The following is a 72,089-nucleotide window of genomic DNA, read 5'->3' as shown; positions in this document are numbered from 1 at the left end:
ATGTTTCAAGTGTACAACTCAACAAAACATCCTCTGCACACTGCATCCTGTACCTATCACCTCAGGCAAAGTGTCTGTCTGTCCTTATTTTCCCACTGTTGGCCCACCTCCACCTACGCCCTACCACCCTTGCCCTTTGGCTATCATCACACTGCTGTCAGTGTCTATGTGTATGCATGTATGTATTTTTATCCCTTCACCTCCTTCCATTCAGTCTTCCTTCCCGCATTTCCTCTGACAGCTGTCAGTCTGTTCAGTGTATCCATGCTTCTGTTTCTATCGTGTTCATCAGCTTATTTTGTTCTTAGATTCCACATATAAGTGAAATCATATGGTATTTTTCTTTCTTTGATTGACTTATTTCATTTAGCATGATAATCTTCAGGTCCATCCATGCTGTTGCAAAAGGTAAGATTTCTTTCTTTTTTTTTATAGCCATGCAGTATTCCACTGTGTAAATATACCACAGCTTTTTACCCATTCATCTACTAATGGACACTTGGGTTGTTTCTAGATCTTGGCTGTTGTAAATCAACTCAACATCAATAGAAGAATTAAATGTGAGTTGCAAAAGTTATAAAAATCCTAAGAAAAATCATAAGCAGTAAAATCTCACACATCTCTCATAGCAATATTTTTGCCAACATATCCTCTCAGGCAAGGGAAACAAAGGGAAAAATAAACAAATGAGAGTACATCAAAATAAAAGCTTTTGCAAGCAAAAGAAACCTTAACAGAATGAAAAGAGAATCCACTATATGGGAGAACGTATTTGCCATTGATACATCTGATAAGGGGTTAATGTTCAAAATATATAAAGAACATATACTACTCAATACCAGAAAGACAGACAATCCAATTAAAATATTGGCAGAGACCTGGTTAGACACTTCTACAAAGAGGACTTACAGGTAGCCAATAAACATATTAAAAATGCTCAAGTTTACTAATCATCCAAGAAATGCAAATTAAAAGCACGATGCCAGAATGGCTATCATCAATAAATCAACAAACAACAAGTGTTGATGAAGATGTGGAGAAAAGGAAACTCTTGTGCACTGTTGGTGGGAATGCAGACTGGGATAGCCACTGTAAAAAACAGTAAGGAGTCTCCTCAAAAAAATTAAAAATGAGACTTCTTTTTGACTCAGTGATCCCACTTCTGAGAACACATCCTGAGAATTTCAAAACACTAATTTGAAAGAATATAGGCACACCTATGATTATTGCAACATTATTTACAATAATTTGTACTAGTTTTTTCTAAACAAATCATTTGTATTTTTAAGAATATATTATGCTTTTTGCATCAGAGTGGCGTGTGGAAGTCCAGGGTTCAATTCCTGGCCAGGGCACAAAGAAGAAGTGCCCATCTGCTTCTCCACTCTTCCCCCTCTCCATCCTTTTTATCTCTCTCTCCACCTCCCACAGCCAAGACTCTATTGGAGCAAAGCAGGCCCAGGAGCTGAGGATGGGTCCATGGCCTCAGGCTCAGGTGCTAGAATGGCTCCAGCCGCAATGCAACAATGCCCCAGATGGGGAGAGCATTACCCTCTGGTGGACATGCCGGGTGAATCCTGGTCAGGATCATGCGGGAGTCTGACTACCTCCCTGCTTCTAATTTTGTAAAAATACAAAATTTAATTAAAAAAAAGAATATTATGCTTTTTGAGTCATAAATTCTGCACCTGATAATGTCCTTTTTATTTTTTTTAAACTAACACATTTCCAAATAGTTTAATTTAATTTGGTTTAATAGAATTTGATAATCTTTAATGAAATTTGTAATGAACCCTGGAAATAGAGATACTCTTTTAATATGAAAATTATGTTTCTTAAATTATATCTAGATGATAAAACTTATGAATGTGCATAATGTGTCAACATCAATAACAAATATATTAAACCCTTACATAAAAATAAAAAATATGCCCAGTTATGAGAATAAATTGTTTAAATTACTTTAGATATATGTACTAAAATGTAATTCATTATAACTTAAGGTGTAAAAGTAAAATACTTAGATAAAATTTCAGTAAATATTTTTCTAATAAATATATTCCTTTATTCTATTAATAAAACAAGCAAATAACTAAAATATTAGCCTTTATTATTATTTAAGTACAGTAAGACATTTATTAACCGTGTAAATGCAATCTCATGCACACACTGTGATTATAACTCTTACTACCAAAATGAAGTTATTCATTCTGAACTTGTGTAAAGTTTGAGTGGATGAAGTTGAGAATTCAGGACATAAGAGCCAATAGCATTCCTTTTGCTTAAACAAAAGAAATAGATTCAGCATTCTGGAACTATATATATATATAATTATAGATATGAAAAGAATATATATGCAGAGAGGTTTTAAGATCTTGAAAAGGCCTTGTTTGGGTGTTATCTTCATTCCTTTAGTAATTCCTGGAGGATGGACAGAAATCCCAGCCCTAATTACTGGAATTTTTGACCCAATGACTTTAAAGCCATGCAACTAATCTCAACATTTGAATAACATCTGGACTAGAAATTTTTTATAGCTTCTAACATAATTATGTATCACTACTTGTAAAATGTAGGTTAATAGATTTTCTTCTGAGACATGGTTATATGAAAAATCCACTCTTTTATTAATTAATTTCTTCAATCATTTGTTTAGGGATAATAAGATAATTGAACGAATGTAACAATTCTAGTATTTCCTCATATAATTGCTTTACATTAATGTATTGTTTTTAACTGTAGAATGAGAATATTTAGTTAAACCAAAAGCAAAATTTATTTGTAATCCCATGACCAAAAATTAAAAATCAAAAATTGCAAATTTTTTCAGACTCTCCTGTTTACACAGATTCAGATTTATGTTTGAGTCACAAAATTGGAATCTTATGATACATACTATTTTGTAACATATATGTCATTTAGTCTTTCATTATTGACATATTCTAGGTAGTATATACTTTGTTAGTGTACAATCTTAATGGTCTCCAAACATGCCATTATATGTGTGAACAATTATTTAGCACAACACTTACTGATGGATTTACCACTTTTTTCAGTTTTCCACTATATAAACAATTAGTAACTATCCCTAATAATATTCTAAACATAATAGTAAGATTTTTGATGGTTATTAAATTTTTTAAAGAAATATAGTACCAAATTATTCTGCTATTAGAAATTTATGTCTTATTTCTATATACTCATAATTAGACTTAAAATATTTTCCAAATTTACAGATAAAAAGATTTACATACAAACAGACATCTATATCCCATCATCAAAATTAAACCAACATCAGTTAAGTGCTCTGTGTAGTGATATCGGTGCAGCTTTTTTATAACAACCATATCTCCTTGTGTTAAAGATCATTTATTATAATACTCAAACTTTAGATCAGGGAATTATGACGATTCTATAAATTTGATAATTATTTTAATGGATACTATAGTTTAATTCAATTCTACCCATTTTTCATTGAAATAAAGTCAGTTTTCAATGATGTGGCCAGATATACAACAAACAAACAAATAAACTTCATGGAGTTGCTGTTGGGTACATGAGATCGACATACATTGGAGAGCCTTAATTTTGCCTAATCTTGCCTATGAAATAGAAATCTTACATAGTGTTTCTGATTCTGATAGTCTTCACACCTCTCTTAAAAATATAAAATTCTTTGTTAGATTTTTCTTGGCATTACCAGCTCACAGTATATGTTTTTAGGACCATCTGGCTTGTTGGCCTATGTAAGAGCAGTTTCAGAGTGAAATAAATGTTGAAGCCAGATGGATAACTATACGAAGAGTAAAAAAGTAAAGTCAGTAAGCATAAAGCATTATTTCTAGAACTTTACTTATAAAGTTAGAAGAGAGATTATATCATTGTCTAAAATTTAAATCTCAATGGAGAGTTTGAAGTTGTTCTTAGTTGGTTTAGATTTTAAAATGAAAGAGATTTAAGTATTATTATATTTTTATAACAAAATTTAGAAAAAAGAGTTGATGTCACTAAAGAAATCTGAAGCTAGGCCCACTTAGAAATCATAGGAAAAGATGGAGTCATGAACAGACATAAAGCAATAAATGTGTATTACAAGAGATACATCAATTCCACTTAAACCAAAAGGAAAGAGGAAAGAGGAATTAAATTGGTGGAGAAAGTAGATAGTTAAGTAAATTCATGACAGATAACCTCAATTACTTCTCCACAGTAGGAGGCAAGGTTATCTGGTCAAAGAACGTTTAACAGGGAAGAAATATAAAGCAAAGCTTAATTGATTTGTGATGAATAAAAAATAAAAGCTGGCTGAAGATATGTTATCAAACTGTTCAAAATTCAAATTAAAAATATTAAAGTGTTGTTTAAAAGCAAACAATAATCCAAGGAAGGTCAAAAATACATCATAAAGTTGGTGGAGAAATATTTGAGAATTGTTGAAATGCTTGAGAAACGGGTTTAGAGAAATTTAGTCAAGTAGGTCTTATTATAAACTGGCTTATTATAATAAGTTTATAATATAAATTTATTATTAAAGAAGCCTTAAATAATAAGGTATAGGCCCTGGATGGGTGGCTAAGTGATAGAGCATTGGCCCGGCATTTGGATGTCTGAGATTCAATTCCCGGCCAAGGCAGACAGGAGAAGCACCCATCTGTTTCTCTACCCTTCCCCCTCTTCTTTCTCTTCATCTCTCTCTTCCCCTCCTTCAGCCAAGGCTCCAGTGGAGCAAAGTTGGCCAGGGCAATAAGGATGGCTCAGTGTCTCCACCTCAGGTGCTAGAATGGTTCCAGTTGCAACGAGTAACACCTTATATGAGTAAAGCATTGCCACCTAGTGAGCACTGCCGGGTGGATCCCAGTTGGGTGCATGCAGGAGTCTGTCTGCCTGCCTCCAAGCTTTTCACTTCAGAAAAATACAAAAATAATAATAAAATAAAAAAGACTGTTTAGCATCTTTCCACAAGTATATATTCTTTAGTGAAATGAAAATGTTTAGCCCATTTTTAAATGTTTTGTTATTTTCTTAACATTGAGTTTGAACAGTTCTTTATATATCTAGAAACAAGGCATTTTTTATACATTTTAATTGAAACTATCTTTGCCCAGTTTGTGACTTGTTGTTTCATCTTCTTAACAATGGCTTTCAGAGAGTAACACTGTTTGATTTTGATGAATTCAAATTTATTATTTTTTTTCTTTCATTATTCCTGGATTCAGTATCATATCAAAAACTCTTTGGCTAACTCATAGGCATAAAGATTTTCTCTTATGTTATTTTCTAAGAATTTTAGAGTTTTAAATTTTATATTTGTTCTATTCATCCATTTTGAGTTAATTTTGATATAGTACTATGAGAGATAGACCAAGATTCTTTTGTTTCTTTTCTATGTGAATACTTAATTGATGCAGTAGCATTTATAAAAAAGTCTGTTTTTCTTCATTGCATTTATGTACAACTTTTAGAAATTCGTTGACCATATTTGTGTGGGCCAAATTCTGGAATCTTTGTTGTATTCCCTTGTTGTATTCCTTTGTTGTGTCCATCCTTTTATAAACACCACATTGTCTTGATTAATGTATGTTTATAACAAATCTCAGAATGTGTAATCAAATTTTTTCACCCTTGTTTCCCTTTTTCAAATTTTTTTGTTACTTACCATATAAATTCTAGAATAAACTTGTCTATAACTACAAAGATTACTGTTTAATTTTTATTGGACTTTTTCTTAGTCTGTAGACTAATTAAGGGAGAATTAATATCTGAGTTTTCTAATTCATAAACTTTTGATTTATTTTGTGTTTTCAACTTATAAATTCTACACATATTTTGATAAAATTCATAACAGTAAATGGTACTGTTTTCTGATAAAACTACCTTTATGCAAAAATAAAAAATTTATTTTATATCAGAAAGTCAATTACTGTAATATTAAAATATTAATTAGAAAAATGACATTTTGGCCTGACCAGGTGGTGGCACAGTGGATAGAGGGTGAAATGGGATGCAGAAGACCCAGATTCAAAACCCCAACATTGCCAGCTTGAGCATGGGCTCATCTGTATGAGCACGAGTTTACCAGCTTGAGCAAGCGATCAGTGGCTTGAGTGCGGGATCATAGACTTTGACTTGAGCCCAAAGGTCACTGGCTTTAACCCAAGGTCGCTGTCTTGAGCAAGGGGTCACTCACTCTGCTGGAGCGCCTCAGTCAAGGCACATAGGAGAAAACAATAAATAAACAACTAAGAGCAATAAATAAACCACTAAGGAAGAATTGATGCTTCTCATCTCTCTCTCTTCTTGTCTGTCTATACTTATCTGCCCCTCTCTCTGTCTCTGTCACAAAGAAAAAAGAAAAATGACAGTTTGCAATTTCAATTAATATAGAAAAAGCATTTGGTAAAGTAGCATACTAATTTATATATTTCTAAAAATCTGTTAGCATAATAGAAATAAAGGTGAGTTTTTTAATCTTATATCTATAAAAATTATATAGCAACTATTATTAAGGGTTAAAATTTAAAAGTAATCCTCTTAATGGAAGGTTCAAGACAAAGGCTCCTACAGTTCTTCCAGCAATGGCAACTGAGTAAGGGAAAATAAAGAAATCAAAGACATAAATAAGAAAAAGAGACACAAAAAATTTTCTATATGGGTAATACTTGTCAAAATGGAAAATCCCAAGGTATCTAATTAATAAGCAGAGAAAAGTTGTTGATTTTTAAAAAATGATATATAAAACTCAATTTTATGTTTACACATATCTGCCAGTAGTATATAAATATTAAAATAACTATTTTTAAAACAACATTAAAAGTATTCTATGGAGAAACTTATGAGACATTACTGAAAAATATTAAAGAAAACTAAACAAAATAGAGATTCTACTTAATAGTATCAAGTCCAAAAGCAGGTATAGCATTAATGTATTCATCATTAAATATTACTGATTATTACTGCCAATAATGTGGTCTTTAGTGTCAATGTTTCTGGTATGTATTAGTCATTTAAGGAAAGAAGTACATGAACTCTTTAAGTAGATTTTTCATTCTAAAATAACTGAATAATATTTCTTTTTTATTATTATTTCTTGCTCTGGCCGGTTAGTTCAGTGAGAGAGCCTGGTGTGTGAAAGTCCAAGGTTTGATTTCCAGTCTGGGCACACATGAGAGGTGATCATCTGTTTCCCCACCCCTCCATCTTCTCTCTTTCTCCCTCTCCTCCCCTCCTGCAGCCATGGCACCAATGGTTTAAGCATGTTTGAGCCCAGGTGCTAGGTATGGCTCCATGGCCTCGCCTCAGGCACTCCTCAGTTTTGGAGCAATGGAGCACTGGCCCCAGATGGACAGAGCATTGCCTGGTAGCGGGTTTGCCAGGTGGATCCTAGTCATGGGGCATGGCGGAGTCTGTCTCTCTGCCTCCCAGCCTCTAATTTAATAAATAAATAAATAAACAAACAAACAAACAAATAAATAAATATTTTAAAATGTTAATTGATTGTAGAATAGCACTGCTGTGGCTCTTGCATGCTTATTTTGTCACTGATTTAAAATAGTTTTAGATATTGAAAATTACCCTGTTTTCTGGACAAAATTAACCATGTATTGGTTGACCTTTCAATACTAAATAAAAATAATCTATGCATGCATGCAAAAAAAGCAAATAGTTAAGTATTTTAATTAAGATAAAGATGCTACCAAATTTTGACTTATTAGGAATTAGGTCAATGAAACTGCTATACACTATACATTTAGCTTCATATTTAGGGCACAATAATCAATAAAAGAAGGGGGACAAGGGACTCCTTTCCAGATCTATGTGGTTTTCATTCAACTTCACTGGCTACAGGCCACAACAAAGGTTAGTTACACAGCGATCTGGTAACTCTGGTAACATTGTTTTTGTTATTCGTCATGCACTGACTTTCTCTTGACTCAGCATTTCCTAAAGTTGTTATTTATAATTTATAGATATACGAAATAACTCAAATCAAATGAGAATTGTCTTAAATTGTTTTATGTCAACTCTGCAAGACTTTCATAGTTACTGCAGGTAGAGTTATTTGTCACGTCACCTTACTCACATAATACTACATGCTTGCCTTTAGTAAAGTGCTTGAACTTTGTCTTTACTTTTAATCCTTTTGGATGAAAATAAAGTTGAGCAAATAAATAGGATGTAAAATGATTTACATCCTTCAACTTTATTCCAGAGGTCTCTATAATAAGCTATGTTATTTAGAGGGCTCACTTTTTGTTTTCTTTCTGAAAAAAAAAGATTGTTTTGATTTTTAATGCAGAATTAAAGTAGCTGTAGAAAATCTGAATTTTGGAAGCTGAAAAACACATTTTCAATAAAAAGTTAAAGAAAAAATGACATCTTTTCTGGTTGGTGTCTGGAAAATAAATAAGAAATGGACTGTAACAGGGTTTTTAGACAATTAAAAGCAGGTGGACCAATTCTATGGCAGCACACAGTGATGTGCATTCCTTCTGCCAGAACAGTAATTCTTGAAAATGTCAGTTCACACTTTCAAGATGGTCTATACCTGGTTGTTTTTCATTTATCAGTTTCTCTGTCCCTCCTTTACTATAGATTTTCTCTGCTTCTTTCTTCACTTAAGATTTTAATGTTTTAACAAGAAATAAGATAATTGTGGAAGAGGAGATTTGAAACATAAATTTCTGCTGCAATTACATGAATTTGAAACATTGAAACTTCTAAGTTTAAAATATTTTATCTTCCAAAGGTACCATTTCCTTATAACTTTGCTATATTATTCTGTGGTGTCACTGAAAAAGAAAGCACATTTCTCTGTTGTATATTTTCAATTATAACAGGAAAAAGTAAGACATGCATACAGTTAACATACCTTTGAAATAAATGTTGTATATTAGAGGATCTACAAGTCTTCCATCTTTCCATCTTAAAAAAACTTATTATATTTTTAGAGCTAAACAAGTAAAATTTTAATATATATGTGTGTATGTTTACATAACTATTCACACACAAACACACATATGAATTAGTTTCTCTGCATTTTTTTTACATAGGGAAAATAAAGAAATATTAACAAATAGTGCATCAGTATCTACAGAAGAAGAATTCTTGATTACCTTTGAGTAAAGATGATGAATATTTTAAGTAATACAAACCAGAATATTCATAAATAGTGCTATCGCATAATCTGTTTCCTAAAATTCCTTTAAATTACTTATCCAAATCTCTAAGCTGTAAACTATGCGGTATGATTAAACGTTCTCTTTGCTATGCTTTCTAGAACTGGTTTAATGTAGCACCCTCCACTGGCTCAATTGCTAAACATTTCCCATATTTGCTCAGTGCCTCACCCACTTCCTATACTCATCTATCCACAAAAGGAGGGCAAGGCCAGATAAGATCATGATTCCTTTTTATTTTATTTTCTTTTGAAATGCTAGTGACATTATTTATAGTGGCATTGAAGGTGTATAATAATGTGATAATACATTCTTTATTTCTCCAAGCAAATAAAAAACTGGTATGACATTTTGTTCCTGATTAAGGGAAAACGATTGAACTAAACACAACATTTCCTATATTCTGACTATAGAGTTCTAAGGAATAGTCCGCGTATCCTTATTTCAAGAATTCTGAATAGTTCCTAGGTAAGAAAATACTACAGAAAAAAGTTCCAAATTTAAGTTTGACTTCTTCTGCCATCTGGGACCAGATAAATTGGATCAAGATCAGTTTTAGAACCATCTTTTTTTATAACAGGAATAAATTGATTATGCAATGCTCGCAAAACCAGGCATTGCTATTCATTGAAAAACATCAATTACTTCCTCAGTTTTTACAGTTACCAATTAACATAGTACTCCATTAGTGAAATGAACTGCAGGTTACTAATTAGTTTAGTGCCCTATTAGTGAGTTCTATTTGCTTTGTAATTTGGCAATATTTAAAAGTCTTTGCAGAATGTCCTAAATTTTTGGCCTAGAATATTCTTTTATTTTTTCCTTTCATCTTTTCCTGACCTCAGAATCTGACCAATATGCCTCCATACATTTTATTTTGTCCAACCCAACTGAGATTGCTGGCTCTACTGCTAGCCTGGTTTCAGGAGAAAGAACCAATGTTTTAACTATACTTCTCTCAGCATCATATTTTTCTTCTCCCCTTTCTAGTACCAAATTATTCTGTTCCTTTATGAGGACTAATTTGAACAGTATGGGAATGGACCTATTTCTAAAAGAGAATATCCTCAGTGCTGAGACCTGCTTTATCATTAATATAAAACACTTGTTCAATACTAGAGAGTAACTAAATTGATTTATAACACTTCTGTCCTTGGATTACTCTTATACTCTACTTCACACAACTTCTAAACATCTTTACCCACATTATGTCAATAGATCTAATTTGAGATTAGATCTATTGACATAATGTGGTAAATCTAAATCTAATTTGAGATTACAGTATTTTTAGCCTCACTATTCAATAAATACTGTTTAGTAACATCTATTGGCTTCTGTTAAAACATCCTTGTCATGATATAGTTAGTATAACTTCTAAGACATTAAAATTATATGCATAAAAAGAGTTCATTAGAGACAAAGAAGACCATTCAGGGCTACTCCTTCTCCTGGGTCTTCTCTCTATATCTCCAAGAAGGTTGTGAATCTTGGGAAAGCATTTGTTCCTATAATCCTCTGTTATTTCTACATTTTTCTATAGGTAGCACAGTGAAAATATAATATCTTCAAGGAATGTATTTAAATATTTTATCCATTCAAGAACAATCCTTCACAAATATTCTAGGGAAACACTAACCCCAAGAAGTTTTGTAATTCTTTGTTATTGCCATGGTAAAATTAATTATTATAGTTTTTTTTTTTTTCAGTTCTAGGTCTTACATTGTACGAAAACATTATATGTCCAGAGTATTTTATGTAAGCCTGACATAAAATACTGCTTGACCCAGTACTATTTCAACCATGCCTTTTACTCATGCTCTTCCAGAGTTCTTCTTAGTATATTTATGTTTTAAATAAACAAATAGACATTGATAATTTATATCTCCAGGTGGTTTTGTGTAACAAATGCTAAAACCCTAGCAAGGGTCCAGAAATAGCTTGCTACACACTTTCCAAAAGAAAGAGCTGCTCAGAATAGACTAATGCAGTGACAAGTTGTTCATACCATTCCTTCTTCATAGAAGAACAAAACAGGCTTGCCCGGTTGGCTTAGTGGTGGAGTGTCAGCCTGGCATGTGGAAGTCCCAGGTTCGATCCCCAGTCAGGGCACACAGAGAAGTGCCCATCTGCTTTTCCACCCTTCTTCTCCCTTTCTCTCTCTTTTATCTCTCTCTCTCTCTCCTCCTCCCGCAGCCATGGCTCAAATGGTTATAGTAAAGTTGACCCCCCAGGTACTGAGTATGGCTCCATGGCTTCACCTCAGGCACTAAAATAACTCAGTTGCCAAGCAATGGAGCAGCGGCCCAGAGGGGCAGAACATTGCCTGGTTGGTGGCTTGCCAGGTGGATCCCGGTTGGGGTGCATGCAAGAGTCTGTCTCTGCCTCTCACTCAATAATAATAATAATAATAATAATAATAATAATAATAATAATAATAAATAGAACAAAACACCACTAATTCCCTAGTAAGTTGTTTACAGCAATCTAAAATCAGTATAACTACCCAAATTTATTTTTATGTAGCCACTCAATGATATACTTTTATTTTGTCTGATTTATTAAAAATTGCCATGGGGTTGGGGTGATCCATAGTATTGTAATTACCCCACTAGATATCAAATATATAATATGTTCTTATAAATTTATGATTTCAACAATATTTGACTTAAATGCTGGGCATCATTCCGCTTTTATTTTACATCATTTATTTTATTCTAAACTCAGGTCACCTCCCTTTCATAGAGGAGATAAATATTTTTGGCTTGGTATTGCTTCTCAATTTCTCTCTCTTCTCTCATTTTTCCTTAATTTCTCTTTGCATTATACAAAAACGAAAGCTCTCTAATTTTCATCTGGAAAGAGTTTAAGTCAGGATCTAGAACATACAACCTCCAAATAGAACCAGGAATAAATACCTTCAGTTTCTGCTTGGTCTTTATCTTAATCTAAAAACTACCTATCTAATATGAATGGGGAAGGCACATATCTGATGTAGGCAGTTAAAATAATGTTCTGAAGAAGTTAGAATCTGTTCTACTCTGTGCTTCCCGGCAGGTCTCTTGCATCTTGTCAAAATTAGACTTGATGCTTACTCTCAAAGGAACACAGTTTCCATTCCTTCCCCCTTCTAAAAATACTTCTCTGCTGAGCACATGAACCATTAATAAATAGGTTTGGGCAGCCTGACCAGGCAGTACCATAGTGGATAGAGCGTCAGGCTGGGATGTGGAGGATCCAGGTTCGAAATCCTGAGATTGCCAACTTGAGCACAGGCTCACCAGTTTGAGAGAGAGATCATTGGCTTGAGTGTGGGATCATAATTTTTGCTTGAGCCCAAAGGTTGCTGGCTTGAATCCCAAGGTCGCTGGCTTTAACAAGGGGTCAATCACTCTGTTGGAGCCCCGCAGTCAAGCCACATATGAGAAAACAATGAATGAACTAAGGAGCTGCAACAAAGATTTGATGCCTGTCATCTCCCTTCCTTTCTCTCCATCCCTATCTGTCCCTTTCTCTGACTCTCTCTCTGTTTCTGTTAAAAAAATAAAATAAAAGAAAATAAATAAGTTTGGGCAAAGAAGCCAAAAGACACAACCATTTTACAATTGACTAAAAGATGCCATAGATGATTTCATATCACATTTCCCTGTCTTTGCTTTAAAAAATCACAATGTGACGAGGTTAAATTGGTGCTGCCATTTGGTATACTCAGCTTTTCTTCTTCTTACTTATTTATGTTTTTAGTATTGGGAAGCCTGAGTAAGAACATCCAATACCTAAGCTCCTAAACCCAGTTGGCATCTTTAAGGCTTTCATACTTTGTTATATTTGCTTCTTTCCTTCACTGCCTGTCTGTACCCTAACCTAACTGCCAGCAGGCTTTATTCCAAGTTATGCGTTACCTCCTCTAATGAGTGAGAGGCAGTCTTTCTTCTCTATGTATCCAACTAGTTTAAATAATTAGGAAACATGTAGAATGATTACATTGTGCCATTTTAAGTTCAAAATGAAGCTTTCATTTAATATAAATCCAGCCTAAAACTACATCAACCTGGTTTATTTGTGAATCCAAAGCCATTTGGTCAGAGGCCCTTGCACCAAAATCTCCAGCCACGTTATATATATAAACATCTGTTTCTTAGCTTTTTGGTAGAAGGTTATGTTATACTGCTTTCTAACTCCCTGGATCCTCCCTGCCCATGAATATTTGGATGTATTTATTGACTGTCATCATAAGAGTATTTCCTGAAAGAACTGAAATGATCTCAGGGCTTTTAGGACATAACAGGCCTCTGATATGTCTCAGACTCTGATACTTGCCATTCTGGCAGCATCCCAGTAGCACTTCCTAATCACAAAGAAGTGGCACTTCCTGAAAATAGCCCCTGCTTTCCATAACACCATTTCTTAGTTATAAAAGAATATTTTTTCTAAGGGTCTTCTCTACTATAGGATTATGGTTTGATCATTCAGAAAAATCTTTTCACTCAAAAAAGAGCATAAAATGTATAATGAAACCCTCTAGAAAAATGTTTCTAGCATTTTAGAGAAAGCTGCATTTTCTCTCCAGGTGGTTCTTGGGGAGTAATACATGACAGTAACTACTATAACATTCTTACTTTTCTACTTTATGAGAAGAATGTGCATATATTCCAATTTGCCTAGTCAGACTTGGGTTAAATCTCTTGTTCTAGAATAATTCTAATACCAATTTCACTATCAATATGCATTGGTTGTACAATATGTTCTGTGATTGCCCTATTTATAATAAAACTGTAGTTCAGAATCGAAACTAAATTTCTTAGCCTCTCTTTCATATAAATAGGTGCATGTGACTAAGTGCTGGACAATGAGATACAACCAAAAATATTGTGTAGGACTTCCAGGAAGTCTGTTTGAAAACAAAAGATACCCACTTTGCCTTTCTTGACTCCTGTTGTCCATATAGAATACAGACATGATGACTAACATTTCAGCAGCTATTTCTGTTCATGAAGAAACTTGAGGATTGAAGCCATGTATATTTGATAAGGTGAACTCTAGTAACTACAACAAGAATAAAAAAAAAATAGCACTGGTTTAAAGGTATATAAGTTGATTTCTTTTTCACTTAATTCTCAGTCCAGTGGTCTAGGACAGTGAAATAATTTTACTTTTTATATATACATGGGTATCCAGGTTACCTATACTATCTCTCCACTACTTTCCAGCTCCTTATTACTCAAAGTATTATTTACAGAACAACCCCATTGCTATAACTTGGGACCCTGATATAAAAGTGTATTATCAGTTTCTACCACAGACTTGTATTTTAACAAGATCTCCAGATGATATGTTTGTCTATTAATAACTAATTAAGCTTATAATATAATTTTTTATTAGGAAAATGTGAAGTTTGGGTATCAATGAACAGGTTAAAATTGTATATTATCTTTGTAAATAGATGCTGTAATGCATCCTGACAGATAAGACATAGACTTGACACTAGAAATGGATCAAATTAGGAAAGCACTATGTACCAGAATGTGAAGCTTTGTGCATAAAGAGAGTCTTCAAATAAGTCTGAAAGGCAGAAGTGGATTAAGGTCAGTTGAGGCCCTGAGTACAGAAGAAAATATTGGGCCCCTTACCATTAGAAAAAAGTGTAAAATTGGGGTTTTGCAAGGTCCTTCAGAAGTCAGGGCCCAGGGCGCTCCTCCGGTGCACCCGCAGTTAAATCCACCTGTGCTAAAAGGGAATCTTTCCTTGGAAAAATAAAAAGTCAAAATAGAATCTTACTATCTGACATAGGCTATCTTTTCTCTTTAAAAAGCTACTAGTGATAAATGTGCCTTTCAACTTAAATAATCAAAGAATGTAAGGATTAACAAACAGCATAGATAATATGTCACTAATTTGATAAAATTACTAATCTAGAAAAAACTTGACCTTATTTTACTTGACTTCAGGTTCTATCTCATATATTATAATATTTGCATTCATCCAACTCCCTTTTTTAAAAAATATATGAAATTTTACCAAAAATACTTTTGAAGGAAACTGGGAAGAGTTTCACAGTTTAGTAAGTTTCTATAAATTTTTCTTACCCTTCAGTTGGCACCCAAACTACACTCTCTCTAAAATTTTTCTAAAGGTTTTAATCTCCATCTTATTTATAGTAATTTCCATCTTCTTTTTTATTTTTTAAATAAATACTCTAAAAGTAAATTTAAAAACAATTTAGTCTTCTCAAATTCTTTTCTCTCTTTTACATTTTTTCCCATTACCTTAGAAGCTCTAAAGAAAGAAGGATGAAGAGGGAAAAAAGTGTGAGTTCTGTGATTAAAAAGGCTGTTAAATGTACAGATGCTCCTGCACTTACAGTGGAGTTACATCCTGATAAATCCATCATACACTTAAAATATACCAAGTTGAAATGCATTTAATATAGCTAATTTACTAAACATCATAGCTTAGCCTAGCCTATCTTAAATATGCTCAAAACATTTGTATTAATCTGCCGTCAGACAGTCATCTTGAGGTTTATCGCCAGAGCAATTGCCTTTTCCTTTTCACCAGAAGCAAAAGACATATATGTTTGTTTTGTAGGCATGCTAGGAAACTAAAACACAAAACACAATAATGTATCTAAAAAATGCTGACAACACAGCACACTATAGAATGTTGCTTATTTACCCATGTGACTACATGGCTGAGTGGGAGTTGTGGCTGGCTGCTATTGCAAAAAAGAGTGTCCTATCACATCACATATCATTAGTTTGGAGAAAGATGAGAATTCAAAATTTGAAGTATGGTTTCCTGAATGAGTATTACACTCACCACATCACAAGGTCAAAAAATTATAAGTCAAACCATCATTAGTTGGGAACCATCTGTATTACTTTGAGGTTTTGGTCTGTGTAATAGTAATGACAAAGCAGTATCAAGAAACTCACTAAGGAATGGTAAGGTCATTTTTAGCCTCCATTCAAGGTTAAATCAATGGCTTTTGGTTTCTCATTAAATACAAATATAATAGTCCCATATAATTGATCATGTTAATTTTAAATGAAATGTAGTTAAAATATGTTTCTGCTTAGCACAATGGTTGAAATTCTGAGATTTCAGGTCAAACCAATATGCATTTTTAATTTTGTCTCCGCTATACATGAGTCCATTATGATCTTGAGAAGTTTCTTACCACTTCAGAGCTATAACGTGTTCTGCTAAAATGGGTGGTAAATTATTAAATGTGATTAACTTCAAGTGTGTAAACAGAGTTTTTCACATTTGTTAAATGCTGGCTACTGTTACAAAATTCTCTTCTTAATATAAGTTTATAGAGCAGAGGTGGACAAAAATTTGGGCTACTGTTTCTCTATTGCTTTCTTCCCCACCCTCCCTTCCTTCAGGGACTTCAATCACATGTACATTAAGCACTTAAATTGATTCTACAAATTACTAATATTTTCTGACAATTTTGTTTCTAACATTTTTCATTTAATTTTGGTTAGTTTCTACTGTTATAAATTCAAATTTACCAGTCTTCTTACAGTCTAATGTTTGGTTTATCACATCTAAGTATTTTTTAATCTTATACAATAAATTTTTATATCCAGAAGATTGATATATAATTAATAAATAGATAATGCACATAAATAGCTGAATAATTCAGATATAATAGATAATTCAGATATATATGTATACATTAAAACTTTATAAAGAGATTTGCTAAAAGAAATAAAAAAAATAATAGCAAAACCATTCACAAAAAGAAGAAAAAGAAATTTAATTAATAAGGAAATAATGCCATGAAAGTTGTCAACAATATAAAGCTTCAAAAATAATATTTATAAGCAATCTATGCAAAACTATATATATTCTAGTTTCTTCTCTAGGCAGGTCTGTCCTTATGGTAATTTGTTCTACAAATTTATTACCTTGTTCTCTCCAGACTCTCAACACCATATTTCAACTCAAAGAGAGTCCAGATTCTCCCTCCTAAATTAAAAGGAAGTCAGGCTAATTCTTCTCAGGGCTGTGTCAATCTTACTACTCATCTTTGTGTTTTCTTTTCTTAGGTGTTACAGTCTAGTACTGCCTGACAACCAATGTATGAAAATCATTCCATTTATACTTTGTTCATATTTTTAATTGTTTTAATCAGGAAAATATACCTGGTCTCTATTTTAATGTGTATTGGAACTGCTACCAAATTATGTTTTTAATATATTTCTATATATTATAAAATTTAAAAGAATTACTCCAAATCTCTACTTGTTTATTGCTTAACAGCATAATTGGGAATTTTTCCCTTTTCTCAGTTATGCATAAGTAATATGGTTTGCATGGATTGCTTATAAATAATATTTTTAAAATTTTATATCATTGATGACAACCTTCATTATATTCTTAAATCAAATTCTTCTTCCTCCTTATTCTGGTTACTTTTGCTATTTTTTTAGTTCTTTTACTAAATATCTTTATAAGTATAAAATTTTAATATTTTAAAAATGTCATTCTTTATATTCTGATTTAATCAATTTTAGCAGTGTGGAATGGATTACTACTGTGAACAATGAAGACAGCAGGTGTATACTACTTTCTGTATCGCTCTACTTGACTCCCCCAAAGTTTACATAATTGCACTTGTGTTTATGTTAATAATATTTGCACTATGATTTGCATTTGTATTTATCCTTTTTTATTTTTGGTCTTGGTATTGATCATGAAAACTGAACCATATTTTACTATTGTGATTATGTAACTATTATTTATTTTAATACCAAGATTAATCCACTGATAATTATATAGAATTCCTCTTATAATTATTTTTAAAATCCAGTTGCTGCTCTGGCCAGTGGTTTAGTGGTAGAGCATCAGTCCAGTGTATGGATGTCCAAGGTTTGATTCCCCATTAGGGCACACAGGAGAAGAGACCATCTGCTTCTTCATCCCTCCTTCTCCCCTTTCTCTCTCTTGCTCCTCTCTTTCTCTGCCACAGCCATAGTTCTATTAAGCACATAGCACTCCCTCATCCTCCTTCCCTCCAAACCTTTGCACTGAGGTGGCTCCATGGAGCCTGCCTCAGGTGCTAAAAATAACTTGGTTATGAGCATGATCTCAGATGAGCAGAGCACCCGCCCCAGATGGGGGTTGCTGGATAGAACCCAGTCAGGGTGCATGCAGGAGTCTGTCTCTCTATCTCCCCTCCTCTCACTTGGAAAAGATGGAAAAAAAATACAGTTGCACTTTAGAATTACTTTAGAAGTTTTTGTAAAATGCAATGCCCCAGGTATTGTTTCTTTTTTCAGAGCTACATAGGTAATTCTAATAAGCAGCTGTGTTTTAAAACAAGTGGACTATATATAATTCTTTTTCATTTTTTCTAATTTGTTTTACTTTTTCTATTTTATATTCAACTGCTTCCATTTCCATTAGTCTATCTTTTCTAATTTTTTCTTTTTTCATAGTTCTTTCTCAAGTCTTTCTCAGGTAGATATAAAAAAGCTTATATATGTACACACACGCACACACACACACACATATATATAAATAGTATATATGTATTTTTAAAAATGTATTTTTGCTTATCTAAAATTTTGATAGTTTAATCTACTAGTTTGACTAAGTATGAATAAAAGACTGGGCTTCTAATTTATTTTCCCTTAAATATTTTATGTTTCATTTATTCTGACATCCAGTATTACTGTTAAAAGTTTTGAAAGCTTGTTATTTTAGTGATATCTTTAAAAGCTTGAATGAGAGCTGAAACAGCCAATCCAAATTTTGAGAATATAAAGAAATACTAAGTGGTAAATTAACATGTTTTAGCTTTTTTCTTTTCCTAAAACTCTCACACATATTATTCCTCTTGGTGTTAGTTGAATAAAGATAACAAATTTGCTTTTTAATGTTTATTATAAGTGTTTTTCAGAGAAACCATATTACTGAGCTATAAAGTAAAAGCATTATTTTCATATTATACAAAGGAAATGTAATATGCCCCTGTGAAAAAGGGTTTGTCTTTGCTTTTCTCCACACACAATTAAACTCAATCTCTAAATTTAAATTGAACACATATCTGAACGAGACCTGTAGTCTAAGACCTGATTTATGATGCTAGGCGGTTTAACGCTCAGTCATTCATTTCTGATTATATGGCATTAATCTCTGGGTTGCAGATTGCTACCATTTAATAGTCAAACAGATTGCCTGGTAGAACAATTTATCCTCAATCTTTTCTGACTTTTAGAGTACAAGTTAATTTATTCTATGTAAATAAACAATTTTTAAATACTTATTGCAGTCAATGATTTGCTTTTTTATGAAGGTAACAAAGAAATTAATCATGTTCAGTCAAGGGAGAATTCCTTTGTACATCAGGAACTGTCAAACGTCCTTCTCTGCTTTCTGACTTCACTCTTCCTCCATTCACAGAGTGTCTGTTAGGGTAAAAAGACCCATCTTCTTTTTCATTCTTGTGTCTGGTTGTCTATGTATTTATGAGGATCTAATTTTACCTCTCCAAAAGTTTTCAGTTAAGAGGGTATCCTCTTACTGCCCAGTTTCTGTGAAAATGAATTCTTTACCCTTGTATTACCATTTCCAAACCTCAGTGTGATAAATTAACGGGATCCTTGTCTTCCTTGCTAGCCCTCCAGTTCTCATTGACCTCAACATACACTCTGCTCTAATTCATTCATTACATTTACCAGGAAATTTGGAGATACATATAACATTGACTTCACGTTCAATGTCAGCTGAAGACATATTGCTATTTCAAAAGGAATCTTTTGTGCTTGTGTTATGACAGAAGCTTCCCTTGTGGCTCTGTTTAAACCCTTCCTCCTTTGTTAAAGTCCAATCCCACCTTTCTCAGTTATGATATGTAGCTCTATGCCTTTAGGGGTTGAACCGCTCGCTGTGCAATAAGGTATGGAAATGGTCCATTTTATAAGAAAATATAAACACATTTCCTAAACAAGTGTTACTCATTTAAATTCTTAATAATTGTATGCAAACAGAGCCCCCTTTGAACCACTGCTCAGATCTGTGATATTTTCTGTTTCTTCATTGTAAATCAGTGTCTCATTGTTGTCTTAGTTTATTTTCTCTAATTATAAAGGAAGTTGAACATCTTATTTTTACCATGAATGTCCCCAAACGAATAATTTTCCTTGATGAACCCTCAGACATGACAACCTATAATATCTGTTGGAAATAAAATTACAGATAAAGTCAAAATATATGTGGGAATATGGGGTTTTAAAAGAAAAACCAAGCCCATAATTACCTTCTTCAAGGAAACCCAGAAGTGGTTGTATAACCTCCTTAAGTTTCTCCAAAAAATTACACTGGGAGTGCTTTAATAAAGTAACAAAAGCCAGTACTTAGTACCATTACCACCTGTTGGTCAAATAAGTTTGTAAATATGATATATACGTTTGCTCGCTTATAGTTTGTATTGGGTGTGGGAGACAGGCTGCAAGCCGGCAAAATCATTATAGTCTAAGGCAGGGGTCCCCAAACTTTTTAAACAGGGGGCCAGTTCACTGTCCCTCAGACCGTTGGAGGGCCGGACTATAAAAATAACTATGAACAAATCCCTATGCACACTGTGCATATCTTATTTTAAAGTAAAAATACAAAACGGGAACAAATATAATATTTAAAATAAAAAACAAGTAAATTTAAATCAACAAACTGACCAGTATTTCAATGGGAACTATGCTCCTCTCACTGACCACCAATGAAAGAGGTGCCCCTTCCGGAAGTGCAGCGGGGGCCGGATAAATGGCCTCAGGGGGCCACATGCGGCCCGTGGGCCATAGTTTGGGGACCCCTGGTCTAAGGCTTAGTTTTAAAACTAAGCTTTTCCCACTGTTGGGCAGATAAAATATATTACGCTCACTTTGTTAAAGGTGGCGCTGCCCACGTAGAGACCTGTCACCCAGGTGATATTAATGTGTGTTGGGGGTGGGCTATGGGCAGGCAGAATCCTTGTAGCCTGGGGCTTGGTTTTGGGATTAAGCCTTTCCCACCCTTTTTGATGTGGGGTGGTACAATCCAATCATGCCTCAGAGAAATTGGAGACTTCCCTATTTTGTATATTGGATTAAGAGTTTGGATTTCTACACTATAAAATGGGGATGGAGCGGGAGCTTGCGCTCTTGGTTTCTGAGATTATCATTAGAGGAGAGGGCAGAGCAGAGAGCAGAGAAAGGCCATGTGGAGGAGGCCAGGGGAAAGCAGCCAAGATGGCGGAGTGTTGAGTGAGAAGCCAGTTTGTGCCAAGTTTGTGCAGAGAGAAGGAGATGGGGAACAGAGGTGAATAAGTCTGGTGAGCTAGAAACCTTTGATTCTAGGAAACTCGGATAAGTCAGTAGCTTTGTGAGCACTGAATGTGAGTGGGTTTTGGAGCCCAGTGTGTGTTTTTACTTGCCCGCCGGGTGCAAGCTAGGATTAAAGCTAATGGCCCACCAGTTTTTGGCTCCATTGTTTCTTTACCGACTGTCCGAATCCAATGCGAAGCTGCATGGGCCAGGTGGCTGAGATGGTGGCCGTGGCTATTGGCTTTACACCCACCCTTTTTTTCCCCACACCCTTGATTGTTGCATGATGTGGGTGGTGCAGTCTTATGTGGAATTTCATTATGCCTCAGATAAGTGACTTTGTATCAGAGACTTCCTTATTTGTATATTAGTTTAAATGTTTGGATTTCTACATTATAAAATGAGGCAGATCGGAGGCTTCCTCTTGCTTGGTTCCTGAAATGAGCATTGCAGCATAGAGACAGCCAAAATGGCAGAATGGGGAAGGAGAAGCCAATTCGTGGAGGAGAAGGAGATGGGGAACAGAGATGAATAAGGCTGGTGTTGGGCAAATAAAATGTATTATGCTCACTTTGTTAAAGTGGAGCTGCCCACGTGGAGGCCATTGCCCAGGTGATATTAATGTGTTTGTAGCCTGGGGCTCGGTTTTGGGATTAAGCCTTTCCCACCCTTTTTGATGTGGGGTGGTACAATCCAATCATGCCTCAGAGAAGTGACTTTGTATTGGAGACTTCCCTATTTTGTATATTGGATTAAGAGTTTGGATTTCTACACTATAAAATGGGGATGGAGCGAGAGCTTGTGCTCTTGGTTCCTGAGATTATCATTAGAGGAGAGGGCAGAGCAGAGAGCAGAAGGAGGCCACGTGGAGGAGGCCAGGAGAAGCAGCCAAGATGGCAGAGTGCTGAGTGAGATGCCAGTTTGTGTAGAGTTTGTATCTGGGAGAAGGAAGGAGATGGGGAACTGAGGAGAATAAGGCTGGTGAGCTAGAAACCTTTGATTCTAGGAAACTTGGATAAGTCAGTGGCTTTGTGAGCACTGAATGTGAGTGGGTTTTGGAGCCCAGTGTGTGTTTTTACTTGCCCGCCGGGTGCAAGCTAGAATTAAAGATGACAGCCCATCAGTTTTTGGCTCCGTTGTTTCTTTACCGACTGTCCGAATCCAATGCGAACCTGCATGGGCCAGGCTGCTGTGATAATGGCTCTGGCCCTGCCTCCTGGCTTTATAACTGGTGAGGTAGAAACCTTTGATTATAGGAAACTCAGATAAGTCAGTGGCTTTGGGAGCCCTGAATAGAAAAGAAAGTGTTTCCCACTGTGTATTTCTTGCCCGCAGGGTACAAGGTAAAATGAAAGATAATGGCCCACTCGTTCTTGGCTCCGTTGTTTCATTATGGTCTGTCCGAATTAAATGCAAACCTTCATGGGCCAGGCAGCTGTGATGGTGGCTGTGGCTACGGGCCTTACACCATGAACAACAAAAAATGATCGGAGGTAACACTTGACATAAATGCGAAGAATTCTGTTAGAATATTTTGCTTAGAAAATAGTTTGGCTAAGCTAGAGATGTTTAGTGGGAAAATAAGGTTTGCAAAGCCAAAAATGTAGTTTGTGAATTAAACTATATAGAGAGTAACTTAAATAAGTTAAGATAAAAATAAGCCACTGGTTATGAGACAGATAAAAGATTTGTCCTTTGGTTAAGATTTCAAGTCCTTGTTCTAGATGGTTTGATATGAGCAAATAATCTCTAATCTTCTTGGTAAAAGACTCATATATGAATGTTGCTGTATTACTGCAGCATAATTGTAAAATGGGGAATTTCCTAATGTAAAGCCAGTTGTTGCAACCACCATCAGAACCACCTGGCCCCTGAAGGTTCGCATTTGATTCGGACAGATGGTAGTGAAACAATAGAGCCAAGAACCGGTGGGCCATTACATTTAATCCTAGCTCACACCCGGCGGGCGAGAAACACACACATACAGTGGGAAAACATTTCCCTTTCCATTCAGGGCTCCTAAAGCCACTGACTCATCCAAGTTTCCTAGAATCAAAGGTTTCTACCTGTAAAGCCAGTATACAAGGCCACCATCACAGCCGCCTGGTCCATGCAGGTTCGCATTGGATTCAGACAGTCGGTAAAGAAACAACGGAGCCAAAAACTGATGGGCCATCATCTTGAATCCTAGCTTGCACCTGGTGGGCAAGTAAAAACACACACAGGGCTCCAAAACCCACTCACATTCAGTGCTCACAAAGCTTTCCAAGCTTTCTAGAATCAAAGATTTCTAGCTCACCAGATTTATTCACCTCTGTGAATGGCAGAAACTCTCTGCACAAACTCTGCACAAACTGTCTTTTAACTTAGCACTCCACCATCTTGGCCGCTTCTCCTGGCCTCCTCCACATGGCCTCTCTCTGCTCTGTGCTCTGCTCTCTCCTCTAATGTTAATCTCAGGAACCGAGAGAGAGCAAGGTCCTAGTCTGCTCCACTTTATAGTGTAGATTCAAAACCTTTAATCCAATATACAAAATAGGGAAGTCTCTAATACAAAGTCATTTATCTGAGGCATGATGGGATTGTACTACCCACATCAAAAAGGGTGGGAAAGGCTTATTCCTAAAACCAAGCCCCAGGCTACAAGGATCCTGCCTACTCACAGCCTGCCCCCAACACACATTAATATCACCTGGGCGACAGGCTTCCATGTGGGCAGCGCCATCTTTAACAAAGTGAGCATAATATATTTTATCTGCCCAACACTACCTCACCAGTCTTATTCACCTCTGTTCCCCATCTCCTTCTCTCTGCACAAACTCTGCACAAACTGACTTCTCCTCCAGCACTCTGCCATCTTGGCTGCTTCTCTGCAATGTTAATTTCAGGAACTGAGAGAGAGAGAGCCCCTGGTCTTCCCCATTTTATCGTGTAGAAATCAAAACCTTTAAGCCAATATACAGATAAGGAAGTCTCTGATACAAAGCCACTTATCTGAGGCATAAATGGAGTTCCTCATAAGAGTGCACCACCCCACATCAAGCAACATTCAAGGGTGTGGGGAAAAGCTTAGTCTTAATAATAAACCTTAGGCTATAATGACTTTGCCCACTTACAGTCTGTCCCTCACACCCAATACAAACTATAAGCGAGCAAACATATATATCATATTTAAAAACTTATTTGACCAACACCTAACAAGTTAATGTAAAAAATTTCTAAACCTGTAAGAATTTTTATGAATTTATTTGAGCCAAACTGTCAATAGTTTAGAACGGTAAGAAAAGCCTCAATTGATTGAGAAAGTGCTTCAGAAAATGGTGGTTTCACCATTTATTTTATACATCAGAATCAAAGGGAAAGACATAAGGAGTTACATGAAATTGACTGGTGATAAATTAGGGAGATAGGAAAAAGCAAAGGGGGAAAATCTCTGGGATTGGATAAAAGGTGTAAATATACATGCTGAAACTTCTTTAACATTGGAAGGAACAGAACAATTACCGGTAAGATTCACATGATAACAATAACAAAGAGAGGATTTGTTGGTTCCTTCTCTGGTGAGATGCCCTCCCTGAGGATGGCCAGAAAAAAGATTACCCTTACATTTTAAAGACATGTTATCAGGTACATAGATCCAAAAAGACAACAGATAGGCTTAAGTAAGCATTCACCTTTGTTTAGAGAAAAATACCTCCTTAGAACATGACTAGTGTTGGGCAGATAAAATATATTATGCTCACTTTGTTAAAGATGGTGCTGCCCAAGTGGAAGCCCATAGCCAAGGTGATAATATTAATTGCCCTTCTTGCTTGGGATGGGCGTGATTATGTTAGTGTGTGTTGAGGGAGGGCTTTCACTCCAAAAGGTTTTAAAAGGAAGAAAGATCACGTTGTTTGGGGGAAGAGTGATTACGTTTTAGGAGGAGCTCATGTTGTAGGAGAGGGGAGCAAATAAAGGCCATGTGGAGGAGAGGAGAAGCAGCCAAGATGACGGAGTGCTGAAGGAGAAGCCAGTTTGTGCAGAGAGAAGGAGATGGGGAACAGAGGTGAATAAGGCTAGTGAGCTAGAAACCTTTGATTTTAGAAAACTCAGATAAATCAATAGCTTTGTGAGCACTGAATGTGAGTGGGTTTTGGAGCCCAGTGTTTATTTTTACTTGCCCGCTGGGTGCAAGCTAGGATTAAAGGTAATGGCCCAGCAGTTCTTGGCTCTGTTGTTTCATTACCTTCTGTCCGAATCTAATGCGAACCTGCATGGGCCAGGTGGCTGTGATGTTGGCCGTGGCTACTGGCTTTACAACTGCCCATCATGAACTGCTTTTAGTTACAAAGTTTTAATTTCAGACCATCCTATGTGGTTATGTTAGGTATCTGAGTTTGCAAGGCCACTACGGAGGCTTTGCCTGAGCTTGTCAGGTTCAACATGTGGCCCCTTTTTCATCCACAAATAAAATTGGAATATTATTTGAATTTTAACATGTTGAGATGTTAAATAAAACTATGTGGTTCTCAAGAGGTTGAACAACTATGTATTTAAGTACATAAAATATATTAAGCCTGACCTATGGTGGCATAGTAGATAATGTATCAATTTGGATGCTGAGGTCACTAGTTTGAAACACTAGGTTTACTGGGTCAAGGCACATATGTGAAGCAACTACAAGTTGATGCTTCCTAATCCTCCCCCCTCTTCTCTCTGTCTCTCTATCCTCTCTCTAAAATTAATAAATAAAATCCTTAAAAAAGGATAGTAAAATTTCACACCAAAACTGAATATTTATACCTTAATGTGAATGCTTTGTAAATCACTGGATTTCAAAGCATTATTAAAACTATTGTGTATTAATTTGTTTATGTAAAAACTTAATCATAAAAATACATAATTAAAGACAAAAGTTCTGACAAATGATTTAGATAAAATAAATATGAAATATCTGATTTTTATGGTAATCATTCATAACTATAATAACATTTTATTTTCATATACTCTGAAGGCTTGAAATACTACAAGTTGAAAGAATGAATTTCTATTACACACTTTCTAGAAGTAGACAGTTTTACACTGAGGTTGTCTGTAAGTACAATATGAAAATACTTCAATTAATTTTTTACCCTTGATTCATAAAAGAATGTAATACAAAAACACAGTAAAATTAAAAATAAACTGATACTGTTGGGCAAGTGAGTTTGTAAATTGTATTTTTTGAGTTTGCTCACTTTTATTGTTAGAAAATTGCACTGGGCAGCACCAGGTGTATGTGGTTTGGGAAATTGCAAATTACCTTCCTGCTTGCAAGAGGCCATTGTTTTGCTAATGTTTGCTGGAGGAAGGGCCTTTGCAGTGAGAGGAGAGAGAATGCAGAGTGCTGAAGAAGAAGCTAGGTTTTAAAAAGAGGAGTAGAAGGAGAGGCAGAGTGCTGAGGGGGTATTGGGAGCCATACTGAGGCTTTGGGGACCTTTGACTCTAGGAGAACCACAGAAGATTGTCCTGGTTATGGAACCAGAGAATGCATCAGTGGCTTTAAGAGTCACTGAATGAAAGGGAAGAGCTCTTCCCTGTGTGTTTGCTCATCAGCTGGTGTGAGACTTTAATAAAGGAATAGCTCCACTGTTTCTTTATCATCTCTCTGAATTCAATGAGAACCTGCCTCGGCCACACAGATACCAAATAAGCTAATATTATTAAGAGAATCAAATGTGCCAAAACAAAACATATCTTGATATTACTATAACACTGCAGAATATATTACACTGTTTATTTTTTTGTTTATTTTTTTGTTTATTTATTAATTTTTTTGGTATTTTTCTGAAGTGAGAAGCAGGGAGGCAGAGAGACAAACTTCCGCATTCACCTGACTAGGATCCACCCAGCATGCCCACCAGGGGGCGATGCTCTGCCCATCTGGGGCATTGCTCTACTGCGACTGAAGCCATCCTCAGCACCTGAGGAGGAGGCCATGGAGCCATCCTCAGTGCCTGGGCCAACTTTTGCTCCAATAGAGACTTGGCTGCAGGAGGGGAAGAGAGAGACAGAGACAAAGTAGAGGGGAGAGGGGTGGAGAAGCAAATGGGTGCTTCTCCTTTGTACCCCGGCTGGAAATCAAACCCAGGACTTCCACATGCCAGGCTGATGCTCTACCACTGAGCTACCCAGCCAGGGCTTATATTACAATGTTAAAGAAAAATAAATAATAAAAAAAAAGAAAAAGAAAAAGAATAAAAGCTTGAAGATCAAAGAAGGGAAAAAGACAAATTTTTTTTTTTTTTTTGTATTTTGGAAACGGGGAGGCAGTCAGACACACTCCCACATGTGCCTGACTGGGATCCACCTGGCATATCCACCAGGGGGCGATGCTCTGCCCATCTGGGGCATCGCTCTGCCGCAATCAGAGCCATTCTAGCGCCTGAGGCAGAGGCTACGGAGCCATCCTCAGCGCCCGGGTCAACTTTGCTCCAATGGAACCTCAGCTGCGGGAGGGGAAGAGAGAGACAGAGAGGAAGTAGAGGGGGAGAGGTGGAGAAGCAGATGTGTGCCTCTCCTGTGTGCCCTGGCCGGGAATCGAACCCGGGACTCCTGCACGCCAGGCCAATGCTCTACCACTGAGCCAACCGAAATTAATTGAAACTATGAAAATACAAATGTCATACATTATTTAATATTAAATAATAACAGAAAATTATTTCATTAGAACATACATAATTTTGTCTAGATAGAGCTTATATATAAATGTTTATAAGTCTGTATTAAGTTATAATGTAGATAAATCAGACAGGTGTAAAATGAAATTTTCATACTGAACTTTAGCAATTAATAGGCTAGAATTTGCTTATTTTCTCAAAGTAGACAAGTAAGTGGACCTTTGTCTCTCCTTTAGTTGGCAAATATTATCACCAAGAATATATAATTATCTAAAAGTATCCACCAAGTTAAAACTATGAAATATTGTAATAACAATGTTTTCAAATGTAAAGAAAACTAAAATGATCAATTAAATTGTCCACCAAATAAATAATTGTAAACTTACATAAAATAGATGATTAATGAGTCATCTTAGAATAAATAAATCAACTGGACATGCAGTCAGGTATATTGAAGAACCAAAGGAAACACAGAATCTTGAACTTTATTTAGTAGTGTCATTACTCACATTAATGTTGAATTGTCTTCTACTTCCTTCTTACACACAGCAAATGAATAAGTATGCCATTTTTATTAGGAACCAAGTTATCCAGTATGAGAAGAGGTAGAAAAACATAAGATAAAAAAAGAAAGAAAAAGCACTTTAAATTTGAGTTAAATTGTACATATTTTATCAAAATTATTAATCTATTTATCTATCATCTATCATTTACAAATTCTCTCCTTATCTATTCATTGAAATGGACACAGATCAAGTAATCCTATATGTATATCCTGTTCTCCAATATCATTTTTTCAATTAAAAATAACCAGTGATTTTTAAAGAACTGATCAATTTTATTTCTGGAGCAGGGCTACACAAACAAAATCTGCAATATTAATATTTTAATATTCAATTAAACTTTTATTAATAAAAATATTTAAATTTTATAAAATTACATTATTATTGAGTCAGAAAGGAAAAATGCTCCCAAATATTAATAGAATTATTTCAAATCCATTAAAAACCAACCAAAAAAAGGAAAATTTGAGCATCAAAAAGTGGATGATGACTGTGTTTAACTAAAATACATTGAATCTATAAAAAGTCCATAATAATTACCCAAAAAGCAAGTTAACATAAAGTATTTTAAAAGAAGATTAATATATTTCTGTCTTTCTCTTTCTCTATTTCTCTCTCTAAAATCAACAAAAAAGATTAATATAAGAAAAAAACATAATTATTTTGAGTCTTTTACTTATGTGGTATTATTAACTCATTTATTTTCTCACAGAGTATACAGAAAGTAGTTAACATTCTACACAAAAGTTAGAACACTTTCTCTGACTCAAGGAAGAATATCAGTTTAATAATAATGTGTTATTGACATTAAGTGAAATAAAAACATGCAAAAATATCTGAAAATATATTAAATATCATTTTAATTTCCTTTAAATTTTATGAGCCTGAGTATGTAAGTCCTCATCAAGGCTAAAAGTCTTTAACTTAAATCTGTATAGCTAAAGGATTTTATTAGTTTCTTTAGTTTTCCAAATTAGAAGAAAGACATTTATTTAACCTAATTTAGCAACTAAAGTAAGAACTTCAAATTTCTGTAACTAAACAGATGATTAAGTAATGAATGTTTAAATACAACAATGTATTCTAAGTAATTGTATATTTCCTGAAGTAATAAAATTATTCACAGAACCACTAAAACTCTGTTTTAAAGTGTCTCATCCAGTTACTATGTCTAGCCTAAGTATTCTCAATTAATTGGCATGCCAATAAACTTCTCCTTAATGGGTGAATATTTTTAAACGCAAGAATATTTAGCACTAAGCAAAGAAATGTTTGAGAATCAAGCTCACAGTTTTCATATTTTTGTGTTAAGAAGGAAGTTTTGCATGAAATGTATATTTAGGCCATTAATTTGAACTTATAAATTTTATATAAAATGAATAGAAAAATCAGACTTGTAAGCTGAATGCAAAAGTTATTATCTTGTGGAAGATTTAGCCCAGAGAGGAAAGTAATAATTATTACTATGTATAAGCTACAAAAAATTGAAGACCACCATGAAACTTTTAGGACAATATGAATATGTGCAAAAACTATTCTTGGTAATTGGGGTAGAGACCTTGAAATCGCTAAGCTTATTTTATCAAGTAGTAAGTAGTGCATTCTTTTCCATGTCTTATCAATAATTGCTTCAATGAAGCATTATTGACAATAGCCAAGATATGGAAACAACTCAAGTGTGATCAATAGACAATGGATAAAAGAGCGGTGGTACATATATACAATGAAATATTACTCAACCATAAAAAAGAATAAAATCTTACCATTTTCAACAGAATAGATGGACCTAGAGGGTAGTATGTTAAGTAAAATAAGTTCGAGAAAGGTACCACATGATTTCACTTATATGTGGAATCTAAAGAACAAAGTAAACAAATAAATAAAATAAAAACAGACTTATAGACACAGAAAATCAGTGGTTGCCAGAGAGGAGGAATGTTAGTGGACTAAGTAAAAGAGGTCAAGGAACTAAGACATACAAATTAGTAGCTAAAATATAGTCACTTAGATAAGTACAGCATAAGGCGTATAACCAAGAATGCTTCCGTGTTTAAATATGGGGCCAAATGGCTACTGGAAATACCAGGGAGAACACTTTATAAAATGCATAATTGTCTGGCTACTGTACTGTGCACCTGAATCCAAAATAAAGTGGTGCAGCCCTGGCCGGTTGGCTCAGAAGTAGAGCATTGGCTTGGCATGTGGAAGTTTCAGTTCGATTCCTTGTCAGGGCACACAGTAGAAGTGCCCATCTGCTTCTCCACTCTTCCCCCTCTCCTTCCTCTCTATCTCTATCTCTTCCCCTACTGTAGCCAAGGCTCCATTGGAGCAAAGTTGGCCAGGGCACTGAGGACAACTTCATGGACTTTGACTCAAGCACTAGAATGGATCCGGCCCAAGCAGAGCAATGTCCCAGATGGACAGAGCATCGCCCCCTGGTGGGCATGCCAGGTGGATCCCGGTCAGGCACATGCGGGAGTCTGCCTAACTGCCTCCCCACTTCTAACTTTAGGGGAAAAAAATAGTGATGCTGAAGGTAAACTGTAAATAAAAAATAAAAGTTAAAAAATAATACTAGTAAATAAAAACGTTGCTAGAACAAGATTTCCAGAAAGCACTTTTTAATATAATACAATACTGTCTCCTTATTAGTAGTTTCATTCTCCATGGTTTCAGTTCTCACAGTCAACAATGATCTGAAACGTTAAATGGAAAATTTCAGAAATAATTCATTCATTTTAAATTTTAGGCAGTATTGAGCAGCATGATAAAATCTCGAGTCCCACTCCATATTGCATGGAATGTGAGTCATCCCTTTGTAATGCATCTCCACACTGTAGATATACCCCCCCTGCCATAATTCACTTAGTAGTCATTTCAGTCATCTTGATTATCTTACTATGTCAACTGTCTTGGTATTGCAATACTTGTGTTCAAGTAACCCTTATTTTACTTATTAATGGCACCAAAGCACAAATGAAGTGATGCTGACAAATCAGTTATGCCAAAAAAGGCCATTTATTGAAAGTAAGAGATGGCTACACAGATTCAGGAATTGATTTGGCATTTTAATATCTTAATTTGTCACAAGAAGAAGGGTGGGAACAATAAGCTGTTTGAGAGACAGAAAACCACATTTACATAACTTTCATTACAGTATATTATTGTAACTGTTTTATTTTATCAAGTATTATTACTCTGTTACTGTGCTTAATTTATAAATTAAACTTTATTATAAATATGTATAGAAAAAGAACATACTTTATATTTAGGGTCTGGTACTTTCTGTGGCTTCAGCAATCTAATGGTTGTCTGAAAACAAATCTCCAAAACATAAAAGGAACTATTGTAATATGTGAATTTGTAGAAGGTATAACCACAAATGTGGAGAAAATGAAGAGATCAATATCTTCATAATAAAACAAAAATATGTCTTGATAGAAAAAGTTTCCATATGGCCAAACATGAGTGTTTCCAAATATATATTGTTGGTACATTTTTATTATCTTGAATCTTGAGTACTAGGCAATGAAGATAGACTTAGGAAATAAACACAAACTGGAATATGGCCCCAGCCTCTGGTATGTGAGAATTATCATCCTTCTTTTCTGTGATATATTTTGGCATATGATAAAGGACTTTTTAAAGTTATTTTAAAACCAATTTTAAGTTTGTGCTTTTACTTTCTACTACAAAAGATGTAGTTATTCTGTTAAGGGTTAATTTTAACATAAAATCATGGAATATTAATTAAATTTTATATTAGGAAGTTGCATATTAGTGGTAGTAGTACTATAACACAACCTCTATTGGCAAATTGGGGAAAGGAGGGGAGGGATGTTTGGAATTGGAAGAGGCCACTTTAGGTGACATTCAGGAAAAAAAATTTATGTTGAAGCTCTAAAATTCATATGTTGAAGCTCTAAAGTGATTGTATTTGGAGATGAGGCATTTGAGAGGTAGACTTAATTTTCTTTGGAGAGTAAATGAATTAAAAATTTATCAAGTTAAATACTAAATTTATTTGGATGAAGCTGAGAAAATGTATAAACAGTAATATATAATCAAATCTGTTCCTTTAAAGTATAATTGGATTACTTATAGAGTTTAAGAAAACTGTCTTTCTTGCAAAATACTTTACATGTGAGATCTATAAATATAATATAGGCAATAAAAAAGACACTAACCAGATTTGATAAAGAATTGGTTTAATATGTTAATTCTCAATTCATGTTTCTATGATGGTTAACATTTTTCCTAAACTGACCACATACACAGAATTATAATGCAATGTGAATGCTTTCTGAAGAATCAACTTTTATTGCTTAACAAAATTAGTTCTTTTGTTTATAAGTATTATTTTATATTATAAATTTATTATTTTACACTCTTTTTATTTTATCACTAAGACAAAAAATTTTACACAATATTGTATGTTTAATTCTAAAAGTTTTTATTTATTTTATTTGACCCTCTTGGCAACTAATCATCTCCTTGATACTTCTCATTTTCAAGCTCCACAAGACAATGAACAGGGCCTTTTTCCCAGCAATCATCAATAATTCATTTCCACACAACTGTCTGAGTTTTTGAGGTAGGTCACATCATATAGCTGGCACAAGTCAGATTATAGACTATTTTCCACTGGAAATGTCTACCCTTGCCCCATCAATGGAGGTCAAGGTGATTAGATTCAACACAAGTTTAAAGAATTGCCAAACTCACCTCTCTGGAAAGGGGTCATTCATGTGGAAATTTCATTAAAGAGACTGAGAAATGACAGACCTAAAGAACATCATAAAGTCTTTTTCAGAACACATGTACACAGACATACACACACAATAATACTGCACATAGAAACCTATAGTCTTCACAACAGGAAGAATAATGACTCCATTGTACACATCACTGGACAGCCCTTGTTAGAGAATCCGGTCACTTCTGAGTACCTGATTCATAACAAATACTACTCCAGAGCCTGGTAAACTGCCATGTAAGAAATGCAGGATTCCTGCCATCAGAAAGCTTACATTTTAATTGCAGCAGGCAAGCAATAAACACTTAAAATAAATAAGTAATTAAGGCAATTTTGGCAGTAAAAATAATGCAGTATGATAGAAAGCTACTGGTATTAAGAACCATACTACATATGTTAAAATTTTCAGTAGAGAGTGTCAAGAAATAGACATTAGACTTTGCATCTGACTGAGAAAAAGATAACCAAGGATTTGGGAAATGGTGTCCCAAGTGGAAAAAAATAGCAATAATCAGAGCCCTAAAATTCAAACTAGCTAAATATTCTTAAAGACCAGAAAAACGACCAGAAACTTGGAGGATACCATGAAAGAAAGGTGTCATGAGGTGAGATAATCAATAAGCAGGGATGAATAACAGGTTGTTGATAATAATAACAGGTTGTAGAATATGGTTTTTGTTCTAAGATTAATGAGAAGCCCTTTGCATCTTAAAGTAGAGGTGTGATGTGACCTAATAATACTTTAGAAACATTACATAAAGCAGTAGAAAAAATAGAAGCCAAGAGATTATTTAGGGGACTGTTATTACAAGTAAAGCAAGAAACTGTGACCATGAATCAAGTCTTTTGGTAGATAGTAAAAAAAACATAGATTTTAAATTGTGCTGATAGAATATATTGAAGAATTGGATATGGAGTTTGAGGGAATGGACTACAGTACATTTCCTATGTTTGGGTCTGATTGGTACATACTTTTGTCATTTAACAAGATAGAAACATATGGTAGGAGATCACTCAACTGTGTTGTTTTGGCCATATTTAATTGATATTGATGGCTGATCTTTCATGCAGATATGCCAAACAGGCAGCAAAATATGTGAATTCTGACCTCAGTCCAAACTAAAAGCATAATTTCATTAGTACATGCATGGTATCTAGAGTCATGTAGATCCAGAGTAAAATCACCTAAGGATGAAGAGTAAATAGAGAAGAAAATCAAAATTCCTCATCAATATTTTGCTAGTTACATAGAGAAAGGCATTTTCACTGGAGCCTCCTGTGGAATGCATTTATCTGGTACATCTCAGTTCTTATGGTTTTGTGAACATTTTTACCTGAGGTTACCTACCACTAGCTGGTAAAAATGAAAAAGCCTGAGAAAACCAAGTCTTGCAAAGGTGGAAAGCAAAGAGATTTTGAATTAATTGATTGCCAGAGAGTGAATGATAAAAAGATTTTGGAAAACATACATTACCTACATGTATGTGTACACATAGCATGATAACTCAGTGTTTTCACTCCTGTGTACAGCCTAATGAAAACCATGTGCATAGGTTCTGGAATACATGTACAAGAATGTTCATAGCATTCATAATAGTCCAAAACTTGAAACAAAGCAAGTGTCTATATATGTTAAATAAACTAACTTAATAAAATAAAAAAATACAAAGTATGCAAGATATATCCGATTAAAAAAATATCGCATTTCTATAAAGTACATTCCATTTTCATAAATTTCAAAATAGACAGAACTAAACTATCTTGCCAAGGGACGCAATCACAGGTAGTAAACTATCAAGAAAAAACAAGAAAATAATAATCATAAAAGTCCAAGAATCTGGGGTAAGTAAGAAATTTTCGTTGGAAGAGTGATACAGTACAAAGAATAAGAGCCATTAGGATTTTGACTGCCCCGTTTTGATAAGGTCTGGTTCTCCTAAATTAATGGAGTTTTTTGTATATTAATCAAAATCTTGAAACCATATTTGATGCTGCCTCAAGCAGTACAGAGGAGGTATGAATTTTTCATATTGTAAATACAGTTGATTATATCAATATAATTCAAACATTATTTAATAAGATTATTACCACTAAGACACTTTTAAAACACTTAACACCCACAATTATTGCATTTATTGACCACTATCTCGGTTAGCCAAGAACTGTCTAGTTTAGTACTAAAAGTTGTGGTTCCAGGAAACTCCCTAATCCTATGTAAAGCAGAGAGCTCAGCATTTAAATTCTGTTGTTTATAGCTATAAAGACTATTAAGGACTTACTAAGGCTCTCTCTAAAGAAAGCCGTCCAGATTTTCACAGTAAGAGCTGTTATTAAGTGGTATTAAATGGAACAAAGAGTTATGAAGATAAAAGCTCTCAGATTTAACAGATTTTCTGAATGAAGGCATCAAGGTTCTGTTTATTCATTCTTCTCTTAAGAATATTTACAAAAATATTCGAATGGAAAGTTTTGCTTTGCAACTACGTATGCAGTTTAGCTATTTTCTTTCTCTTACTACAAAAAACAGTTAATTGTTTAAATTTTGAATACTCAGTCAAATAATTATAATTTATTTCTGCAGTAGGACAGTGGAACAACATGAAAGGAGATAATTAAAATGACTAAAAACTTGAAAGTGCAGAGCCATAACTGTTCTGCCAATATATGTAAAATTGCTGGGTATTTTGATGGTTATTTTAAATTATAGCTTGAATGTTACCACTTGTGGGTTAATCACTGTCAGAAATATTAACAAAAATCAAGAAGCCACAGAAACAAATTCAGGGTTTGGAAACACTATTAGAAAACATCAAACCTTCTAAAATAATAGAAGAAATAAATTTATATATATATATAATAAAGGCACAAAAAGAAATGCCAATGATCAGAATAATGTAATATATTTGAGGATTATGTAAGCATTTCAGATTTGTGGTCACTCAAAAAACTAATTAACTTTTGTATATATATATATATATATATAAAACAATATCTATTTTAATAAAAACTAATAATTTAATTTTTACAATAATTCAAAAAACATTATATAGATTATAAAATTATTTGACAGATTACTCTTTGTATTAACAGCCATAATATCTTTTCTTCTTTGATTCTACTTTTCTATATTGTGAAGAATCCTAACCAGAGAACCTTCCAAGCTAGAATATTCAAAAACATATACTTTTACTGAATAACCAATTATTATAATAATGTTTATTGTTAATTTAGAATTTATCTAATGAGTGAAATAATATTATGAGGCTAATTTCAAATAGCACTCAAAAGTTTAAATCTTCCCTCTACCTCCTAGGCTTACCCATGGGTCAGTCCATTTTCTGTGCAACTGGGTTGTATCCACTTTGGTTCTCAAAGGTTTTATATCTGAAATTATTTTATCTTTCTTTTGTCTTAGATCTTGTATCATCAACAATTTTTTTCTTTACCATCACTAGTAATTCCTAACACTATTTGAGATTTTTTATGGTCCTCTGTCCTAAAAATGAAACAACTAAATAAACAAATAAATATTAAAATAATAAAGTTTGCCACATCCTCAAGAAATTGTAAGCTGATGAATTTGAGTGATGAGAAAATAAAGTCATTCTTCAAATTACCATATTTTTTGCTCCTTAAGATGCACTTTTTCCCCCAAAAGTGGAGAGAAAAATGCCCGTGCATCTTATGAAGCAAATGTTTATTTTTTTTAGCTACTGCAAGGTGCTGTGCCGGTAAACATATGTAGAATGAGAGCCAGTGGGAGCATAACAATACCCGCTGCAGTAGCTTGTGGATCCCTGGCATCTGCTGAGTGATCTCCTGGTTCCGGTTTCCATAATTTCATGCAGCACAGGAGGGAAGGCAAGCAATGTTGTGTGGGTGCATTCATCTGGCATCATTGAGGGCAGATGTGAGAGGTGCCCTGCAGTGGTGGAGGTCTGCACTGCAGCTGCTGGAGCTCTGTGTGAAGTGCCAACCACTTTTTGCCAGCCTAATAGCATTTCATTGGCTGGCTGGCTAGCAGATAGGGGAGGGGCCAACAGTGCTAGAGGGCTTCTGAAAAAATCTGCCCTATTAGTGCTTGACTAGTTTAGAGCTCATATTAGCAAAACCACACACACACACACACACACACACACACACACACACACACACACACACAACTCTAAAGAAATGAAGACTCATCTAGCTGTAATTCCTGAGGGTTTACCAGCCAGTTGCAACCTCTCAACACTTCCATCAACAAACCATTTAAAGTCTTTATGCAAGAAGAGTGGAACAAATGGATGGCTGCTGGTAATCATGATCTGACACCAACTGGACAAATGAAGAGAACCACTGTCACTCAAGTTTGTGAATAGGTGAAAACATCATGGCAGTCAGTGAAGAATAAAACCGTGGTACGGTCATTCAAAAAATGTGACATTAGCAATGCCTTCGATGGCACTGAAGATGGTATCATATATGAAAATAGCGAAGAAAGTGATACCAGTGATTGTGAGCAACTGAGCTACTTATGTTAAACTCTTATCTCATTTGTTAATAGTGCTAATGGTTGTTAATACTGCTGTTGAGTTTGCATTGTTGAAATACTATTGTGGTATATTTTATTAAATATTTTAACATACCATTAGGATCAGAATTTTTTTTTTCTTATTTTTCTCCTTATGGTCAGGTGCATCTTATGGAGTGAAAAATATTGTAGTTGATATTTGCAAGAAGCTCTGATAATAAGATGAAAACAACTGTGTAGTGTGTCAGTAAAGAAATTGAGGTTATACTGTTTTCATTTAGTATTCTACCCTATGTTTTATTTTTTGTTTTAATTGAATTAAATCAACTGATAACGTGACACTACCAAATAGAACAGCCTCCAAAAACTGTTTTCTTCAGGATGTTGAGAATAATTTTATGCAAATAGTTAATTACTCTTACTTTTAAATATTTGACTTTTAAATAAAACATAAATTTAAAAAAACACACACACAATGTTTGTTCCATGGAAAGCAAGTAATGAATGCACGACTAACTGAAACAACAAATAAATGGTTTCCTTACCCCTCCTCTCCCTCTCCCTTCTTCTCTCTGTCTGAAAAAAAAAATCAATAATTAAATAAAAAATTAAACCCTAGCCAGATAGCTCACTTGGTTGAAGCATCTTCAAGAAGTACAGAGGTTACAAGTCTGATGCTCTGTCAGGACACATACAGGAATAGTTGGATGTCCCTGTCTGTCTCTCTCTTTTTGTTTCTCTTTCTCTCTCTCTCTCTCTCTCTCTCTCTCAAAAAAGAGAAAAGATTGTTAAAATTAAAACAATCCATTTCTACTTATTCATAACATGGAAAAAAATCAAAGTAAAAGTCATCCTACAGAGTTTAAAGTTTAAATCTCAATTATAAACCAAGGTAATGGATAATTAAAATATACTTATTAAGTGGTTCAATTAAGATGAATTATCCTAATACAGCTCTTAAATTAGCTTAAATTTACATAATATGAAATAATTATAAATATTAGAGGCCTATCTACTGCTTCATTATCAACATCTTCTTGGCATGCAGTAAAAGAGGTTAGAAAGGCATATACAAAGTATAATAATAATAAAGTTATCACCTTGGCAAGTTAATCTCTTCTAATAAAGTACACAGTACAGATACAAATCTGCTTTTAGAACAAATAATTACTGCTTTTTTTACCATTAAAATTTTCCTCTAAAGAGTTTAGAAAATGTCTATGCACAGTATCCAGCATCACAATTAAATTTAATCCAACAAACTGCACACAAAACTCACATTTTCTTAAAGTAGAACCCCAGGAAATAACTCTCTAGTGCACAGTTTAATTCTGCTAGTATAAATAAATGCAGGCTAATACATAGCTGATCAACTTGTTTTTGAACTGTAACAGGAATCAGTCAAGATAAAATGGATTGTAGGCCTTTTTATATGCATTGTCTATGCTCATGCCCACTCATAAAGGGAGAAGGAGGAAGCGAGACAGAAAAAGAGAGAGAGCAAAAAAACAAACGGTCCCCATTCTTTTGTAGTCTAGAATGAAATAAGTCAGACAAAAAAAGATAAATGCCTATGTTCTCACTTATATATGGGATCTAAAAATATAAAATAAAATAATTTTTTAAAAATCTCATAGATACAGAAAACATATTGGTGTTTGTCAGTATGGTGGGGAGGGGTTCATGTGGGATTGTGGAGGGGTGGCGAAATAGGTGAAGGGGGATAAAGGGCACAAGCTTCCAAATGTAGGTCCTCAGATGTAATGTACCACATGGTGACTATAGCTAATAATGCTGTACTGTAAATTTGAAAATTGCTAAGAGAAAATATCTTAGAAGTTTTCATCACAAGAAAAAAAGTAACCATTTGCAACAAGGAATGTTCATGAAACTTGTTGTGATCCTTTTACAATATATACATACAGCATATCAAATTATTATGTTGTACACCTGAAAATAACATAATGTCATATGTCAATCATATCTCGAAAAAATAAAGAGTCAAGAAGTATAAAAGTTAAGGAAAGGAGAAAGGGTTGCTTTTATGTAATTTTTATAACATCTCCTAGGACTAAGTTGAAAATGATCTTATAAGATCAGGAAGGTAGTCTACATCACAATAAGTTTCACCAATTATGCTGGAGCATGATGGAGAAGATTTGAAACTTGCATGGAGTTTCTGTGATAGCCATTTATTGGAAAATGACTTGCATTTTTCTGTGTTTTTTTAAGGTATGGTAAGCTGTGGAAAGAAAACAGAAACAAAAAGAAAACAAAGGAGCAGGGCAATAAGGAAAGGACTAAGTGCAGAAGGAGAGAAGAACAGGCCTCAGAACTGCTCTTCCTCTACACCTCTAACCCACAGGGTTAATAGGTGGAATCACATAGTGGTTGACATGCAACTTTGCATAATGGTGCAAAAGAATTTAGGAAAAAATATATATACATAATTACACAATTCAATATGCCATCTAAAAAGTTCAATAATGATTTTAAATATGTAATTGCAAAATATACTGTCACAACATATCACATTATGAACATTTAAAAGTTACATTTAGCTTTCACATATATACAATGTACTGTAATGACATAGTGATATATATGATAATAAACATCCATTTAAAAAAATATGAAGAAGCACTTACTTCTTTAACAGGTGGTTATTTATGTCTCTTTTTTGTTTAAAAACTGTACTATCACTTGCTTTCCCGAATAGAATTTTATGCCCATATATTTCACTAATCCCCATATTATACACCTCTGAAATGAATAAAACTTCACACATATTCTACAACACACTTGAAATATAATTTTTATTTCTTTGATTAGAAGACTTTATATATATTTTAAAAGAAGTTATTTATATTGCTTTATTTTAATCATTAATGATAGATGATTAAGTAAAACAAAATGAAATACTATAAACAGGTTTTTTGGGGTTTTGTTAAGGAAAGAGAAAATATATACTTATTAGCAGAGTGAGACAAAATATATAATATGTTTTACATTAATAAAATTTTAGATTCCAGCACTGTGAAAAACTTTTTTATGTAAGGAAGAATAAAATGTGTTTTATAATATTTCATTCAATAATCTCAATTCCATTAGAGTTATAGGCTAGAAATCATTAAAGTTAATTTCTATTGACTTATTGTCTGACAACTGCATTCAAATTTATTAAAGTAAAAACTGTAAAAATATTTTTCCTCAATTAGTAGTCACTCACATTTTTAGTTTCTTGAAAATATAGCATATCTGTTCAATTTCTCCTTAAAGAAACCCTTTTTTTAAACTAAAATATTTAGATAACTTTGGAAAATAAAATTATTTTCATCTCAATAAACATTTCTCAAGTCTATATTTTTATTAAAACACATATATTTTAGTACATGCTTTAAGTACATTTCCATAAAAATGTTAAAACTACAGGTTTTAGCTAAGTTAATATAAAAAAGTCCATCATATAAACTTATTAGCAAACTCAGTTCTCATTATATATCCAAGCAGCCAAATTAAAATTGCTTTCTATCATAAAAAGACTGAATTCAAGTTTCAATTTAAATGTATGTCTTAATATAGAGTAAATTCAAATATAAATTCAAACCAAAGAGGCATAATGTTTGTTCAGCAGTAGTCTTAACTCCAAGCTAAAATACCTCTCTTAAGGGCTACAGATGTTTATGTGAGCCCTTAAGAGAGATTTATTAATTCCAGGGTATAAATTACCTACAATAGAGAGCTATTAATAGATAAATTTAGAAATTTGAAAATTTATTTGATTAAAAAAAGGAAACTGGCCCTGACCAGTTGGCTCAGTGGTAGAGTGTCGGCCTGGCGTGCAGGAGTCCCGGGTTAAATTCCCGGCCAGGGCACACAGGAGAAGCGCCCATCTGCTTCTCCACCCCTTCCCCTCTCCTTCCTCTTTGTCTCTCTCTTCCCCTCCCACAGCCAAGGCTCCATTGGAACAAAGTTGCCCGGGCACTGAGGATGGCTCTATGGCCTCTGCCTCAGGCGCAGAATGGCTCTGGATGCAACAGAGCAACGCCCCCAGATGGGCAGAGCATCGCCCCCTGGTGGGCATGCCAGGTGGATCCTGGTTGGGTGCATGCGAGAGTTTGTCTGACTGCCTCCCCGTTTCCAACTTCAGAAAAATACAAAAAAAAAAAAAAAAAGAGGAAAATAACTAATACCTCAAATTCAGTAAGGTTTTGTAGAGTTTTTAGTTGGTTTGTAGTAACAATTTATGACTTTTTATACATTCTTTGAAAGAATGGTATTTATTTAGTGTGATTAAAATAGGTCAGGTATATAATCTGTCTGCATAAAATAAGACAATATTCAGGTAGGAAAAGAATCCAGACATTGGCCTCTTATCATCTATGAAAGCATAAACAAAGAAACTGATGACATATTTTCATAGAAAATATCTTCACTGCTTCAATCACTTTAAAAAAGCATGTTAACATTCAAAAGAAATTTGGCCTGTTGGGCAGATAAAATATATTATTCTCACTTTGTTGAAGATGGCGCTGCCCACGTGAAAGCCTTCGCCCAGGTGATATTAACGTGTGTTGGGGGCGGGCTATGGGCAGGCAGGATCCTTGTAGCCTGGGGCTTGGTTTTAGGACTAAGCCTTTCCCACCTTTTTGATGTGGGATGGTACAATCCCATCATGCCTCAGATAAGTGATTTTGTATTAGAGACTTCCCTATTTTGTATATTGGATTAAAGACTTTGATTTCTGCACTATAAAGTGGGGCAGACCGGGAGCTTGCTCTCTCGGTTCCTGGTATCACCATTGCAGGGGCCTCCCTGTTCCTTGCCCTTCATGGAAAAAACAGGTTTTCTGCTTTTCTCTTGTCTTCTCTTGTGGCTTGCCTGTCTTGGTGAGACACCAATAAACAGAATTGCCCACCATCCTTCAACTCTGCCATTTCTTTACCATCTGCACGAATCCAATGGAAACCTGCATGTGAATGGCCACGATGAAGGCTCCTGGCCTTACCCCAACAAAAATAATTATGTCATATTCAGTACTCAAAATGGCATTCTAGATACAAGAACAATATTTAAGTAATTTTAGTAATATTCAACTATTTTTCATCAAGGAAAAAAAACTAGGTATTAAATTTTGTTATAGCATGATTTCAATTTTATGTTATGATTTTCATTGTCATTATAATTTCCATGTTTTCTTAAAATATTGGCATGTTTGAATAGAGAATATAAAAAAAAAATTAAAAATTAGAGAATGACCGACAATCCTGTACATACTTAGTTGTTATTAAGTATTACTTAGAATTAAATTTTCCTAAAGCAAAACTCTTATCTTAGTATATCTTTTGGAGTTCCAGAGCGAGTAAGAACACTTTTATTTTTAATAAAATAAACTTTCTGGTAAAAATAATCTTATATGAAACTAACCAAACTTTAATCAATGCATGAAGAATAATAGCAAAAGTGAAATTAAAATCCTTTTTTGGACTTCTAGCAAATAGAACCAAGATTTTATATTCATTTTTATTAATTAGGCATAACCTATAAAACAATATAAGGAAAAATGATTAATCAGAGATTGAACTTGTGTGTTAATTATGATCCATTGAAACATTTTATATTGCAGCATAAGCTTTTTATATTATCTTCAGCTTGCAAAGCTAATGTTAATTACTGTATGGATTAATAGCTGTCAAGTGTGTCCTACTTTCAGTATGAATGAATATAAATTAGCTTCATATTTTGGCAATAAATAGAGTACATCACTTTTGGAATTCCTTTAACTCATATGCACATATCCTTATAAAATTTAGAGTAGTAGTTATATGTTTCTCTGAAAACAAAATTGTTCTTAATTCTGAAGCAAGAAGAAATAACCTTGATTTTGTTTCTTCCTCTGATTGAGACTGTTGATTGAACAGACAGCAGGGTTTCAGGCCACTCATGAGCAAATATAGTAAAGAATGAACCAGGCCCAAGGCAATGACCCTGAGCTGCCACCATCAAAAACCCTTTATGTATTTTCCCCTAACACAGTTTGCTCGTTAAAAATGAAGAAACATGAAAGCATTTTATTTTCCCATTACTTATTCAGTGTTTAAAAGTAAGTTTATTTCATTTAAGCCAAACCAAATAAACCTGAAATTTTAAAATAGTCTTATTCTGAGTGAATACTAAGCATCTCTCTTTTTTTCTTAATATATTGAAAATAGTTCATGAATCCTAAGTTTATATTCTCTACAATTTGAATAGCCTACTGTTTCTTGCCTTTAGATTACGGTCCTTACTTCGCACTATTGGTCTAACAGCAACAATTCTAGAGTTATTTTTCCTTGATTCCAGTGTCTCTTTACTCCCATCTTTTCTACAGTTCATTTCCAGAGTAATATTTATTAATTATTTTTAAAATATCATTATTTTATGTATTGTCTCACCTTTTCCTTACCTATTCAATATTACCGGTAAACAAACAAATAAAACCAAGAAAACTGGAAAGAGTTTGTTAACCCCAAATAATGGAAGACTACTTTCAATCATGGTTATATTCCTAGTACATCAGACCAAAGATATAAAGGCCTAGAAATAGATTGGCTCTTGGGTTTTAGCTCCATCTGCCACCATCCAGCTTTATTCTGTGAAGGCTTCTTTTGTCTTCAGTATTTTACACCAGTCGTTTCGGCCAACTTTAGAAATATGAAAGCCCTTAGTTGAAATATGTCTCTAGCCAATGCAAAAAGATGGTGGAATTAGAGTACAGCATCATAAATGTAATTTTTAAAGACAAGAAACCAAGTTACTGTAGCAAATAAGTTATTTTCCTAATAATTCCTCTGACTCCGTATTAGATTCCCAGGGGTACCATAACAAATGACCACAAACTAAGGGCCTTAAAACAATAGAATTTTATTTACCCACAGTTGGAAGCTGGATGTATGAAATCAAGGTGTCTCAAGTCCCAATCCCACCAAAGTCTCATGGGGAATATCCTTCTTGCTTCTTCCTTCTTCTGGCACACCCAACCATGTTTTCCCTTTTGGACCCTTCATTCCCTTCTCTATCTTTATATTTACATTATGTTCTACCTGTATATCTTTGTCCAAATTTTTCTCTTCTTATAATAATACCAGTCATATCCAAGTAGCTTCCTTCTTACCCACAACAAGCTCATATCTAGATGATGAATTACAAAATACAACCATTAGAAGAAGAAAGTTCTGAATTGGGTAAAATACTTTTTAAAATTACTTTTGTCCTATATAACTTTTTGTTTTATACCATAGTCATATATGCTTACAATATGCTTTCATAGGAGTTTTCAGAAACTTACCCTTATATTTTGGGAAAGGCTACTATATTTCATGTTTGTGTGTGTATGTGTTCATGTTTGTTTCTTTGTGTTTGGTACCATAACCTAAGATAAATAAAGACAAATCCTAGTATGACTGAAAATGAATTCAAATAATAAAGGCTTTTGAAAGTATAATATCCACAAAAAAACCTGATGAATTTGGGAGTTAAGAAAAAAAGCCATCTGCTAACTGCTGTTGGAAAAATGTGTGTGTGTGTCTGTGTGTGTGTGTGTGTGAGAGAGAGAGAGAGAGAGAGAGAGAGAGATTGGGGAAAGAATTAGAGTGATTTTGCTCATCTTCAGGAGGCAGAAATAACACAGAAAAGTCAGAGTGTGAGGAGACATATTTCAATTTAGTGTAAAGAATAATGCACTTTATCATATCCAGGTTCAAAATCAAATATGTGTGACAATAATTGTATAAGAAGTGCTCAGAAGTGGATACTCCTTTCTGTTATGTTCAAAACACATTTAACAAGCACAGGTTATGTGACAGGGTCTTGGGATGAGACCAACACCAAAACTGAGGATAAGTTTTGCTTGAATAAATGGGGAAACTGGGCTGGACTTAGTCTCCTGAAGAGTCATCTCATCTTTACAATTATGGCTTTGATATGACTAAACAGGTTTATTGTGTTATGAAACTTATAACTTACATGAAATAAACATAGAATGAACCTGATTATAAAATACATAGTACAGTAGAAAAACATTGTCATAATATATGTTGCCATTTTCTGATGAGATATATTTGCTGTCAGCTGAGGACCAAGGGTATGGTTGGTGGGGTTTTTTCCACTGTATCTTAAGCTTCATTGAGAGTCCTGATGAGGATATACTATTGTAAACTGTAAAATACCTTGTCTCTTCAGGCTGTAGACAAAAATATGGATTAACACAGATAATAGGAAGAGGACTAATTGTTTCTAACTTACTAATTATCAGAAATTCTTGTACATTTTGTGTTGGTATCAATTTAGCCCTGAAAAGCAAATATGTAAACAGAATACAAACCACAATAAGTAAGCTAAATTGTTTGTAATAAATGTAGATATTTTACATTTCCTCCTAGCTCATCAGAAATGATTAGAGAACATAAACTATCTCATTGGAATTAATGCAGCTTCTCCACTGCCATTAGTATTTTCAAGTATTACTCCACTCCCTTACAAATTGAAATTATCAGGCATTAAAATAAAAAAAAACAACAGTGTTATTTTAAAATGTAATTATCCACTGTAACACATTAACACATTCAAACTTCAGGTTCATAATTAAAGACTAAGAGTACCATCTAGGGTTTCTACAACTACTTGACAATCTGACCTTATTGTTTAAGGATATGAATAAATAGAAACTTCATTTTATTTTGCATTTAGTGAAAACACATTTCAATGTGTTTGATTAATTTTCAGCTAAAATGATGATAAAAAAGATTGAGAAGACACAGATAACAAGTGTCTAAAATGTAAGTGATAGCATCGCTACAGATTTCCTGACATTTAAGATATCATAAGGGAATATTACAAACTATTTTGGCCCATAAATATGACAACTTGGATGAATTGAATAAATATTTTGAAATATCCAAACCCTTATATTTTACTCAAGAATGGATAACTTGAATAGTCTTGTACCTATTAAAATTCCATTCAGAATTAGAAATAATCGAGCAAAGAAAACTCAAGATCAAGAGGGATTCACTGATAGGTTTTTCCAAAAACTTAAGGAACAAATAAATAAACCAATTCTACACAAAAAATTCAACACTATAGAAACATAGTGACTGCTTCAAAAATATCCAATGAGACCACATTACACTGGTACTTAAGTAGAAAAAAATAAGACTCACATTATTCCTCATAAATAAAAATGCAGAATGCTTCAAAATTTTAATAAACTGGATTCAACAATATATAAAATTGATATTAATTAATACTAAGTGGGTTTTATATAAAATATGTATATATGTTTTAAAAATTATATATATGCATTTCAGAATTACAAAGACAATTTTATAAATCCTTTATACAGAGTGAAAACAAGCTGCATGCCTCTATTGTAAGGCAAGTAGCCTACAAAAAGAGTAATGCCTTAAAAACTTTGATTAATAAACTTAATAAATATTATCTAGTGGGTAAACAAAACATTTTACAACTATCTATTAGAAATGTATATATTTTTCTTAAACACATCTGGAATATTTTTCAAAATTGACAACATGACAAGGCACAAAGTAAATTTTAAAAAACGTAAAACAGATTCATACAGTTCACAGACAAACATAATGCAAATCAACTAGACATTCAAAAAAAAGAACAATATATATATGTGTATATATATATATATATGTAACCGCATGAATGGCTTAAAACATATTGTAATGGGAATGAGAAAATATTTAGAATTGAACACTAGGTGAAAAATTCATATCAAAAAAATTATGGGATATATGTAAGCAGAGGTTAGAAAATCTGATCCTTAAATAATTTCTTTATAAATAGAAGAAAGTCTAAAAATTCATGAGCTAATAATGTAATATAAGATATAAGGGGAGCAAAAATAGAGTGAAGACAATAAAAATAGAAGGATAAAAAATAATAACATTGAAATCAGAAATTAATGAAAGACGAAACATGGGTGACCTAGTGGAGGACCCAGACAAACAAAATCTAGTGGTTTTTTAAGATTATTAAACAGACTTCTGGTGATACTAACCAAGAATATCAAGAGAATGATTTATATTTAAACTCAATACATTACATACATGTTTTAATCTCTAATTTGTCTTGAAATGCCACTATAAACACATTCAAAAAGAAACAAAAGAATGAACAGAGAGTAGACAAGAAATGGTAACATAACTTTGAACATGAATAACAGATCAACAAACAGTAATTAAAACAGTAGAGGCAAGGAAAGATGGTACGTTAGGTAAAGACGTAACCAACCTGAATTGACTAATTTTAATTCCAGAATTTTAGGGGAGCTCTAGAATTGAGTTTATCAGATTTTTCTTTTTGTGAGAAGAGGCTGAAAACAGATTGCCCCTGTTCCCCAGGAACCAGACATACCTGCTTTCACTCTTGACTATTTTAGAGCCCTGGATAGGGTGTTTTGAGCTCTGCACTCTGACAAAGCAGGTAGAGTTGACATAGGTGATGAATTCAAGGTCTTAATATTTTAATATAAAAATACACATATATTATATGTGTATATAATATATATATGTGTATATAATATGTATATATACAAAAATGCACGCACACAATTTTCTAAGTGAGAAAATCAACAATCTGATACCATTAAAAAAAAAAAAAACAATGGAAAGGGTATATAAAAGCAAATATTTCCAAGAAATAGTTCTACTATTTCTTTCACTTTTGGCTTAAGAATAATTCTCCATACTGAAAGACAATAACTTTTATTTCTTTGGTTATTTAAAACATTATCATGCTACATTATGCTGCACATTGTTCTTTTTCTTTCTATTCCTTCTGAGTGTGATCTCTACTGATGCATCTCAAGGGAGATATTTTTTATGCAAACTTTATCTTTAATTTTGGGTTCATTTTCAGTGTCCTATAACTCATTATTCAACTAACTGTGGTCATAGGTTTAGGGTACTGGTGAATCAAGAAGAAAAAAGACTGCATTTCTTCTGCTGGGTTTTCCAAATGTATTTATTCTCAATGCAGGGTAAGTTTCTATATTAATTTGATTTAATATTTTAGAAGTTAAAATTTGTAGTTCACATCTATGCATGGAGAAGATTTGAGATTTGTGTTTCTCATGGAAGACTTTTTTCTGTTTTCCAACCAGAGTCACAGGGAGAGAAGAGTTTCATTGTTTTCTTTGAATCATTAAGTAGAATAATTTTGTTTTCTTTTAGGAAACAACATGCTTTCCAATGACAGTTCCAATCTTAGGTTCCCGTAGTGGCAAGACTCTCAGGGGTGTTGCACAGATCCCCATTACCATGCATGATCAACCTCCAGTTCTATGAGTATTGAATGCTAATTACTTATAGATACCCCTTTTCCCCTTCATATTGCCTTTGGCTGAGGGAAGCCATCTCACCTGAAAATTTATATACTTGCCACCTGCAGGCCACTGCCAATGCCCCAGAGGAGTCAGACCACAGAAAGGTAAATGCTAACACCAAGGGGTAGATTATTTTTTGACAAATTTTACCTGGCAGAATTTTCCCTGTGGGTCATGCCAAAGCTTTCCCCTTTCCTGACCTGTTCCATTTACTCTTTACAGGTTTTTTAATGAGCATTCTTGAGTATATCATCAGTACCTAAGTGTTTCTAGGGAACCCAGAACAGAAGCCCCTTTCCAAGAAAAATTCTTACTATCCCCTTTCTTCATCAAAAACTAAAGAGTTAGATCAGAAGTCTCTATAAAATGAAAATTTTTTTTCAGAATCAATGTAGAATTTACTTTTGTGTTTGTTACATTTTTTTTTATCCAACAGTTTATAATAAGCAAAAGAGTACTCATGAACTCATCTTGCTATGCTGTTGTTCAAACCACACACACACACAAAGGTTCTTTATACATAATTTTAATCTTTCTTTCTCTGAATAATAGTTATACTTTTCCTATATAGTTCAAGTCATGTGTAAATTAATATTTAAGCTCTTCACTTTAGCCTGACCGGGTGGTAGCGCAGTGCATAGAGTGTCGGACTGGGATGTGGAGGACCCAGTTTCAAGACTCCAATGTCGCCACCTTGAGTGCAGGCTCATCTGGTTTGAGCAAAGCTCACTAGCTTGGACCTAAGGTCGCTGGCTTGAGCAAGGGGTTACTCGGTCTGCTGCAGCCCCCCAGTCAAGGCACATATGAGAAAGCAATCAATGAACAACTAAGGTGTAGCAACAAAAAACTAATGATTGATGCTTCTCATCTCTCTCCATTCCTGTCTGTCTCTCTCTCTCTCTCTCTCTCTCTCTCTCTGACTTTCTCTCTGTCACTGTAAAAAAACAAAAACAAAAACAAAAATAAAACTATTCACTTTATATAAAAGCTTTCTGACACTTTATTCTGAATCTTGGAGCCTGAAAGGGGATATCATGTTATGTGAAGCACCTCTTCTGAAGGAGATAAGGGTAGAGAGGAAGAGGCATAGTTACTTTTGTACTGGGCAAAAAATTAGCTTAACATTTTTGGAAAGCAATTTGACACTATATACCATGAATTTAAAAACTATTTACAAAATTTGACTTAATTCTACTTCTTTCTGAAGGAAACGTTTGAAGGAAAAAATAAAAATAGTAGGAAAAATGAAGAAAATGGCAATAATAGTAAGTTTTTGAAAACAGCCTAAATACTACCCAATAGAAGAGTGCAAAGTAAATATGAAATTTATAGCTGAAAATAAACCAAACAGAATTCTTTAAGTAACATATCCGATGTAAACAAGTCTCTGATTTAAGAAGGCTCTATTCTGTATTCAGACACTAAAACAGCTAAGCTTTCTGTAATCAGCCAGATAAAGACAAGTTACAACAAGTAACATTATGGTTAAATATGTCAAAGCCACTGGAGCAAGAGATTTTGCTTGACCATGCTATAAAAGCATCCTTAAAATAGAATTTCTGGGATTGATAAATGTACAAATGAAAGAAAGTAATCATAACAAGTGAGGCCATTATTTATTTTATGGAGTTAAATAATACATATGTTTTAGGAGATAAAATATAGCTGGAGATGAATCTTAAAATCTGTTTCCTTCTTAGATTAGGCCAACGTTATTGATATAAATTGACATAAAGAAATGTTAATTAGTTACATCTTACCTGAACTTTTGTTTTGCCCTGTGTTTCCTCCCACACTGGAAATTTTTTTTTCTCCTATACTCTAATTTTCAACATTTTGTTTACTCTTTAGGGAGTAACGTATCATATTAATAGTCTCCAGGCAAAATTCCTTTCATGACATTATTACGGAATGTATAAAAATATAGCATGCTAATTTATGAATAGATATATCTCTTTCCCCTAGAGCAGAATTCAAGAGCAGGCAATGTACTTTGTCTTTATAACTGTATGTCTAGTAAATAACAGTAGTTAAACAAGGACTGAGTTAATGTAAATTGAATTAAATATAACAATTAAATTTTATCACTCAAATTTTATCACTCAAAATTTGGTCATTATACATCACTCCTTCTTTGAAAAAATAATGATTACAGATATTTGAAACAATCAAGTTGTTTGATATACAAGGCTTCAACATTCCTTAAGATTTGACATTAATTTTGTTGTTTTTCAGATTCTTCTTCCTTTGGACATTGCTCATCTCGTATTCCAAATATGGAGTTGTATAAGTTGGGCATACTTTTACTTATATCTATAGCTGAAATAAATTAGTACTGAACAGTATCATTGCCATACAAGACTCATTAACCTTATTAAATTCTTGACAATATGACTTACACGTGTTTTACAAATTTTTTCTACCCATTTTCATTAACTCTCTGCAGCATGTTTCTCCAACTACCATTCAATAAAAACATAAACTATCAATAATTACAATATCAAGATTTGCATACTGACTGCATGCCTGCACTTTTTTCTAGAGCATTTATATGCACTGATTAATTTAATTCTCCAAAAACTGAGTAATTCTCTTACACATTATAAAATTTATTTATTACCTATTTAATGCATTCTAGAAAAGATACTTATGAGACATTTTAAATAGAAAATTTTATTATTAAGAAATGTTTCATTTACAAATAAAACTATCAATGAGAAAGAGTTCTTCAATTTTATACTGCTTTTAGTGCTATAATATGTTATACTGAAATTTGTTCAACTGTATTGATTGGATATAAATGCAATATTTTCCTTTGACTGATACAGTAATGTTAATTTTTATTTAATTATACTTGTTCATTTATTTGGTAATTTTTTGTCTATAATTTATCAGTATATTGCTAAATTTAAAATAGGTACTATTGCATTTTATGTAGATTTTCTTTTTTGTGTTGTTGTTTCTGTTAACCTACAATTATGATGTACTTTATATCTTTGTACATAGATATAACATTGCAATTTTTAGAAAATAACCTAGATTGAGATCCTCAGGAGGATTTATTCTTTCTTTTACAAACAAATTTTAAAAACAACATGGATTCTAGGCCCTGGCTGGTTTGCCCAGTGGTAGAGTAATGGCCTGGTGTGTGGAAGTCCCAAGTTTGATTCCTGGCCAAGGCACACAGAAGAAGCACCCATCTGCTTCTCCACCCTCTCTTCTCTACTTTCTCTCTATCTCTCTCTTTCTCTCCTGCAGCCAAGGCTCCATTGGAGCAAAGTTGGCCTCAGGCACTGAAGATGGCTCCATGGCTTCTACATCAGGTACCAGAATAGCTCCAGTTGCAACAGAACAACACCCCAGATGGACAGAGCATCACCCCCTGGTTGGCATGCTGGGTTGATCCTGGTCAGGCACATGAGGGAGTTGTTTCTCTGCCTCCTAGCTTCTCACTTCAGAAAAATACAAAACAAACAAACAAAGAATACAAACAAAAACATGGATTCCTTTTTAGTTAAATACAGAAAATATATTGGTTTGTCAGAATGAATAATTTGGTATAATACTTCATCATAAAGAATGCATATCCACTGAATGTTATTCTGGAATAGAAAAATACAATAGCTAAAAACTAAAGAAAATCAAATAGTGTATAAACCAGTTAAAAATGGAATGTGTAGCTTCAGAAGATGATAAACATTCAGCTTGGGTGACCACTTAGAAAATCTGAACTCCAGCATCTGAACGATATCTTCACCTAAAATCATTCCTTGGTCCTTGTCTTTCTAGACCTGACATATTTCTTTTACATTAAGATTTGAATATTTCTTTTTATTTATTTTTTTGGTACAAAATTCCCTTCTAAATTCAGTGATTTGTCTATTTTTTAAAGAAAATTATTCAATTTATTTAAACAAAAAATAAGTGGATTTCTATACCAGCAACACTTTATAAGATATACCATTTATACACACACACACACACACACACACTAGATTAGGTATGCGTACCACTTAAAACATTTAAGAGTAATAAACACGAAAGAAGATTTTAATATATACCCATTGTATACCTTATGAGAAGAGGTTGGTATTAGTGTATATTGTGAGATAGGTTGAATTTAGTATCTCTTGTATATCTAACTAAAAGAAATTCTGATGCATGTGAGTTAAGAGAATAAGTGAAAATAAAAGATGACTACTAGTATTTTTATTTACAACTGGTGGATTTGCTCTCATGGAATACATTAATAATTTTAGGATTTAGGTTTTATAATTGCCATGTGTACAGATAGAGTACCAAATATTATATGAGTTCCTCTGCAGTTATGCCAGGATCATATGATTAGGTCTGGCCAGCAGGATGTTGTCAAAGTGATGGTATCACTTCCAGGCTCAACATAGAAAAGAGCTTTTGGATCTTGTCCTCTTCTGTAGTAATCCCATTTTCCAGATGCCATGCTTAAAAGTGGTAAGGTCCTCATCAGCCATGGTACTAGAATGACTATGGGCAGCAGAGACCCATCCAATTATTCATTAATATGTACTATGAATAAAAATATATACACCTTTGTAGTATTATTTCAAAAATATTAATCTTTGTGGCAGTTGTCAGTTGAAGTATTGATATACCTGAAAAATAAGTCTTAACAGACTCTAATTTTGATTAGGAGTAGAAGGTTTTACTGTTTTGCAGTAACTTGATATTCTCATAAGAAAATAAATAAAAACTTTTCAAAAGGAATAAAAATATAACTTTTCAGCATCCTGAATACCACAGTAAAACTTAAAATATTTTTTTACTTTTTGCTAAGACTTTTGGAGGAAGAGAGCAGAACTTGTGGTTTGGTGTATATTATCAATATTTGGTGCCTGAACAGAGACATATCAAGAACTCAGAAAAATTGCCTGATCTGTGGTGAAGGCACATATGGGAGCTGATGCTTCCCCCCTTCTTTCTCTATCTCCTCTCTAAAATGAACAAATAAATTTTAAAAAATTATAAAAAGTATTAATAGAAATGGAGTAAACTTTAAGAGACCAAAATATATATGCAGGGATTGAGACTTTTGAGAGGACTGAGATGCATCATACTGTGGACCTGGCATTTTGTAGAGGTCATTTTAAAGCCACGTATAAGCTATTATAGTTGTGCAGTTGTTTGTAAACTTGTGTAGGGTAGGAAAAAATAAAGTGTTCCCTTCCCCCTTTGTCTCTATAGTCCCAGGGGATCCCATCACCAGAGTTGACTTTAGATTAGCTTTTTCACAGTTGACACCTCTAACAGTCATCCCTGGTCTGGGATGGGTAGCCACTTAAGAGTTTCTCACGTATACTGGTGCTTTTCTTACTAATATATTGTTCAATATTATCTTTTTACATATTTTTTTAGGTGAGAGAAGGGGTGATAGTGAGGCAGACTCCTGAATGTGCCCCAACAGGGATCTACCTAGCAACTCCTTCTTGAGCTGACATCAGCATATCAAACTGTTTTTAGCACCTGAGGCTGACATGTTTGGACCAATGAGCTATTCTCAGTGCCCACCCAGGGCCACACTCAAACCTATCAAGCCACAGTTGTACCTGGAATGTCCATACACCAGACTGGCACTCTACCCACTGAGCCATCAGCCAGGGCCTCAATATCTTGTGGATTGAGAGAGTATCAATGTCTTGGGGAACAGAATTATGGAAGATTTAGGCAGATTTTAAATAGTAAATCAAATTAAATGTTTCTATTTCTCTGAGAATTTGGATTTCTAACTCCACATTGTATTCAAATCTTGTTACCTCAACTTCATCTTAGGTAACTCACTATTGAGAAGAGGTTTCAGTCAATCCATCAAGCACTTTTGAATCCACTGTCAGATACCTGAACTAAAACAATAAATCTACAATTTTGTTTAGTGTACCTATCTTTAATTATTTGGTTCAGTCCTATATTATGACCCTTCTTCCTTAGCCTAGTACACTTAAAATCTATTACCACACTCACCCATTATTATACAAAACAGAGTTACTATTTTCTCTCTGTAGCCCAAAGAAAACCTTAAAAGGAGGTTATGCTGATGCCAAATTGATAAAAGATAGTCCAGCAAAAATCTTGCATTTTGTATATATAAACATCCCCCCAGGCCAGATATGTACAGCTGGAAGCAGCATGAATGTGAGTTTGGTGAAACATTTCAAACCAAAAAGAAAGAGGTTACATGGATCTTGAGAAGAAAGAGTATTGTCTTCCAGGCATCAACTGACTTGGGGGAAGTCATGACAGGGTGCTCAGGTAACAGTGGTCAACTGAAGAAGGAGAGATATTGTTTCTGCCAGCAATGATAGTTCCTCCATATTTGGAAGTTCAAAGTACTCAGATTTGTTGGAATATGCCCAAGTTGCTCCTTTCCAATCCCCATGGTGTCACTCTAAATGCATTCTAATTCAGTCATGAGATAACATCTTCCTTTATTTTTTAAAAAATTGAAGCAGTCACATGAAATAATTTATTTTTTCCTACCATAGAAATTCTTTAATTTTCTACTTGGAAGTAGAGCTGGGAATTTAAAGTTTAGATGATAATTGTTTTCTTCCTTTGAGTTCTGTTGTGTACTAAGGAATAGTGAGTACACCCCATGGTCTTATGTACCTTATGTTTGCTATTTTACTTCAGTAACTATTTAGCCTCTGTATGGCCAGTATGTGCAACCACCAATGCAGGTTTGCAGTTGATTCAGACAGATGGTAATGAAGCAATAGAGCCAAAGACTGTTGATCCATTTTCCTTTTTCTAGACTCACACTTGGCAAGGGAGTAAAAACACATACTGGGCTTCAAAACCACTCATTTAGCACTCACAAAGCTACTGACTCTTCAAAGTTTTCCTAGAATCAAAGGCTTTCACCTCACCGGTCTTACTCAACTCTGTTCCCCATCTCCTTCTCCTCCATTTTGACTGCCTCCTCCACGCTGCTCTAGCCTGAGCTCCTCCTCCCTACAAGAACATGGTCACTCTCCCCAAAATTGCCTCCTAGCTCTTCCTTTTAAAACCTTTTGGTGTGAAAGCCCTCCTCCAACACACATTAGCATAACCTTGCTCCCCCCAAGCAAGAAGGGCATTCAGCCACCATATGTGGGCAGCTGCCATCTTTACCAAAGTGAGCAAACATATATTTTTCTGTTGGACAACCTCTCAAATCCTTTCTCTCTTTATGCATTTGAGTTCCAGCAACAATTACTGATCATTTAATTACTGTTTGCTACTATGTGCCATGAACCCCCAGTGTCCTATTTTGTACTGGCTCTGAGGTCTTGATTAGCCTCAAATCTAATCATATCAGCAAACTAATTTCAGTTTCCATTTTAAAATAACTTTTTTTTTTCCTAGATGCATGCCTACTATGAAAAGTCAAGTCAGGAAACTAGAAGCCATGTGATATATTCTAGGTATTTTAATAGATGATCAGGAGCTTAAACAGACATTAGGAAATCAAAGGTCAGTAACAAATTGTGGGAGACTGCAAGCTGGCAAAGTCCTTGCAGTTTAAGGCTTAGCCAAAGGTTAAGCTCTTTCCCTACACTTCCATATTGGCTATGAAGCTAAGTATTTGTACTTGTCCCATCCCCCTACCTCAACTGCTTGATTAACTTGCTAGAGGCAATTTACATGCCCTCCCTTTTACCCTTTGTTTGTTCTGATGTTGATTGATTTCAGTTATTCAGGGTGGAGGTTTTTCTGCACCTGGAAGAATTCTTGGGTTGCCTTGGAAATGTGACTTTGTATCAGAGATATCTGATTTGGTAATGACTTTGCTCTGCCCCATAAATAAAATGGTTTGAGGGTGGAGACTCCCTCTTGCAAGCTATCTTGGCATTGCAAAGAGGCCTCCTGATCCCATCCTTTTTCTAAGTTTATTTCTTCATTCCACACCATTCTTGCTCAGGTCCTGGACAATTACTAGTTTTGCTGGTCCATGGTAACAAATCCTTAGTCTGAAACAGTGATTTTCAACATTTTTTACATTTACAAAATCCTGGGGCACACCACCTACCAAAATGACACTCTAACATAGTACATATTATACATGTAGTTAATAATATAGTTTCTAAATGTATTTATACTCACTTAGTGTGAAACCTGGGCCTGTTTTGATGAACACAAAAGGGATATCCTGGCAGGAATGGTAGAAAGACACACACGAAGCTCTTCCTCAACAGTTCTCAGTCTCTCTCTGTTTTTAGTTTATATCGCAGTAAAACTTGAGAAGCTCAGCTCACATAGATATGTGGTTGAAAAGGGGAGCAATGTCAAAATAGCTTTGTTGGCCAGAATGGGGAACTCCTTGGCAACAGATAACCAAAATCTGTCCAAAGGAAGATCAGCAAACTTTAGCTTTAAAGTTAGATAACATTGTGATGCATTGTGATGCGTTGTATATCACCCTCTGCGGGGGCCTCTTTTAAAAAGAAAAAGTTCAAATATACCCCATCAGGATAGACATAACCAGCTGAGGCTGAGGCTTCATCTAGTGGTGGCAACATTTACCTCCAATTATGACCAGGATTAGAAATCGGGACCATGGGGAGGAGTAGCAGCTTCAACTACTCACCAGGCCACACAATGACAAGTGCGCGGCAGCCCGAGCGGGAACCTTCCTGGGTGTGGATGAGAGGCAGCCTACTATTGGTTCATCGCTAGTGGTTGGGATGAATCCTAGAAGGTGATTGGTCAGTGAGCATTCCCTGTGCCTCCACTGTTCCTGTCGCTGATAGCTGGAGGGATTGTGAGGGGAATGTTTATGTTCAGATGGAGGCGGTTGGTGGCAGGCCAGATAAATAGCCTCTGTGGGCCATATTCGGCACACGGGCCATAGTTTGGGGACCCATGTTTAATTTCCCTATGGCACACCTGACCATGTCTCATGGCACACTAGTGTGCCGCGGCACACTGGTTGAAAAACACTGGTCTGAAGCATCAATGAAGATGGTCTCACAGTCTTATCAGAAAGTTACAACAAATCTTAATCTCTGGAGAGCTCTCACTGAAGCAGTAAAGCAGATGGTTCCCACAAATACACTTGTTAATCTGTTATGAAACTCATGTTTGTTCACACCTATCTCTATCCCCACCTGTCTCTAGATTAATAATATCTCCTCCTCCTATTTCCATATCTGGTGTGGATATCTTTCAATGGGAAAATTCGACTTGAAACCACACAAGAAGGGCAATTATGCAAAACAAAGCTACTGCTTTCTCTCTGTGACCCAAAGAAAATCCTTAAGAAAGTTGGTGTTAAGGTAATTCAGCTTAATTAGTGTTCTTTTAATGTCATTTTTTCTTAAAATCAGGTGTATTTATTATACAAAAATATTTAAGGCAAATATTAGCTGCAAAATACCTTCATAAGCATGTGATAAAATGATATAAAATTTGCAGATAATGAGCCGAATTTAAAAGAGTGATAGTTAAATTTTTTCTCTAAAAGTATAAAAAGTAAGGATGTTCTGCTTTTCCAGACAGGCAATCTCTGCCTCAACTACTCTACTCTACAGTGGTATCACTTAAGCAGCCACTGACAGTACATAAAAGAATATGGGTGTGTTTCAATAAAACTTTATTTATAAAAACAGAAGGCTGAATTTTATTTCAGAGTAGAGAAAAAATTCTATTTGAACACTTTGTTAAGGGTGGGGTGAAGATTGAAGTCCTATTGCTTGTTAAAAGTCAAGAGAAAAGGAAAAATATATAATATTCTAGAAAAGTTGTTAATTAGAAAGTTCAACATATTTTGAAGGTAAATGCTTAGTACATTAAATTCTTCATGGAATTTTTCATGTTGTTCCTTAAAATACAAATGTTGTATATAATTACTGTTTCTAAAAAGAGTTTAGAGAATATATGAAATGTTGACATGATTCTTTTTATTCAGACCATCAGTAAAATCAAGTTATAATAATTAACCTTCAAACAGTTAAGTTGCCACTAAATTTAAACTATGGTATTAAATATAACTTTTTTGATAAAAATAAAGTGCACTTACATTTTAGAAAATTTGAAGGAAGTCATTTTTATGCCCCTTGGAGTATCCTAAACATCAAATTTTTTTTTATTCAGTGAGAGGAGGGGAGACAGAGACAGGCTCCTGCAGACACCTTCATCAGGATCCACCCAGCAAGCCCACTGGGGGTTATGCTCTGCCCATCAAGGTTGTTGCTCCATTGCTCAGGAACCCAGCTCTTCTTAGGCTCTGAGGTGGAGGCCATGGAGCCATCTTCAGCACCCAAGGCCAACTTGCTCCAATTGAGCCAAAGCTGCAGGAGGAGAAGAGAAAGAGAGAGGGAGAAGTGAGAGGGGGAGGGGTGGAGAAAGCAGATGGGTGCTTCTTCTGTGTACCCTGACTGGAATCAAACCTGGGACATGCACACGCTGGGCCAGCGCTTTACTATTGAGTCAACCAGCCAGGTCTGAACAACATTTTTTCAAATGCTTTTGTAATTGCAAAGTAGCCATTTTCTGATTGAAATTTAACAACTGTCTGCACAACATGGTAAGATACAAGAAGATCATACTTTTAGTCTTCTTTCAATATCTGCCAGCGTTATGAAAACAGGCATGTCACTTAACACTTGTTCTTGGTGATAGCAACACTTAGGAAATATTAAGAAATCACTTTATTAAATGGTTTATATTTTAAAAGTGACAGTATATATTGATTTACTAAATAATACAGAAAGGAACACTTGTATCTTCTGAAAAGACCAAAAGGAATTGATTTTCAGTTAGTTGGAAAATACGTAAAGGGGGCATTTTTCAAAGTAGTATTGAAATTAGATTGAAGCTAGAACTGACTAATTCTAGGTCTTTGTGCATCTAATTTTCCAAAATAATCAATAAAAGTGGGGGAAAAAATCAATAAGTAGAAATATTTGGTAACATTTGAGTCATTGATATTTTTCTCATGTTTTATTTAAATATGTAATAAGCTTGCTCTTAGGGAGTGAAATGGAAATGATGCAAGCTAGAGTGCTGGCTCTTCTAGGAGACTTCTGCTTTATCAGAATTTTATTTTCCTCATAACCTTTTGTTTCACCTATAAAATAGATCTGAAATTAAGAGGTAATAAGAAATAACATCTAGACTTAGAAACTCAATGAAGCAAAATATTATAAATTTGTTTTGTTATTCTAACTAAGGTTCTTTTCATGAAGATGTGTGGAAAGTGGCAAAGGAGTAAAATTAACATTAATGCCATGTCAGTGTGGTGTTCATCAACAGTTTCATCTGGATGTTAAGTCGAGGCCTGACTGGACTGATATCTTACTAGCTTTCAGACCTGAGCTCTGTGCCTACCACCTACTACTAAAAAAGATAAAAAGAAAAAGAAAATGTTGGTTCTACATACATTTTCTCTGAGGAAATTGGCTCATTGAAATGGTCATAATGTGTACCATTTTTCTTTGTTCTGACTTATCAAATTTATTACAGTTTTTTCCAAATATCAAAATATGAAGAGATCCTTCTTACCTGGAAGAATATCTACAAAGTGGGGCTTAGTAAGCTTACAGTTGTGAATACATGAAACAATTTATTCTTATATTATTATATACTTATTAATTTTTGTTTTATTTATTATTATTGACCTACTTTTGTCAACCCTTGGGTATATAAACAGACAGGTTAGAAATTGTAACCAGTACTTTTTTTTACCAGTACTTTCAATAAAATATATATATTTATTTAAAAAATATAAAATATATCACATATATATAATGTTACTACTAATAGAAATAAAAGTTAATATTAAAGTATCTAGAATATTCAAGTTAGTTGATTAATGTTCATGCAAATAATATAATAAGCAGACATTAAATACAGTTTTTTAAAATTCTCCAATAAAATTCTAATAGCACATTTAAGTGCATTTTGGAAAATATTATAGGAAGTATACATAGTTGCAACATTGATAGTCTATTGGTGATACCAATGTTTTGTTTTACTTTGCAAATATTTTTATACTTTGTTTTATAAGGAAACTCTGGGGCATCTCATAATTCTTTCATGGTGATAATGATGAATGTGTAACTGCATTAACCATAAACTCATAAGATCAAGGGTTCAAACATCTCAGGGTTGAAGGTCAAGACAACCCCAACATGAAAAGTTACCTAGACCAGCAGAAATGTTAGAGATGGATAGGAAGTCTAAAATTGGTGGTAAAAGAGAAAGATGATCAATATAATCAATAGTTTTAAGTCAGCTGCAGAGGTATTGATTGTACCTCATTACAAATCAGCTTTTATTTTGGATTTAATAGATATTAAGCCTGACTTCAAGCTTTAAGACTGAGTAACAAAACAGACCAAAGTGAACACAAGTGGATCTGAGTAGAAAAGAAATGGTCTGTAGCAAGCATCCTTTGTACCACATATCCCAGCCTCTCATCCCACTTCTGATATCAGTAGCAGATGTTGGAGTTTTATTCAAGCTCCGACCCATCTGTCACTTCCCTTACTGACCATCATTTTGCTTTCTGTACTGGGACTTTCACCAAGGCATTAAGTGCCTGCTGGAACACTTATAAGTGCAGCCTAAAGAGTTGGGGACTTGATGTTCCCAGACTCAAGCCTCAATCTATCAGAAAAGGGATCTGGGAAATAGACACTTCACCTGACCTCCCCATAGACAGATTTTTAAAAGACATTCTGTTATACATCTCAGGGGACCTAGATCAGAATTTGGTCTCCATTTTCAACATCAGTAGCCTTGAAACAAACACTTTTTGGTTTTTCCTTCATCCTGTCTCTTTCTCTCTTCAATCTTGAATAATTTCCCAAATAGATTATGTAAAACCATTTATTTTATCTCAGGTTCTGCTTTTTGGGGAACCCAAGCTAAAACACTGTCACATTAATTTTATGTAATTCGCCTGACCTGTGGTGGCGCAGTGGATAAAGCGTCGACCTGGAAATGCTGAGGTCGCCGGTTCAAAACCCTGGGCTTGCCTGGTCAAGGCACATATGGGAGTTGATGCTTCCAGCTCCTCCCCCCTTCTCTCTCTCTGTCTCTCCTCTCTCTCTCTCTCTCTCTCTCTCTCTCTCCTCTATTTCCCTCTCTCTCTCTCCTCTCTAAAATGAATAAATAAAAATTGAAAAAACATTTTATGTAATTTCTGTGATCATAATCTACTACTAGATAAGAATGGTATAATAAAGTAAGTTTATAGTCTTATTAACTATACAGAGAGATGAAAATGCTAAAATACCAAATAAAATACTAATCACCAAAGTATAGTAAAATTATACAATAATAATTAAGTTATCCTGGAGTTATCCCAAGAATAGATACAAAACATAAAGAAAGTGTCATTTTTTTTTTTTTTTGGTGACATCGTCACCTTTCCACATAGAAAATCCAGTAGATTTCACACAAAAATTACTTCAAACTAATAAGTCTGTTCAGTAATAAGATTCAAATCCAGGGCTGTCTTAGAATTGACACTGGCCCTGGCTGCATAGCTCAGTTCGTGAGAGCATTGCCTCATACTCAAAGGAATTGACACTACCAAGTGAGACCTCAAGCTGATGCTTGTCTTTCTGATTATTTTATTGCCACTGTGCATGAGGATTTAATAATTAATCAATCTAAAGATCTAGAACTCTTTTAAAAATTTTCTTTTTGGGTGCTGGTCAGTTTACTCAGTGGTAAAGCGTTGACCTGACATGTGGATGTCCTGGGTGTGAGTCCTGATAAGGGCACACAGGAGAAGCTACCATTTACTTCCACCCCTCCCCATCCCTCTTCCCTTCCTGCAGTTGTGGCCTGATTGGTTCAGGCATCAGCCCCAAGCACTGAGGATAGCTCAGTTGATTAGAGCATCAGCCTCAGATAAAAGTTGCTGGGTGGATTCTGGTTGGGTCACATGCAGAAGTCTGTCTCTCTATCTTTCCTCCTCTCACTTTGAAATGAAGAAAAAAATTCTTTTCAATAAACAACTACATTGTAAGTTCCATAGCAGAAAGTAAGATAGCTAACTTATCCATTGCTATTTTCCCAAAATTTCCCTGTGAGTGTCATAAATAAGGTACTTAATACTACTGAGTGGAATTATAAGTGTCTTACCAAAATAATACACCATCAGAACCACCATTATCACTCCTATCTTCACCTCACCACCACCGCCACCACTGCCTTCCATGTGCATATATATGCATGCACAGACTGGTAAAAGACTAGATAAAATATTTCCAAATACTATCAGTGCAATGTATTTTTTAATTTTCTGCATTATGACCCTCAATTTTTCACAAAGATTTAATGAGTTTGAACTTTGATGTCAAATATGGAAAAAGTAGTCTCTGAATTTTCTGATCTTCATAAAACTTTATAGTTGACTGTGATAAACATGACAACTGAGATATTTATTCTGTTGAATTCATAATATGTGTAAGGGAGCTGGTTTAGCCTTTGCAAAAATAATTTGTATATTTAGAAAGGGTGATTATATGTGGTTATAAAAGTTCAAAGTATATAATTTGTTAGCTTGATATTGTATCCCTATTATTTGCAGTAGTTTGTTTACAATATCTGTTTAAGTAGATATTGAGCTAGTTGATTTAAAAGAGTCAATCTGGATAAATAAGGTATCCAGAAAAGGAAATTGAAGTTTATACCTCTCTAACTCATTTATCACTGGGGTGGGCTGAACGAGAGAGTACAGATTTTCTGTTTTTCTTCAGGATAGGCTTTTAGAGATTTGACTTTTCTTCTTTCAGTATCTGTTTAGTCTAATTATGGGACAGTATTTTTAAATTGGGAAAAACTACTCTTACTGCTATTTTTCCCCATCTGAAAGTCAAGAAATGTTTTTGTCTTCTTTTTAAAACTTACCTCTCTGGATTAAAAGGCAGAAATGCACTTGATAAGTAGTAGCCAAGCTGCTAAGGTGGTTAGAGATTGGTTCTAATGAGACCAGGGTCACAGAGTAAAGCAGCATACATGCCAATTAGCTTTATGCATGAAAATATATTATCCCATGATTGCCCAATGGGTTTCTATCTGAGTCTAAATTTATAAGATGGAATTAATTAGACAAAGCAATGACTAAGCAGAAACCTTCAGCCATTAGCTGAGGGCAAGATAGATTTCAAGTTAGTGTCCTCCTGCGTATTAGTCAATTTTATCTTTTCTTTTAAGTAAAGAAAACATTTGAATAGATCTAGTGGTTTACTTGTGACTCGGATAGGTAAAAATTGAGAAATGAAAGAGCTTAATTACTTTACAAAATGCACTTTAGTTGTTATTTTCTCCTCACCGTAGAATCTCAGCTCCACTTTAATAAATGTGTTTACGCATATGTACGCTTACACTACAAAGTTCAAAAGTTTCCAAAGGGTGTACATGAAAATGATTTCACTCTCTCTTCCCTGTTATCCACTTCCCTCTTGTAAATGTAACAACTGTAACAGGTTTTTGTTTGTTTTGGAGACACTTATTGCATATAAAAATATCTTACTATAAGTTTTTTCTTCATCATTGATAACAAATGACTTAAAAAATAACATTCAAGAAATTAAAACATTAACATTTTGTATGGCCAAAATAATGCCACAATATTTTGGAATGTAAGTATCATACACAAGTACAAGAAGAAATTCACAAATTTAGTGAAGTCATTATAGCAGTTGATTTATTATTAAGTGGTACATATAGCCTGTGTGTGTGAAAGTAGATCAGATCTTTTTTTTTATTTTAATATTTTAACACAACAACATTTTTGCCCTGGCAGGTTGCCTCAGTGGTAGAGCTTTGGCCCAGCATGTGAAAGTCCCAGGTTTGATTCCCAGTCAAAGCACACAGGAGTAGCGACCATCTGCTTCTCCCCTTTGTCCCTCTTTTTTTTTCTCTCTCTCTCCTCCTTTCCCAAAACCATGGCTCAATTGGTTCAAGCATATCAGCTCTGGGCACTGAGGATGGCTCCACTGAGCCTGCTCCTCATGAACTAAAAATAGCTCAGTTACAGCATGGTCCCAGATGGGCAGAGCATTGGCCCCAGAGAGGGCTTGCTTGCTCACTCTTGCCCTTTATATAAAACTTCTTTCCCAATATGAATGCCTTTTATTTCTTTCTCTTGTCTGATTGCTCTGGCTAGATTTTCCAGCACTATGTTGAATAGGAGTGGAGAGAGTGGGCAACCTTGTCTTGTTCCTGATTTTAGAGGCAAATATTTCAGTTTTTTGCCATTTAATATGATGGTAACTGATGGTTTGTCATAAATGGCCTTTATTGTGTTGAGATATTTTTCTTCTGTACCCATTTTGTTGAGAGTTTTAAACATTAAATGATGTATTTTATCAAATGTCTTTTCTGCATCTATATATAGAATCATATGGTTTTTGTTCTTTGTTTTGTTGATATAATGTATTATGTTAATTGTTTTACATATGTTGAACCATCCTTGTGATTCTGGGATAAATCCCACTTGATTATGCTGAATTATTTTTTTTTTAATTTTTCTTTTTTTTTTTTATTAATTTTTAGAGAGGAGATAGAGTGAGTGAGAAAGAGAGAGAGAGAAGGGAGAGGGAGGAGCAGGAAGCATCAACTCCCATATGTGCCTTGACCAGGCAAGCCCAGGGTTTTGAACTGGCGACCTCAGCGTTCCAGGTCGACTTTTTATCCACTGCGCCACCACAGGTCAGGCCTGAATTATTTTTTAAATGTGTTTTTGTATTTGATTTTTTTGTATTTTGTTTAGGATTTTTGCATCTGTATTCATTAGAGATATTGATCTGTAGTTTTGTTTTGTTTTTCTGTTGTCCTTGCCAAGTTTTGGTATGAGGGTTATGTTGCCTTATAAAATGTGTTCTCAAGAATTGCATCTTCTTCAATTTTTTGGAAGACTTTGAATAGAATAGGAATTTTTGATAGAATTCACTAGTATAGCCATCTAACCTGGGACTTTAAATTTTTGGGAGGTTTTTGATAATTGTTTCTATTTCCTCCCTGCTTATGGGTCTGTTTAGGCTTTCTACTTCTTCATGATTCAGTCTAAGAATATTATATTGTTCTAGGAATTTATCCATTCCTTCTACATTGTTAAACTTAGTGGCATACAGTTTTTCATAGTATTCTACAATAATGCTTTGGGTATCTATGATATCTATGATAATTTATACTCTTTCATTTTGTTTATATGAGTCCTTTCTCTTTTTTACTTAGTGAGTCTGCCAAGGGTTTGTCAATTTTGTTGATCTTTTCAAAGAACCAGATTCTTGGTTTACTGATTCTTTCCATAGTTTTTCTGTTCTCTATTTAACTTATTTCTGCTCTAATTTTTATTATTTCCTTTCTTTTGCTGGTTTTGGGTTGTCTTTGTTCTTCTTTTTCTAGTTCCTTAATATGTGATGTTAACTTGTTTACTTGGGTTCTCTCTTGTTTGTTCATATAAGCCTGTAATGATATGAACTTCCCTCTTATTACTGCTTTTGCTGCATCCCAGATATTCTGATATGTCATGTGGTCATTTTGTTTGTCTGTATATATATATATCTTTTGAACTCTGCTTTTATTTCTTTTTTCATCCAGTCATTTTTTAGAAGCATGTTGTTTAATTTTCACATTTTTGTGGGGTTTTTTACTTCTCTTTTGAAGTTGAATTCTAGTTTCAAAGCTTTATGGTCAGAGAATATACTTGGTATAGTTTCAATTTTTCTGAATTTGTTGATACAAGTTTTGTGTCCCAACATATGGTCAATTCTTGAGGATGTACCATGTACACTGGAGAAAAATGTATACTCTGATGTTTTGGGATGAAATGTCCTGTAGATGTCTATCATATCCAATTGTTCTATTGTTTTGTTTAAGGCCAATATATCTTTATTAGTTTTCTGTTTGGATGAATGATCTAGAGCCATCAGTGGTATATTGAGGTAACCAAGTATGATTGTATATTTGTCGGTTTTTATTTTTAGATCAGTTAGTAGATGTCTTATATACTTTGGTACTCCTTGGCTTGGTGCATATATATTAAGAAGCATTATGTCTTCTTGATTCGATGTCATTTTATCATTATGAAATGACCATCTGTGTCTCTGATTACTTTTGTTGTCTTGTAGTCAGCATTGTTAGATATGAGTTTGCTATACCTGCTTTTGTTTGGATATTATATGCTTGGAGAATCATTTTCCAGCCTTTCACTTTGAGTCTGTTTTTATCCTTGTACCTTAGATGTTTTTCTTGAAGGAAGCATACAGTTGGATTTTCTTTTTTGATCCACTCTGCTATTTTGTGTCTTTTTATTGGTGAGTTTAATTCCATTACGTTTAATGTAATTATTGATACTTGAGGGTTTACTATTGCCATTTTATATAATGCTTTCTAAAAGCTTTGTTTCTTGTTTGGTTCTTCTCTTTGTTTTTCTGTCATTTGTTGTTTTTTTTTTGTTTTTTTTTTTGTATTCCATACTTCTTTCCTCTGTTTCTTATTTTTTTAAGCCATGTGTTTCAGCACTGGTATTTTCAGGGGTGGTTACCATTAAGTAATTAAAAATATATATATCATATTTATTGTAGTTCATTATCTCTGCATTCCATCCTCCTTTGTTACTGCTAATTTTTGTCCTCTCCTCTTTTTTACTTTTGTTGTCACAGATTATTCTTGTTTTTATTGTGCTCTTATTGGAGCTTTGACTTCTGATTTTGTTTATTTTCTTCTTTGTATCTGGTTGGCTTTAGTATTTCCTGAAGTGGGGGTTTTCTCGTGATAAATCTTTCATCTTCTCTATATCTGTGAATGTTTTGGGGGTCTATACTCTTCTGGTTTTCAGAGTTTCTGCTGAGAAATCTAGTGATAACCAAATAGACCTTCCTTTATATATTGTAGTCTTCTTTTCCATGGCTGCTTTGAGCATTTTTTCTTTGTCATTGATTTGTGACAATTTTATTACAATGTGCCTCGGAGTAGGTCTGTTTAGGTTAAGGTAACTCGGTGTTCTCTTTGCTTCTTGGATTCGAGGCATTAATTCTTCTCAAGGTTTAGAAAATTCTCATCAATTATTTGTTTTAATATGTTCTCCATTCCTTTTTCTATCTTTTCTCCTTCTGATATAGCCATTATTTATTTATTTATTTTTTGGTATTTTTCTGAAGCTGGAAACGGGGAGAGACAGTCAGACAGACTCCCACATGCGCCCGACCGGGATCCACCCGGCACGCCCACCAGGGGCGATGCTCTGCCCACCAGGGGGCAATGCTCTGCCCACCAGGAGGCGATGCTCTGCCCCTCTGGGGTGTCGCTCTGCCAGGACCAGAGCCACTCTAGCGCCTGGGGCAGAGGCCAAGGAGCCATCCCCAGTGCCCGGGCCATCTTTGCTCCAAAGGAGCCTTGGCTGAGGGAGGGAAGAGAGAGACAGAGAGGAAGGAGGGGGGGTGGAGAAGCAAATGGGCACTTCTCCTATGTGCCCTGGCCGGGAATCGAACCCGGGTCCCCCGCACGCCAGGCCGACGCTCTACCGCTGAGCCAACTGGCCAGGGCCATAGCCATTATTTTTATATTGCTATTTCTGATGGAGTCTGACAATTTTTATAGGGCTTTCTCACTTTTTTTAAATTTGTGAGTCTCTCTCTTCTCTCTGTAGTTTCTCTAGTTGACTCTCTTCTGTGTCACTAATTCTCCCTTCTATCTGGCTATTCTATTAGCTAAGCTTGTCATCTCATTTTTCAGTTTATGCATTGAGTTTTTCATCTCTATTTGGTTCCTTTTTATTGTTTAAATTTCCTTGATGAAGTATTCTTGTTCATTAAATTGTTTTTTTTGAGCTCACTAAATTGCCTTTTAGAGCTTTCTTGTATTTCACTGAGTATTTTTAGGACTTCAATTTGGAATTTCCTGTCATTTAACTCCAAGTTTTCTACGTAATTGAAATTTTTTTCTAGAGATTTTTCATCATCTATCTGAGCTACATCTCTGTCTTTTGTATCTGTGATATTTGATTTCTTTTTCCTTAATGGCATTTGAAAGTGGTATTGTTAATAACACTACTAAGAGATAATTAAGAAAGTAAAATAAAAGTTGAAAAAATACAGTGAAAAAATAAAATTCTATAGTATAAGTGGAACAAAAACAACAGAACACAAGGAGTAGAAACTGGGAGACATGACAAAATAGAGAAAGAATGAAGTAAAAAACAAAGAAAATGCCACCAAAAAAATATGAGTCTGAAATATAATAATTTGATAATAAATGATGACCAAGTGATAGCAAAAAAAAAGAAGAGGAAAAGATAAAGGAGAAGAAACAAAAGGGGAGAATAAAGAGAAAGGACAAAAAGAAAATACAGAACAAAGAGAAATAAAAAAAAGAAAAAAACTAAAGTAAAGATTTCTGAAATTAAACCCTCACAAAAAACAAGAATGAAAAATGTAACAACTATGGCTAATGTTGTTCAAAAGGGAAATAATATAAAAAAGAGAAAAGAAAAGAAAGAAAAAGTAAAAATGACAAAAATGTTTTAAAAAAGTAATTTTTTCTGGTCTTCAGACATAATTTCTTCTCTCTTTTTTTTGGTAGATAGAGCTGTACTACAAGTTTTACCTCTGTGGGGCTCTTGGGCAGAGGTCTGCTGATGTGTTGCTGTGGCAATGATGTCAGCTGGACCTTAGTCCCATTTGCAGGCAGGATTTGTTAGGGCTTTACAATTATCTGGCTTTAATAATGGCAGTCTCAGTTTTCCAGGCACCTCTTCACATGTCCCTTCTACTGGAACTAGCAGCTTGGAGACTTAGCTGTAGAGTCCACCACAGCTACTGTCCTCTCAGCAAGGGAATCTATACACAGTCAGGTCCCCCCTCCAGAGCCAATCTAACCACAGTGGGAACCAGAGCCACAAGCGTTAGCAGTCAGGGCAGGGCGCAACCAAAGGCTAAGTTCCTTTTTGTTATACATAAGCAAAATTCTATGGGCCAGTGGGCATATCTGGCATGCCTCAGTGCACCACAGTTTTAATCTCTATGGACTTTTTCCTCTTCTGCTGCTTGGCAGCCCATGACAGGCCACATGTCTGTCCAGCTCCCAAAACTGCACACAGATATTTGCAGCTGCCATTTAGGTGCCCAGCACAGGAATTCTCAGGCCAAAGGTCTTGGCCCATGTGCATGCCTGGCACTGGAGATTATGAAGCCTGGAATGCCCAAAGACACTAGTGCCTCCACAGGTGCCCAGTGCTGCAGATTGTGGAGCTTGGAGTGCCCAAAAGTGCTGGTGCTCACACAGGTTCATCTTGCATGCCTGCTAGCTCCCTGTGCTGGTGATGCTAGGTGGAGCCATGAGTGCTACGGATTGATGATTGTGGAGCTGGGAATACACAAATATGCTGGTACTGGCACATGTGGGAACCCTGTGCTGGTAATTTTAGGTGGATTTCACTGCCCATGTGCATGCCCAGTGTCTGCAATCTCAGGCTGAGCCGATGTGTTCTTTCCTTTGTTTGAGCGTCCACCCTAACTCAGTTCCGTCCTCATTAGTTTAGCCTCTCCTTTTTGCCAGGCTCCAAACAAAAGTGCCCTTATGTCTGATCAGTGCAGAAAGTGAAATGCCCCATCCTCCATCTTATATATTCAGCCACATTTTCACCCAATCATACCTTTGTCTGGTGTGTGTAAATTTCAGGTGCTCCTAAGGTTTTTTTTCCTCTGTTGTTTAGTTGTTGAATTTGTTAAAATTTCTAGGGGAGAGGTTGGGAGACTCTTTAATGCCACCACTGCTCTGATGTCACCCTGGCCTTAAGTTTTCAGAGTAAATCCTATGGCTAGGCTTTTACAAAGAACAAATGTGTTGCCTGACCTGTGGTGGCACAGTGGATAAAGCGTTGACCTGGAAATGCTGAGGTTGCCGGTTCAAAACCCTGTGCTTGCCTGGTCAAGGCACATATGGGAGTTGATGCTTCCAGCTCCTCCCCCCTTCTCTCTCTCTTCTTTCTGTCTCTCTCTCTCCCTCTCTCTGTCCTCTCTAAAAATGAATAAAAAAAATTTAAGAAAAAAAAAAAGGAAAAAAAAATCTTAAAAAAAAATAAAAGAACAAATGTGATTCAAACTCCCCGAATTGTCAGGTCCCTCTCCAATGTAAGTCCCCCCACCTCCCTCTGACATTCTTGCAAAGATAAACTTTTTGCTACATTTCAAAGTAAATGCCAGGAAGCCATTAAGAGAGACAAGCAAGCAGATTAACTATTTCCTAACCCTTACATATCTCCTATTCATCACAACAGAAAAGCTACTGTTACTAAACCAAAATTTCTCACTTTTGGGTTTCATTAGCAGTTCTACTAATCCTTCCTTTTCAAGTTTTATCAGCAAAACTGATCCTAAAACCATATCCTCCTGATTTATTATGCTTTAGCTCCATATATCCTCACAATCATATTAGTAATTCTAATTTTATTATAATTTAGTTCTCAGTATTCCCTGTTAGACTCTAAGTTCCTTAAGAACTGGGACTATGTCTACCTTGTTCACCATTCAACATTGTTAACACAGCACTGAGTACAGAAAAAGTATTTTTTCTATCTATCTATCTATCTATCTATCTATCATCTATCTATCTATCATCTATCATCACATATACATAAATAAATTCACATGTAACCACAAGAACACATAAATACACATAGGGTTCCTTACACCATTTCGAAAATAAATTGATTCATGTGGTTCTTTCAGAATGTGGTTTGAGCCTGACCAGGCAGTGGTGCAG

The sequence above is a fragment of the Saccopteryx leptura genome, chromosome 4 (genome assembly GCF_036850995.1).
Source record: "Saccopteryx leptura isolate mSacLep1 chromosome 4, mSacLep1_pri_phased_curated, whole genome shotgun sequence".
Taxonomy (NCBI): domain Eukaryota; kingdom Metazoa; phylum Chordata; class Mammalia; order Chiroptera; family Emballonuridae; genus Saccopteryx; species Saccopteryx leptura.
Note: the sequence above shows the minus strand (reverse complement) of the source record.